At 40.9% G+C, this 72,089-nt stretch overlaps 2 protein-coding genes across 2 annotated transcripts; both read right to left on the reverse strand.

Moving 5' to 3' along the window:
• Nucleotides 1-13,265: 13,265 nt before the first annotated feature.
• On the reverse strand, nt 13,266-30,956 carry ak7b (adenylate kinase 7b). The gene is made up of 18 exons (XM_017711272.2): nt 30,855-30,956; nt 28,070-28,252; nt 27,724-27,832; nt 27,135-27,229; nt 26,138-26,248; nt 24,930-25,013; nt 24,330-24,418; nt 23,644-23,734; nt 23,481-23,555; nt 23,160-23,309; nt 22,459-22,587; nt 22,223-22,331; nt 19,527-19,655; nt 19,365-19,436; nt 18,927-19,124; nt 16,925-17,145; nt 13,711-13,869; nt 13,266-13,571 (listed from the first exon to the last, which is right to left on the reverse strand). Exons 1-18 carry the CDS (start codon nt 30,939-30,941, stop codon nt 13,512-13,514), a joined length of 2,151 nt encoding a protein of 716 aa, XP_017566761.1. The 5' UTR covers nt 30,942-30,956; the 3' UTR covers nt 13,266-13,511.
• Nucleotides 30,957-37,507: 6,551 nt separating this feature from the next.
• Nucleotides 37,508-59,988, reverse strand: galcb (galactosylceramidase b). Its single transcript, XM_017724961.2, has 17 exons — nt 59,800-59,988; nt 57,371-57,439; nt 56,501-56,564; nt 56,237-56,350; nt 53,394-53,533; nt 53,265-53,303; nt 51,395-51,525; nt 49,819-49,974; nt 49,567-49,691; nt 47,775-47,902; nt 47,591-47,680; nt 47,431-47,520; nt 42,403-42,547; nt 42,068-42,248; nt 40,374-40,537; nt 39,440-39,516; nt 37,508-38,991 (listed from the first exon to the last, which is right to left on the reverse strand). The coding sequence occupies exons 1-17, from the start codon at nt 59,938-59,940 to the stop codon at nt 38,848-38,850; spliced, it is 1,998 nt and encodes a 665-aa protein (XP_017580450.2). The 5' UTR covers nt 59,941-59,988; the 3' UTR covers nt 37,508-38,847.
• Between the last annotated feature and the right edge of the window lie 12,101 nt (nt 59,989-72,089).

Here is a 72,089-nt window from a genome sequence, read left to right on the forward strand (position 1 = left end):
GTAATAATTTTCTAATAACATAATGACAACTGGAAATGTAATACTATTTTTCACTAAACCCTCGGTGATGGGTTTGTTACTCAGAAATCCATACAGCCATAACAATTTATGTAAAGATACCAGATGTTTAAAATATCACAAGTGGCCAGCGTAGGGTTCTCCTTTAGCAGCTGTAGCCAGTCAGCAGCCTGTCCATGTTGTCCACCCTCACACACACATATACAGACACATACACATACAGACACACACACACTAACAGCAGGACATGTAGGAGAAGAACCGCCACACGTTTACTCCCCGTGGGTTCAGTCAAGGCACTGAAAATATGTTCCTCACAGAAAATGAGCAAAGACCAAGAAATCTGTGGTTGAAATATAATAATAAATCACATTTTTTCTTTTGGTGACCATTGAAAATGGGTCTCACAGGCAGCACACACGGGTTAACTTGGTCACAAATGTAAAAAAAAAACAATAATATAAAAGCTTGCACAATAATGAGATACAAAGTCTTAACTGATAATATAAGATTTTAGTGATAATGTAATAATATTTTTGCTGATGTAATACTTTTTTTACATTATTGGGAATGTATTACACTTTCGGGTTGACCATTTGTAATACCTTGTTGCATTAGTGAGAAATCAAATGTAACTGATTTTCATATCAGACATAATTTCTTTGATGTGATTTTCATAAGACTTCAGTACTTTGTCTGTTCAAGATAAGTTACAGTTGTAAGCTGAACCAGTTTTACAAGAAGTGGTAAAAGTGGAGGCTCTTTCTGAAAGTAGGATGAACTCTTCTGAGACTTGTTTCTGTTTGTGCTGAAAATATTATTTTGAAAACAAATTTGAACAAAAATGATCCAACTTACTAATATAATTCATTTACAGCAATATAATATGGCATTATTATAATTGGTAAATTATGAAAATATTGGGTTTTGTTACATTTTTACATGCAAAGTTTATGACATTTGTGGGGTTATATTTTTGAGAAATAATTACGTTGCTGGGCTCTACTCACAATCAGGGATTAAGAGCTCTGGACTCTGGGGTGGTCACTCCATCGTTCAGGTTCTTTGTTTGATGAGTCCGTCTCCTTTTCTCAGTGAGGTTCTTCTTGATCAGCTACACGTCCTTTCAGATCCACAGCGCTGAGTGGTCTTCTCACAGTGGAAGGATGGACAGAAACACCTGTGGATGTTTTCAGATCTGAAGCAGCTTGATCTTCTCCTCTCTCTCAGAGATCAAAGCTTTAAGTGCTGTTTATCTGATGGGGGCAGTTTTGGTGTCGACCAGGTCTTCCAGGTGGTTGTTAGGTTGTCTTGTTTTCTCTGTAGCTTTGGATCAGTTTTTGAACTCCAGTTTTGGAAACTCAATTACCTTTGACTTTCTCCTTCTTCACGCACGAGGATTATCGTATATTTGATTTCCTTAGAAACGTCTCCTGAAGAGCTTAATGGGCCATTTTGACTGGAAATTAAATAAATGAAGGGTGGCCTCTGACTCAAACATATTTCACTATATTTGGACATGCATAGACCCAGCGCAGGCTGACTGCTACATAGTGACTGGATTTGTATTACATTTTAGTATTTAATTCAAGTATTATTAGGGTTTTTTATCCAGTCTGCCTGAAACTCTCACTAAATCAAACTATTTTCTGTATCTCCTGTAAAAAAGAGAAACACATTAGATATCGCATTTGATGTGAATCATCAGCCTGTGACTTTATTAGACAATATAATAGTATCAGTGCGTTTTTTATGTAGTTATATTTAATTGTGTATTAAATTGGTCAAACTAAGAGGTCTTCTTATATACATTTAATTATTTATTAAAGACTTGAAATGATTATAAATTTCTTGGTAAGCAATAGATCTCTTCAGTTGTTTGAAAATAGACATAATAAAACCAAACCCAGGGCAGAACTGTGTTACTCCTGACCGTTTTGGGGCACAAGCTATTCTGCATATTTAAAAATGCGGCAGGTTTTCTTTTCTTTTTTTTTTTGGCGAATACTAAATTACTCAGACATGTTTTGACTGACAGGTGAGGGGAGAGAGATGCGTTCAGCTCTTCCCCTCGTCTGGTGTGATTTGGGTTTTATGCAGGATTGCGCCCCTCGTTTACCGGCCCCCCACCCTCGGCACGGGGCAGGGGCAGATTGACAGAGCAGCATGGGGCCGCAATCCGCTGTGCCAACAGCCCCCCTCCCCGTCCCCAATCGCTACCTGATGTTTTTAACAAAGGCTTCATCTTTCCGGCTCCAGCCTGAACCCTCCACAGCTCTGGAAGTGACAGCCTCTGAAACCTGATCGTAGGGATGTGGGAACAGGTGCCCAGACAGTGGGAGGATAAAACCTCAAACCTTATTTCATTTACAGCACCTTTAGTACCAGTAACTGGAATTCAGAGTGCTTTACAGACTGACTCATAGATTTAAAGGTGGAATTCCATCAATTTTTCACCCCCCTCATAACAATAGTTCAGTCATTGAATGTGAAACGGTTCACTGTAGAGAAACTTAATGACTCGGGTGTCTTTACAGTGGTGGTGATAGGAACCAGGGGTCACCATGGCTACAACACAGATATAGACATTTTATTTACTATCCAAAACCACCAGTGAGCCAGAGTTTTTACATGGAATGTTGAAGATAGGAAAATCATGGAAAATCTGGGAAAAAAAATTCTTTGAGAAGTAAATGTGTGAATGTATAGCATGAAATGTGTTTTAGGTGAACAGCTTTATCTCAGGACTATCATAAATCAGCATCTTAGGCATCAGCCAGTGAAGTCATAACCATCCATCCATCCATTTTCTAAGCCGCTTCTCCATCAGGGTGAAGTCATAACCATTTCATGTAATAACTTTCTGTGAGGGAGCTTTTAGAGGTGGACGTCTGGTTCCTATCACCACCACTGAGAACAGTTCTCACTTGGTAAGTTTCTCTAGATGGGAGGATTTCACACCAAACCACTCTGAATGACTCTGTTTACATCTCAACCGTAATTATGCAGAAATTGACCCCTTTAAGACCTTTTACTCAGTAACTCCTATGGGCAGTTGTGGGCTGGAGGTTAAGGAACCAGCCCTGTGACTGGAAGGTTGCCGGTTCGATCCCCTCAGCTGACAGTCTGTGACTGAAGCAAGGCACCTGCTCCCCAGGTGCTGTGGATAGGGCTGCCCACTGCACCGGGCAAGTTTGCTCACTGTTCACTAGTGTGCATGTATGTGGGTGTTTCACTGCATGGATGGGTTAAATGCAGAGGTCTAATTTCACAGTGTGCAAACACAGACAAGTGGTTCTTCTAATTCCAGTTATTCTGTAACTGCTACAATATATGTAAGTTATATAAATAACTTACAAGACCCCTGGTTCCTATCACCACCACTGTAAAGACACCCGAGTCATTAAGTTTCTCTACAGTCCCTTTAAGGGCACACATTTGAATGATTTACATAACTTATTCATTTTTTTAATAGTTCTGGAATAAGTCATAGGAGTTACTGAGTAATACTCATAAAGGCGAGATTGAACATTTCTCCATAGTGTACATTGTACACTGAAATAGTCATTCAGAGTGGTCTGATGTGAAAAGGTACACTGTAGAGAAACTAACTGCATCAGATGTCTTTACAGTGGTGATGATAGGAACCAGACGTCCACCTCTGAAAGCTCTCTCACAGGAAGTTATTACACAGAATGGTTATGAATATGTTATTACACAGTTATGATCAGTTATTACACAGAATGGTTATGTGCTCACTAGTGAGCACACTTGCTCGGAGCGGTGGGCAGCCCTATCCACAGCACCCAGGGAGCCGTTGGGGGTTAGGTGTCTTGCTCAAGGACTGGGGGATCAAACGAGGACAACCTTCTGGTCACCGTCCAGTTCCCTAACCTCCAGTCCACGTTTTACAGAGAGTGTAGAAAGATACATGCAGAGTATGAAGGCAAAATAGTTTCTAAGGATTTTTTCCTTCAAATTTCAGATTTACAGCTATTTTACCATCAACAGCATTCCATATAAATACTAACCTTACAATAGTAAGTTAACAGAACAATAATTTGAGTTATACTTTCTGTTGACTTATTATTTGAAGTTATAATTAAAAAAAAAAACAACGTAAGCCAACCATCACTTTTTCAAGTTCAAGCATTTTTACAGTGTATAGGCTCACTGGTGGTTTTGGATAGTAAATAAAGTGTGGGTGTTGTAGTCATGGTGACTCCTGGTTCCTATCACCACCACTGTAAAGATATCTGAGTCGGCAAGTTTACAGTAACACATTTTTATTTATTTATTTTTTTACATCAGACCACTTTGAATGAGTGTTTTGACATCTTAGCCATTTAGTTATGCAGGACTTTTGGGAAATTGGTGAAATTACACCTTACGATTTTCAGCTCCTTGAGACCACTGCTGGTTCCAAAACGCACTTCGTCATGTTCTTCATAACGTTCATATTCCATAAGCTCCATTCAGAAGCTGGGCGTCGTATGAGGCTGTAGCTCTTCTCTCCAGTCTAATAGATGGTGATGTCATTTTAAACCCTTATAATAAAAGAAGCTGAACTTTGTTTTTCTACTGAAAGTCGACCCATTTTTCCCCAAATCTGGGCTCTAAACTATAAACAGACGGCGTCTCTTCAGTGATCTGCTCTGGAAACATCACTTTTTCAGATTTTTGGCTTTCAGCTGTAAATTGTAAGCACATAGCAGTATATGATTTGTTCATGTAAATTCAGATGGACAAACCAAAATATACCCCGGAGACTAAGAGGTAAACTGGCCCTAAACATCGGACACAGACAGGAAAATGATCCAGAACCGTGCGAACCTTAGCTGTAAAGGCTCAGAGCTGCTGCAGAGGTCAGAGAAAAATGTATGTTTTATCCCAGTTTGACATCAAGGTAAGCAATTAGTGAGGGGCTTCTGATTCATTAATAATGAGCACGAGTGTTCTGACTGACCTCCCTGCAAAGCATCATCAATCACCGCACTACCCTGCCTGACTTTCCCAAGAGAGAGAGAGAGAGAGAGAGAGAGAGACAGTAAGAGGGAGAGAGAGAGAGAGAGAGAGTAAGAGGGAGAGAGTGTAAGAGGGTAAGAGGGAGAGAGAGAGAGAGGAAGAGGGAGAGTGAGTGAGAGAGTGAGAGAGAGAGAGAGAGAGAGAGTGAGAGAGAGGGAGAGAGAGAGAGAGTAAAGGAGAGAGAGAGAGAGTGAGGGTGAGGGAGAGAGAGAGAGAGAGAGAGAGAGAGAGAGAGAGGGAAGAAGAGGGAGAGAAAGAGAGAGAGAGAGAGAGGGAAGAAGAGGGAGAGAAAGAGAGAGAGAGAGAGAGAGAGAGAGAGAGAGTGAGGGAGAGAAGGAGAGAGGGGGGGGCAGAACTCGCGCTGGTGTGACGCACAGCGCACTTCTTGGAGGAGTTCCCCGGCGCTGATGGATTTCCGGCGAGGGGCTCGCAGCAGCCCTGCTGCACGCGCCTGTCTCTCCTCCTTCCTCCTGTCAACACGATCCCGCGCGCGATCACTTCTGATTCGCCGGCTCGCCGCGGGCCGTTCCGCTCCTCGCCGCGTCCTCTGGCCTCGCGCGCTGCCGTCTGCACGGGACACACACAGCCTCGCGCGCCCCAAACCAGCTCACTCCATCCTCTCGTTCTTCTCTCTCACTCTCTGCGCACAGTCGAATTGATGAGGATGAGTGCATCATTAAGCCCCCCCATCCCTCACACCCCCCCACCACACACACACACACACACACACACCAGCACGCGCCACAATCATATTATCTTGTGTCCAATAAGGAAAAATAATTAATAACCGCTAATATAAACACAATAGAACAATAATTAACCATATAAAAAAGGGAACTGGAGCCTTAATTGTCTGTGTAAGAGAAATTTATAATAAATAAAACGTAATAAATAAGTAGAACTCATTGCTTCGCCCAATATCATGATTGACACACAATAATAATAATAATAATAATAATAATAATAATAATAATAATAATAATAATAATAATAATAGCTGCTTGTTTACAGGGTCTCTTGTGGTTGCCCTATGTGTCTGCTTATACCGCTTATAGCTGGGGTGTCAAATCCAACCACTAAAAGGGCTGTATTAAGAAATCTGAACGACGCCTGTGTTTTTATTTCAGTTTTTAATTTTCATGTTGTGCTTTAACCCAAACTGGCCACTGCTTATTCAAAGTACACAAAAACCTCACCAGTGGTGGTTGGGTGGTGTAGTGGGCAACATCTCTGCCTTCTACACTGTGGACTGGGGTTCAATCCCCACTTGGGGAAATACCCTACACTATACCAATAAGGGTCCTTGGACAAGACTCCTAACACTGCCTTCGCCTACTTGTGTAAAAATAATCAAACTGTAAGTCGCTCTGGATAAGTGCGTCTGCCAAATGCTGTAAATACAAACACTTGTAGTCAACCTTGAAATATTACATGGATATTGAAGTATTCTAAATTTAAACGCCCCCAGGAAGTCAGTCTTTTAAACCTACCTATTTGCTTGAGCTGGACACCTGGAATCCTTTCTGCACTGCTAGTTTATTAAGACGGGCTCAATTTCTGAGCTGCTGAGCTGACGTTAAGTGCATTCGGTGCGTTTGGTGATATGACTGGTGTGGAACTGTGTAGAGCTGAGGTGTAACTGCTGTCCCATGGACTACTGTAGGGGTAGTACAGTCAGAGCACACATTACGCTGCAGTGCATGCTGGGGACTGTGGTGCAGCGCATTGTGAAACAGGCTAATATTAATAGAAGATTAAAACATTTCCGCAGGCTGGATTGGACTGTGCCAGATCAGGCATGCAGGCCTTGTGTTTGACACATGGGGCTCATAGCAAACAGCCCTGTTCGTTCTGCATGAATAAGAAACATTACAGTGCTGTGCGAAAGTCACTGATCACCTTTTCAGTCGTTTACTTTCCGGTCTAAACAGGCATCAAGTATGAATTCATTTCTCAGCATCAGGAACAAAGCAGGAGGCACTGATTAAACACAAATGTGAACAGAAGCTTCAGCCAGTAAGTAGAACATAAAATATCAGTATTGCCCACTCGTCACTTTCCTCACAGCTTCTTTTCTGGAGACTCGCGTTCAGTTTCACAAAGAATCGGCAGACACTCCTCCAAAGTTCAGTCTTAGAAGTTGGTTGCATTTTCTGCTTCTCACAAATCCAAATAATCCAGTTGCAAATTTAAACTCCTCAGTCCATTAAACCTTCCTCCACATCTCCGCTGTCCAGTTTTGGTGTTCCAGTGCAAATTTCCGGTCTCGCTTTCTGTGGATAGTCCACTGTAGTGCCCTATAGATTCTCTACCGATGTTCAAATTGAAATGTTCAAACCTGTTGAAACTCAGTTCTAAACAGTGGTGGGGTTGGGGTTAAATGGACCACGGTGAGGTTTGGGTTTAGGCTAAGGTTAGGGTTAGATGTTTAGAGTCAAAGACAATTACCGTCAATTTAGTAGAAATTTAGTTGGCTGTAAGTTGCGAGAAAACTAAGTATCTATAAAGCAGAAAAAAGTGGACCATCCAAATAAAGTGTTACCAAATGTTCTTCAGCTACACATCCTTTCAGACCCCTAGCGCCGACTCATCTTCTCACAGTGGAAGGATGGACAGAAACATCTGTGGATGTTTTCAGATCTGAAGCAAGAGTGGAATTTAATTTTTAAACAAAACTGAGTGAATGAAAGTGTGTTTTCTGAGTTTTGCCCCTGTGCAGTGCCCCTCTCGTCACTGGGGTGGTTCCCTCAAGGCTCCATCTCAGCGCCTTTAGTCAGGGAACATAACTGAACCATAATCCACTGAAATGATCTGTTCTAAGCTGGACTGACTCCACACACCCCGCCTCGCCTCCAGGCTTTTACTCTACTGCTCTGTTTTAAAACATTCGGTTATGAAAAGGAACAAATCCCAACTTTTCACCTGGAGAAACTGATTTAAGCTTCACGATCAGACCTTAAAACCACTGGAGAACCTTTGAGGGAACACTTACACTGTTTATACCTTCACAGAACCTTCATTTCTAACAGTGTAGTACAGAACATCAACACACTTAACTCTTTCTGTGATGGACTGGTTTCGTGTCCAGGATGTTTCCTACCTTCCGCCCAGTGACCGCTGGGATAGACTCTTACATTTGTCCGTAATTGTGTTGAGGATGTTCAGTTCACTTATTCCCCTTATTTAGAGAGAATATTGAAAGCTACTCAAATACTGACAGAAGGAGTTAAGACTCCAGCAAAGTGTTTAAACCTTTAATTAAACACACACACATATCTTCTAAGCCGCTTCTCCTTCTGGGCTGTGGGGGGTGCCGGAGCCCATCTCAGCTGCCATCGGGCAAAAGGCAGGATACACCCCGGACAGTTCGCCAGTCCATCACAGGGCATAAACCTTTAATTAGACTTATTACATTATTATTTTTGTCATTATTATTCCTATTGCTTGTTAAAGAAAGCTCTTTTTACCATGCAATGCTGAATCGTTGTGAGAATTTGTATGAAAAATTGTCTTAAATTTCTTCATGAAGCAAATTGCACTGAACAAAACATAAAGAGCACGAAAGTTTACTTTTCAGAACTTGTAGTTTTGCTTTTTAAAGCATGTCTTTCTTTATAGAAAGAGAAACATTATTTAGATAAGCTATTATTCTGATACAATGATAGTCATCATCCGCGCCCGTCTCTGCCCCCTGATCAATGAAAGCGTTTTCAGGCCACAAGAGAGTGCGCAGCCGATGATAAATATTGGCAGTCAAAGAAAATGTGTGTTTTCTGTCGATTGAAGGGGACATAATGATATTCAGGAGGAGATCCCCCACCGAGACGGAGAGAAAACTGTTCCTAAGCAACAAAAACACATTGTTCCTCTAAACGCATGTGGGGTTTTTGTTGACTGTCTACAGCCAGTGAAGGACTGTGGACAGAGCCGGCGTAAACACCTGATTGAATAGTGAAAACAAGCACACTGACCAGCACTGACCACAGTGGAGCCCATTCACATCTTTAGCCCAATTGACACTGACACTGCAGGAGCAAAACACACCGATATATCACCACTATATAAAAATAACATGTATCTCCAGAAAACATGTCCATTAAGTGAAGGGTATTAATAGGGAGTTTGTCCTCCTTTGCTGCAGCAACAGCTTCTACTCTTCTGGGAAGGAATTACAATAGATGCTGGAACATTGCTGTGAGGATTTGATTGCGTTTAGCCATGAGGTCAGGTACTGATGTTGGGTGATTAGTTCTGGATCAATCCAACTCATCCCAAAGGTATTGGATGGCACTCCATTATTCCAAAGAACGCATCTCCACTGCTCCACAGCCCAATGCTGGGGGGCTCTAGTCTATGCTCAGCACTGGGCATGGTGATCTTAGGCTCTAGACTGTCCCATTCTACTAGCCAATACTTTTCTTTGGAGATTTTACAAGCTGGGTGACCTTAAAGTAACTGATTTCACTCATTATAAAGGCTGTCCAGATACTTTTAGACATGTTTCATGCATATATTGTTGTTACCAATCTATTAATCCATAATGATATATTTCAGGCCAGGTACATCAACGCTGTCTGCAGGTACTGCTTTCTGCTTTGAGTCAATGGAAACTACAACAAGCCCCAGATTTCCCTGCATTGCTTTGGTAAGACTGCCATCTAGTGTTAGACATTCCATTCTGACGAAGGTCACAACTGTGAGCGGCCACTGGCTTTGGCTGAAAACTCAAGTCTTATCCTTATTTATGACTTAAGTAGGAGGGAGCGTGACTTACCTTACTGTACAAAGTGCTTTTCTGAGCATGTTGTGATGTCAGTACTTAAAAAGGGCCAATAACATCCTCACTTTTTTTTAAGATAAAAGAGTTTGACCTTGTATGTAAACACTGTTGTGTGTAAACACTGTTCAAATGTCCACTGCCCCCACAGCCTGTACATATTATATTATATTATATATGCAAATCATGTATAATTATATTATATATGCAACATTATATGCAAATGAAACTGCTAAACAGCCTGTTCTGAATTTGTTTTCATCACAGAAAGCAGTGATTTTCATACATTTGTCTATTCAGCCTACATAAGGTTAGCTCCTCCTCGCTCACACTGAAGTTATAAGGAGTGTTACCACCTAGACTGCTTTTGAATGAGGCGCAATACAGGGCAGCCAATCAGAACAGAGCTCATTTACATATATCAGTAATCAAGGCATAGTAACAAAAAGAGCTTGTTTATTTCTGAGGGATCGGAAGAGGTTGGGCGGTTATTTAAAATAAGTCGGCCCTTTAAAAAACACAAACTGCATCATCCATTAAATAGAGAGTTTAATTAGTCTTGTTTCATTAGATTTAGTGGCAAGTAATATGAGAAGTGTCTAAAATAAAATATTGAACTGAATATGTCCCATTTTTTTTGTCCCAGCATATCAAATCTCAGAAACATATAAATATGCCTCAGCTTCACTGAATGTGTTTGGGATGACTTGGATAGTAAGAAAATGAAGCCAACCTCTAAGACCTCTACGTGCCTGAGGTGCCAGAATGTAGCTAAATGTGCAGCTAACTAATTTAAGGTGGAACGTGAAAATTTGAAGAAGAAGCTGGTGAATGAGAAACCGACTTTAGCTTTGCGACTTCTTAGTGTTTGACAGTTTCTCGTTGCAGATATCGGGAAGTCCATTCCGTTCCATTCCCACCAGCGAGGCAAGATTGCTGTGTGACCAGCCGTCTGCGCTGATCTTCAGGGTTAAAGGGTGAATCAGCAGTTCTACATTAACTCCAGCGTTTAAGACCATTTACTCTTAAACTGTGTTGAAGGATCAGCAGAGCTTTATTTTACTGTAGAGGAGGAGGATTTTATTATTACCTGAAAATCTCATTCAGCTGTGGAGCCACAACAGGCCAGTAAAAAGTAAGTAAGTAAGTAAGTAAGTAAGTAAGTGATACTGTTTTGATCCCACAACCGGGGAAATTTAACCCATCCATGCAAGTGAAACACCACACACACACTAGGGGGCAGTGAGCACACTTGCCCGGAGCGGTGGGCAGCCCTATCCACGGCGCCCGGGGAGCAATTGGGGGTTAGGTGTCTTGCTCAAGGACACCTCAGTCATGGACTGTCGGCGCTGGGGATTGAACCGGCAACCTTCCGGTCACAGGGCCAGATCCCTAACCTCCAGCCCACGACTGCCCCACGGCATGCAGCGCCGTAGCTGTAAGAGCATTCAGTCCCACTTTATATGAAGTGTCTCTAGTAACTGTGTAGTTACACATGAACACAATATACAACAACAATGTAACTACTGACGATTTAGGCAGTGTCACACACGGATTACAGAAGTTCAGCCTATGTAATCACACGTGTATCTTCTACAGAGAAACTTTCCTGCAGTGTTAAAGTTACATTTGAAAATAAATGTGTCATATATGTGTAATAATAATAATTGTGTGCAATAACTCAGAGGTACAATCATTTTGAACTGCTTTATAATAGATGTTTAATGTTTATTATCACAGTCACCGCCACTTTACTGTATTCAGAAGAACTTAAATCTCATACATATTGTAAATTTCTCTTTATCTTTGTTTTAAATTATTAAAGTGTTTATTCTTTTACATAAATGGTTGCAACTGTAACAACTGCAACTTCCCTCTGGGATCAATATAGGATTCTGAAATGGACGGTTCCTGCGCAGCTGTTATGTAGTTACTGTGTAATAATAGAGTAGTAATATAGACATTGCTTTGGGGAAATTCAACACATTTAATTAATGAAATAAAAGTTTCATATATAAGGGAACGTCTGCTGTTCTGTCACATTACAGACTGGTTTAAAGCTCAAACTGGTTACAGAGTCTGGTAGATACAGTGGAATTGATGTCTTAATGTAAGTTATTACATTTTATTATTGTTATTACCTTCCTTTCACACTGCTGAAAAAACTGCTGTTCCAGTCTGACTGCGAATGTTATTGCTATAACGTTATATTTATGTTATTACCCTTATGTAATTACATGAGAGAGAAGAGGCTGTTACAGCTATTAAGGCACACTTGTGTAATCACATGAGTGAATATATGTGTAATTACATAAGGTGCACTGCTACAATCATTAGTAGTTACATTGTTGTTGCACATGTTGTTCGCATGTCACGACACGATTACATTTACATTTACATTTACGGCATTTGGCTGACGCTCTTATCCAGAGCGACTTACAATTTGATCATTTTACACAATCGGCCTGACTGCATGTCTTTGGACTGTGGGAGGAAACCGGAGAACCCGGAGGAAACCCACGCAGACACGGGGAGAACATGCAAACTCCACACAGAGAGGTCCCCGGTCGCCCGGCCGGGGAATCGAACCCAGGCCCTCCTCGCTGTGAGGCGACAGCGCTACCCACCACTTATTATTAGGGACACTTAATACAACGCGGGACCGAGCGTTCTCATGACCTTGGTGTTAGTCTTCACAACCGTTGCAAGTTGTTTCTTCAGAAAGCTTTCATAAATGGAACCTCTGCGTTTTTTCTAATGCTGATCATGAATAACTTGTTCTTAATGACTGTTTTGCCTGAAAATCAAATGCAATGAAAGGTGGTCTGACTTTTTCACTTCACTGCATACAGAAACAGCCACCTGCAGTGAAACTCTGTACTTTTTCCAAACAGCGCTGATCTGCTTTCATTCAAATAACAAGGCAAGTGCGCGAAAGGCTGCGCGAAAGGTTAAAGGCTGGCTGAACGGTCTTTTTCTTTCGCTGTGGGTCTTTGAGGAACCCTACTTCACATTTCTAAGAAGTGTGACTTTGCTCCACTCCACACTATATTCTACCCACAAGGACTTGCTGTGCAATAAACGATGAAGGCCAGCTTTCTATAATGACAACTGCAAACATATAGGCTCATAAACAATGGGTCCATTAAAGCGGCGACTGAAACGGAGTTCTAAAGACACTTCAGCCGTCATTAGTACATTCAGCCCCGTAAAATAATAATTTCTTGAAACAATGAACTGAATGAACTGCAGTGGTTGCGGAAATGGAATAATTTTGTTTACCAGAGTAATTAATTACGTGCACTCCGTGTTGCGTATGAAAGTATGACAGAGCCATTTAATTATCTGCCATTTGTAACATTTATCCTTTGAAAGCACAGGGCAAATCAAAACAATTATGCCATGACATGTCTACTTTTCCAGTTACGAAGCACTCCCAAGTACATTATATTAATGAACTTTTAATTAGCAGCTGGCTTTTATTGTGTTTCCGAAGCTTTTAAATGCACAGGTACACAAACAACAAGGTCAGAAACGAGAAACTTCACAATCAGTTCTCACTGGATGAAACGAACCCCACGACTGGAGTACTAAAATCTATTATCCGTCACTCACGAAACGCCTTTTATGTCCCGCCGTAAGACTTTAATAAACATCTCAAAGGAACGTGAACGGTATTGAGACTCATCGTTTATGCAGAGGTGCCAGCGTCTTTCTCCGCTTGTGGGTTGTTTTTCAACAAATATTCAGCCTGAAACATAAAAGACAGTGAGGTTTCAGTGAAAGGAACAAACACCTTCATGCTGAATCCACACACACGATTCATTCTACCTGAATACTGTACGCGGTACTGCTCTGATAACAAGGTTAAGGATGAGGGAAAAACTCACGAGGAAGTCCACTGGATCTTCTGGGCGGATCCTGCAACATTCGATCAGGCCCTGAGTGAGGGTGGGCATCACGTCCCTCATCAGATAATGTCTCATAGGAACCGACTGAGCCTCCAGCAGCTCATCCTCCTGCCTCTTCGCCTCCTCCAGACGCTGGGACTGGGGAAAAAAAAAAAACATCATGTGCACATTAGAGAAAATCCAACAAGTACTAGAAGACAAACTTTAAGATCATCTCATTAACTCTGAGATGTACTATGGAAAAAAAGCAGTATTTTGGCAAAAAGTTTCATCCCAAAAAAAAAAGTTTTTAAATGTAGTTCAGACAAAACAGATGGAGTTCAGACCTGACGACGGCTGCTGTCGTTTTCATATACTATTACAATATTTCTGTTGTTTTAATCCTCGTTTATAGATAATGGTATGTCTCGCAGGGTCAGAAATCCCTTAGATTACTCATTTAGACTGCTTTGAAACAAATGTGCTCTCTCGTGTTATGTGTGCTTTTCAAAAACGTTTTCAATATGAAAAGAACACACGGTTTAATGTTTACTGCATCATATAGAAACATAAGTGTATTTCAACTGCAATTAAGCTGTGATTGAATACATATTACTTGCATTTAGTTGTCTTTGAGTACTTTCTTCAAACAACTTAAGCACAAGTAAATTTAAGTCCATCATTTGTAGACACTTAGAATGTACTATTAACACTACTGGATGTACTGACACACTACTTATTGAGATAGAAATGCAATAGAAATGCATCTTAATCATATTTCAGTATCACTAAATACACTTAAATGTATTCAACAAATAAAACATATTTTATAAAGGGACACAGCAAAGTGTAGTCAAATACATGCTTTATTTGTTGAATGCATTTAAGTCCTTCTAGTGATACTGCAGCAGATTTTAAAATGCATTATTAAGCACAAACCCCTGTACACACAAACATTACTAGGAGTAACTAGGAGTAGCTCATATGCAATTAAACTATATGTAATTAATGTTGAAATACATCTCCTGTGCCTACAAGTGCCTTCCTTACTGAACTGGAACAAATGATGTTGCGATGAATGAATTGCTAAGACATGAATTCTACCACACATGAAACAAGTTTTAAACGTATATTCTTGAGTGTATTTATATCTAGTTGAGTTATATTGCAACTAAAATGTGTGTAGAAGCATACTTTAAACGTTATTCCTTTAAAATATACTTTCAAATACACAGATCTAAGATGATGACGAGTAATATTTTAGTACGCTTCGGTGTGGTACGGAACACATATGACTGCTCACAGCACACTGGAGTGTAATTAAAATGTGCTATTTAAAAACATACTACGAAGACTAAAACTAAGAAGCTTACGAAAAATGCAATTCTCAAAAAACATACTATAAAAATGGATTGGTGGGGTGAATCTAACACAGTGAGCGTCAGTCAGCAACACGTCTTGGCTAAGCGGCCTCGTTTGGGGTAAGCAGTAGGGTTGGGCCGATAGATGATGTCGTGATCCATCGCCGATGGCTGACTGATGTCAGTGTTGATCCAGCATGGCGATGCCACACGCCCCTCAGAGCATGTGAGCGGAGTGGCGCATCACACGTTGCCACTCCTCACTCAAAGCCGTTCTGTTTCCCGTTCCTTGCTCAGAAGTTATAGGCTTAAAGCAATGGCCCAATCTGGAAAACTGCTGAAGGTAAACAAATACACGTCCTTTTAACACGCTCCTCTTCATCGTGCTCACAGCAAAATGGATCACGCAACACTAATTCTGTGTGATGTCTGTAAAACTGTGCTTGGTCGGTGAGAATTTCCAGTAGGTTGGTCAGAACAGCTCTGCAGCACAGACGGTGTGTGTGCTTGTCCGTCGTCTGCAAGCTGTAGAGTCACTGCTGCATCACTCATGTCAAGCAGAGGGAGTCAGTGTGGGGAAAAAAAGGACTGTCTGGTTTGCAGGACAAAGTGATATCGGAGCGATTTCGGAGCGAGAGAGAACACTGACACTCCGACTCTGTGAAAAGCCACTGTGCGCTCCAAGCAAAAATCATGCTGCTCTGCTCCGACACTCTTCCTGCTATAATCCCAGTGTCTCTGCTATAACGTAGAAAACTCTATAACGCTTTACTTACCCAGAGATCTGAAATGATGAATATGTATTCAGTGTAGAGTATTTATAGCACCTTTGTAAGACTAACCCCCCCCCCCCCCCCATGCCCCCCCACCCCATCAATGAATACTTTTACATGGACTCAATAATCGGATCATAATCGGATTTCTGCAGTTATCTGGTTATTAAAGTGGTCATGTAAACAGCATACTCTGATTTCTGAGATCGGAGTAAGGTCTGGAAATCTGATAAAGAGGCTGGATTTTAGCTCAGTAATCAGATTTCTAAGTGCATCGGATTTCTTTTGGCTTTCTCAGTCTGTGCATGTGCGAAAACAGTCCGCATTATCGTAAATAAGCAAGCAGTGTTACTGCGAGACGCTTTTGAAGCGAAGCTGAAACCGACTACATTCTTGATGAAATGAAGGATTTAAAAATTCTCCATCTTCTAGATGGTATATGTTCATATTTACTTGAATTGCACCACTCCACGTGCACTGTTGTATATAGTACTGTTGTACATGCCTTTTGTATTTTTATTTTTATTCATTCTATCTATATTTTATATTTGCATAGAGTATTTATTTATGTGGACTTAATTTTGCATGCCTATTACTACTTGTTTTTATGTTGCACCTTCATGCCGAAGCAAATTCCTAGTCTGTGAATCCTGTTCATTGACAATGGCAATAAAACTTCTGATTCTGATTCTTCTGATATTTTCAGGAAAATTGGCTCAATATTTTCTGAAAAAGCCACGGAATGAAGTTTGAGTTTTCCGTTATGTTTCCGTCACGTCGTCTTCTGTGAGTTTATTGGCTGGTTGCAGAGCAGAAATCTGATTACTGTCTGACTCCTGTCAACCTGGAGTTTCTCCATTATCTGAATACTCAAGTGAGTGTAAACGTGTTGATCAGGTTACTGACAAAATCTGATTTTCTGCAGTTTTCGATTATTAAGTGCATGCAAACGTACTTACTGTCGCAATGTTTCCCTGCAGACATAAGTCAGTTAGGTGGACACGGCCTCACACTAACTCCTGCCGTTAACCTGACGGTTCTAATCATATCCCGTCGTTACGTAAAAAGCTCAGCGCTCACCCATTCCTCCCAGCGCTGTGTTCTCTGTGCAGTCTCCTCGGCCTCCTTGCATTCCATCTCGGCCTGCCGAGCCGCCAGCTCTCTGAGCCTGATCTCCGCCTGCCTCCGCTCCTCCTGCTCCACCTCCTCTGAGCTCGGCCCATAGTTTCTGGGTTTTCCTACGCTTTTAATGACCTTTTCCATCACCAGGAGATACTCAAGGTCATCATCACTTGTGATCTCTAGAGTGAAAAAAAGGAAAAAACGCTTTTATAATTATTGTACTATTACTCCAATACTAACGGCAGTAGTATGCTAATAATATCTCATTACAGCAGAGGGGAACCCTCGGGGCCTTCAACACTTCAACAGCCTTCTGTAAAATAAAAAAGTGCATACCTTTTTTGTCTAATTTAATAGAATCATCATGCTTATTCATTTTTTTTACATATTTGGTTGAGAAAAAGGAGGTAAATTTTTGAAACACAGGAATCTGTCCAATCAGGCTTTTATTTATTTTTCTCTGTGTTCTCACTGTGTAGATCAAGCCAAGTGAGTTCTCCCAGTGGTTAGGACTTCAGGAGCTGGACAGAAGGCCTAACATGTCAGATTAACTGCTCAGAGTGGACAGTGGAATCGACCAATCACACTGTGATTTCCAAAGCGGAATTCGTTTTGCCATTGTCCCGTCAGTGAACACCAAGCCGTGAACCAAGCAGTGAACCTCTTCTCCTTCTGCCCAGCAGCTCCATCTCCAACATTCTTTGCCCAATATATCCACTATTCCTCCTCAACACATGTTCAAACCATCTCAACCTGGCCTCTCTGGCTTTATCTCCAAACTGCTCCACCTTCACTGTCCCTCTGATCTGCTCATTTCTAATCTTGTCCAGCCTTGTCACTCCCAACGAAAATCTCAGCATCCCACACACCCTTCCAGTATGAGTTAATTTAGACTGTTTCAGCAGAGACTGTGAAGAGCACTGGAATTATGTCTAACATGTGAACAAAATCTGTCTATATAGCAGAAAGATGCAACCTAGGCTCACAAATTTCTCAGCAAATGAAAACAAATCAATACTGTTTATTTACACACAGCTCTGCCCACAGGATTTCATAATAAACTGGCTAAATTTGTAAGATATTTACCATTTAAAACGCATAAGTGAAAATACGAGACACATTTCTTTTGACTAAGTTATTGTGCTCAGATTAAAATTTTTATCATCACAGACGCAAATGTGCATGTATTCCAATTATCTGCATACTTTGTTACCCCCTTTTACCCTGTTCTTCAGTGGTCAGGACCCCCATGGACCCTCACAGAGCAGGTACTATTTGGGTGGTGGATCATTCTCAGCACTGCAGTAACACGTAATGGTGGTGTGTTAGTGTGTGTTGTGCTGGTCTGAATTGATCAGACGCAGCAGTGCTGCTGGAGTTTTTAAACACTGTGTCCACTCACTGTCCACTCTATTAGACACTCCTACCTTGTCAGTCCACCTTGTAGATGTAAAGTCAGAGACGACAGCTCATCTGCTGCTGCACAGTTTGTGTTGGTCATCCTCTAGTCCTTCATCAGTGGTCACAGGACGCTGCCCACAGGACGCTGGAGGCTGGACATTTTTGGTTGGTGGACTATTCTCAGTCCAGCAGTGACACGGAGGTGTTTAAAAACTCCAGCACTGCTGTGCCTGATCCACTCAGACCAACGCAACACACACTAACACAGCACCTGTCACCGCAGTGCTGAGAATGACCCACCACCCAAATAGTACCTGCTCTGTGAGGGTACAAGGGGGTCCTGTCCACTGAAGAACAGGGTAACAAAGTATCAGAGAAACAGATGGACTACAGTCTGTAACTGTAGAACTAAACTGCAGCTATACAGTAAGTGGAGCTGATAAAATGGACAATGAGCATAGAAACAAGGAGATGGTTGTAATGTTATGCCTGATGGGTGTATATTTGTGTATATATGCGTCTGCAGCAGAGGCGTAGGCCATTTGTTATTCAGGCCTACCTATGTGCTCAGTGAGAATCTCTAGCTCATCAAAGTAGTTGAGAACAGTTTCATCCTCTGAGTTTTTCTCTCTGAAGCTGACCAGACGATGCAGGAACTTGTCCTGAGAATATGACGTCCCCTCCACTACGCTCTCGGGCAGGTTCAACACACGCTTCTTCAGGAGTGCATCAGTGGCGTCCAGAGAGAAGACAAACTCTAAAGACACAGAGAAACGAGGGACCAGTCAGGATGAGCCAGCTTCCCAACTTCACCAAGTTTCAGCATCGGCAGCCGTGCAGTGCAGTGAAGAACAATTCTTAGTAAATCTACTGTGTTTGTTTTTGTATCTCTGATGATCTAATCCTCATTTCAAAAAGGCATTTTAATTATTATTCTAATTCCCTGAGTTCTGCCAATCATTTATATCAGCAAACAAAACTGGCCAATAAATCTGACCTGGGATGAGTTTCTTGTGGTGTGGAGGGATTTTTGACCGCACGTCTTCCATTCCATCGTCGTCATCATCAGCTGTATAATATAATATCCATTATGAAAAACAACTGTAATGAATTTAGCATCAGTGAATGAATGAATAAAGGAATGACTTCTTTTCCTCACCAGAAAACAGCTCTTTAGCCTGCTCATACGTCTTTGGAAAGCCGTCCAAAACAAAGCCTTGATTTCTACATGGCTTTGACATCAGTTTGTCCCTCATGATGCGGATAATGTGCTGGTCATCCAAACGGCCTGAATAGAGGAATGACGCATCTAGTAAAGCTGCCTGCAGTCGTATTGATTGTAGTTTTAAAACCATCGTGAACATCTGTAAAAACAACTACCTAAAACCTTCTGAGAGTGACAGTACATGACTTTAATCAGTAGCTTGGATCTTTTAAAGGGCCCATATGGAAAATCAACTCCCCACTGCTTTATAACACAAAAGATGTTGATGTAGTGTAGAGAGATGGATGGATGGATGGATGGATGCATAAGATAGATAGATAGATAGATAGATAGATAGATAGATAGATAGATAGATAGATAGATAGATAGATAGATAATCTTACATACTGTATTAGGAAGAAATAAAAATAATAGAAAAACTGACATAAATTAGGAATATAATAATCAGAAATAAAAAAATAATAGACATAAGTATTTATATGAGAGCAGGTACTGCACTGAGTGGTATGAGGTAATTACAACACAATGAGTATAAAGAGAACTAGGAATAGCAGCAGTATTTACAATTTAAAAGTGCACAGTGAGCGTCATTACAGTAGCGGTTATGATGCATTACACAGGGTGTAAACACTTTTGTCTTTGTGAGGTCACAAAACCTGCATGTACAGTACTGTGCGAAAGTCTTAGGCACCCAAGACACATTTTCAAAATCTATTTATCTGTGTAGTTTGTGTTTATTTGCTGAGAAAAGTGTTAATATTTGTATAAACAAAATGTACAGAATATTAATTAATAATGAGATACATATATATATATATATAATATGGATGTTGGTGTGTTTGTTTACCCATTTCCAGGCCTCTCCTCGAGGAAGTCCAGTATTACATGTAGTTAAAAAGCAGCTCCTGGTTTGACCAATCAGTGCTCAGTAAATTGAGCTCATGATGTAATTGATGATATTAACGAGTCTCTGTGGCGGCTGTGAAGGTGTGAAGGAAAAATATGGACCCAAAAATTTCTTGTTACTGTTTATTGTTTTTCTGTTTATTTGAATTATGAATACGACTTTATTCTACTGTATATTGTGATAAACTCACTGCTGAGGTACAACTGCTTAAAAATTTGCTTAGATGCCTAAAACCTTTGCACAGTACTGCATATATAGCCACCTATTCAGTCAGCTGTTTAGCTCCACCCACCCTGAAGTTACAAGGAGTGTTTCAGCCTGGACAGCTTTTGTGAATGAGTGAGATACAGGGCAGCCAATCAGAATAGAGGTCATTTACATATATCAACTTTAAAGGCACAGTAACAGAAATAGCCAGTTCAATTCGACGAGATTAAGAAAGGTTGGAAAATGATCATGTAAAAATGAATCATGACTGTTTTTAGCACATAAAATCACACAAATGCTATAAATGGACCTCAGGGGAAAAATAAAATACACAAAAAATGTACAATATGGTGTATATATAACACATCCAGTCATGCATGCCGAATTACTTACAGCCAGGATCAACAAACATGTTTTTTATTACCCATTGTTTTCTCTAGCAAGGAGAGAGAGACTGGAGGCTGAAAAGCTGGAACTGTTTTGATTGTTGTTTATATTCTGCTTCGTCCTTGTGGACCAGTAAAGTGCTTTTTCCACTCTAGTCTCCCAAGAAGGGAAATACATGTGTTTGTTTCAGCGTCTCTGGTCCTGCATGTGATGTCCTTGGGGTTCCACATGTGCTACACAGATATAATGATCTGCCATCTTCACTGGATACAGTCAATAAAAATACTGAAAGTGTTTTTGTTTACCCTTCACTCCTACTGTAGTCCTGGATTTTGAGTGGTGGGGAGTGAATACTAACATGACCTCACTCTCAAATTTATGCCTCTTGGTTAAAGGGGAACTTCAAACGTCTAATTCAGTGGCTGAGATGTAAACTTAGTCATTCAGGGTGGTTTGATGTAAAATGGTTTATTGTTGAGAAAATGATTGACTTTTGGTGCTATTAGGAACCAGGGGTTACAATATTTACAATATTAATGAAGCCATTTTATTTATGACCAACCAAATCATCTAAGATTTTTAGAATGTTGATAATGTTAAAATATATATAAATCTGAAATAATCTGAAATATATATATATATGGGGGAAAAAAGTCTGGTTCCATTGACTTGCATTAAAAGTAGAGTGTGTTTTCATCTTGTCCTGTAAAGTTACAATTTTGGAGATATAAGGTTTTGATCCAACAACAGCAATATTTTATATATATATATATATATATATATATATATATATATATATATATATATATATATATATATATATATATAAATTTAGTTATACCACAGAGGCTTTATCCAAAAGTCATAACTTTTTAGATAAAGACAACAGACTTTTATGACTTTTTAGATAAAGCCTCTGTGGTATAACTAAATTTGGCTTGTTGGAAAACCTCAATTTCAAAAACACTTGTAAGAATGTGAATAATCAGCTGACAAAGATAATTTATTGTTTTAAAAAAATGACCATATTCACCTGTAGTGTCTCCCTTTAATTTGCCTAAAGTGTAAAATATATCTGTCTATATGAAGAGAGCAGGAGCATGATTTGCCGGAAGCATCTCTTTATTACCTTCATTCTGCTCCATGTTCTCTTTGAGGGTCTCCAGAAACTCCTGTGCTTCTGCTAATGATTCATCGTTCTCATCATCAATGTCCTCCTCTGCACGGACATACGCCTCCTGCAGCAAGAAAACTCGGTCTCAACAAAGCCATAAAACACTCATACAGATTTTTTTTTTTTTTTTGCTAAATTTGTTTAAATGCTTGAGGTCAAATGAGGTCACAGGTGCTATTATAGTGGCATACTAGGTTAGTGAGGGTCTCAGCGATGGTCTCTTTGAGTTTGACATGGTGCAGTTTGTAATGCTTGCATATCTTGTCAGCTACAGTGCTTTTCCCAACAGCAGGAGGCCCCAGAACACAGATGCGGACAGGCTGGAAAAACAGGGAAAAAAACAGATGTTAGACTTTGTTTACACCTGGTCTCTTCATGTGATTAGCATCTGGATTGTATCCTGATAAGATTTTAGCCTCATGCATTTTCACTTAGTAGTCAGATGTGTCTCTGGTTATTCGGACTGAAATCTGATTGCTGTCTGGGACAGAATATGCAAATCGACTGCACTGCAGAGGGAGGAGTTTGGGTAGTACTGGGAGGGGCCTTGGTTGTGTCTTGGGTGCAGTTACACTGACGTGGCTTAAGCAAATTCAGATATAATCCTGATATTCAAGATGCACAGAGAGAACAGGTGAACACTTCAGCAGTATTTTCTCCAGTTTTGTTTTGCGTTTTGATTTTCATTTAGTTCCAGTTAGTCTTAATGGTGTGTTACTAGTTTTAGTTTAGTTTTAATTTAGCTTCAGTTTTAGCTTCATGATCATAATGTCTCTAACATTACCAAAAACATACAATCAGGTGTTTCTAAGCTTTTGACTGGTATAGTAGATTGTGATTAATGTGAAACACATTTTAAAATACTAGCAGGCCCTGTTTGACCTTCACCTACCAGCAGTCCTCTTGCAAGCTTGTATTCCTCTGTGACTCGTTCAGCGTTTTCAACAATGCCGTTTTCACAAACCCAGCGGAGGTTAAAATTCTCTTTCAGAAAAACTGCCTCCATTCGAAGATCAACAAACAAGGAATCAATGTCTGTTTGCTTGAAAAAGAAATAAAGATTCTTAGAAAGCCAGTCACAAGAAGCTGATACCTGTTAATCAATATCAAAACGTGACTACAGTGACTTCTAACATGCGCAAAAGGCACCAAGTACTACAACTCAACTTTCATTGTGATTAATATTCCAGAATAACATTGATATTAAACTTACCGTCAAGTCCTGTGTGAGATATACATCCTCCTTCGGAACTTTCTGGATTTTTCCTGGGCCAAAAAGTGCTATTGCCTATTGCACAAACAGAGAACAGGGCTTGAGAGCATTGATAGAAAAGCAAGGAAAAAACATCTCTAACATGCTGCTTAGGAAAACTCACCCTGGTGATGTCCTCCATGGTATTTTTGGAATCATCCACAGCAAGAAAGTACTGAGGTTTGGGCTTATGGTCAATTATGTTCTGGACAACACTTTAGAGAAACACACAAAAGACTGCAAATATACATGTGAAATGGATAAAACACCAACACATCACCACAAGATTCAGGGCCATTTCTTCCTATAAGCCAAATAAGTGATCATTTAGTTCCCCCAAGAAGCCATGAGGCCCTGTGAGCATGCACTATTTGTACATGTATTTTATTTCCATACACAATTTAAAATATAGTATTTCTCATTTATATAGTTTCTGCCTGATTAGAATTTCAAAGTTTTGGGGATTTGGTGAAGGATGTGAGTGAATTATCTACTATTGTCATCACATGTTCATCAATACGGGGTTGATTTTGCGTTAGAGACCAAAACATCGATCCAGACCGTCTTTTTGACTCTGTACGTGTGATGTTTATAGGTAAAGACGTATGATGTTGTCCAAAAAATCTCCCAACCTGACACCTCTAACTTTTAAACACTTATTTCAGGCTGTACAGGATGACCTGCAGCAGCGCACACTCACCATATTTTAGCCTGCTTTTTATCTCCTGATATAGCAGTGCTGCTTCTTACATAGTGCAGCTTTATGAAATGGCTTTGAATATATATCAATAACATCCAAACACTACTGACCTAGCCAGATCCTTGATGTGAATAGCAGGAATGATATTGGAACCCTCTCCAAACACGGGCACCCTCGGAACCTCCCCCTGCCAGGACGTCTACAGAGAACAGACAGAAATGTGCAATAGCCAATTACAAGCATACAGTAATAAGAGCTAGTTTATTAAAAATTCCCAAGATGACGTACAAAAAGACTGATAAGGCAGCCTTCAGGAAATCTTTACTCATTAATATCACACACACATCATGTTTTTATATTTTAAAAGCTGCTACAAACATTTCAAGTTTGCCATATTATTAGCTGTATTTTTCTATTCTGTTTTATTCTGAGATATTTTCCTATAATATTTCATTCATGTTTCTTTTTCTAGCTGCTTTCTTTCATGACACAGACATGATGTTCTTTTGATGTTCTATTTTTTTCACACAGCATATATATTTACTATTTCTTTTTCACTTATATTTTACTGTTTTATTTAAATATGCAGTGAAATAACCTGAACTGCACTGTTATGGATAAAATATGCTACATTAACCATTATTTTTTTTTCATGAAATATTAAACAATCAATCATCTACATACTGATAAGGAGCGAAAGAAGAAGCTACCTTAAAAAAGAAATGAAACACTTGCTCTTCCATTCCGTACTGCAGTCCAGAGGCAACAACATAAGTAGAGAAACGGGACGGATTCTGAAATTCATGATAAATAGTGTAAATATCAAACGACACAGAAACTAGAAACAGTTATTACTGACTACTGGATTGGGGAAAAAATTAATTAAATGAATTAGAGCATCAGTGGCTGGTTGTATACAGGCTAGTGGTGGCGTAAATATTAGTAAGTTGGGGTTTATGCATTACTAAAGCAAAACGAGTTGCTCCACACAAACTAGCTGGAACATTGAGCTTAGTAGTCATTAAACCTTTACATGTCCCCCTAAGCGGGTGCATTTTAAGCAAACCACCAGAAACCACATAGAAAGCACAAAAAAGACCAAAATCATGACTTTTTTGGTGAACTAAGCTGAAAATTCCTGTTGTCAGAAGAAAATCTCCATTTTTTGATGTTTTTCATTTTTTCAGTTTTTCAAATGATTTGAAAATACCTCTTATCCTTTACATTATATCTAAATTTCATGATGAACGGACTAAAAGAAGCAGCCCAAAATGACTTTGAACAAATTCTGGTTCCATTGACTTCCATTAAAAGTAGAGTAGGTTTTTTCCTTCTCCTGCAAAGTTACCATTTTGGAGACACAAGGTTTTCTTCCATCAACAGTGATATACCGTGATTTTTACTTACAGCTTTAGTCATCGTTCTGGTTTAAACTCCAAACATGGAGCTAAACACACACAGCTCCAGCTCAGTGAGACTCAGCAGTTGCATTAATGGCTAAACTGCGGCTGCTGCTGTGTTGGTCAGCCAGAAGCCATAATTTAAAAACAAATATGTGTATTTGGTTGTCTCAGAATAAACAGACAGTGACTACAGATAATTCGTTTTATTCAGTTTAACTTGTACACATCAGTCTCTTCTGCTATTCTATTTTTTTTTTCTGCTGAAAAAGTCAGAGCAGGCTGCCATCATGTTTCCATGGCAACCGGTTTACTGATGTTCCTGATGTCATGATGTTAAAGCGTCACATGCATTATTAGTTAGTTAGTACTAGTTAAGACTTGACTTACAGATTTAGATTTGTGGCAAAGGCTTAGTAAAGACTTTACACACAAAGTATAAACCTGTGCAAAACCAGTGCAACTCAGGCCAGGAGAACAACCATTCATCCATCTCACTAAACGTAGGCAGTGCTCACAGTTTTCCCCAGTTTAACCACAAGCTTCTCCAAAGTGATATGATCTTTAAAGTTGGGATGTGCTTTCCGACTCCTGTAGTCCTCCTCCGTGAAAGGAATCTCTGGATCATCCTAAAATAAAAACACGCTTAGTGTACACAGCAGAGACTGGGGTGTGTTTTTTGATTGACAGCTACAGTAGCTACACTTACATGCAGCTTATTAATCCTTTAAAAATCAGACTAAGAGATCAGACCCCCCCCCCAAATGTCACTGGATCTTTTAAGGTTGTTAGACCTGTGTTAAACTGTGTTAAAGCTGCACTATGTAAGCTGCAGAAGAGCATTTTGCAACATGAGTTTTGATTCAGACCCCCAGGAGTGGCTGAATCTGACGATTATGGGTGTGTTGAAAGAGCATTTGAAGAGAATGTAAGTGAATTATCTACTACAGCTTTAATCTAATTTATTGTATATATGCAGTCACTGTTATTACAAGACACAGTAATCTTGTTTCAGATCAAACCAAACGTGGCGTTAAAAGCTTTTCCAAAGGCAGCCAAAAGCATTAACATTGCTGTCTATGCACGGGTGTGAACCACAGTCGCCAGCCTGCAAAGCCACAGCTTTAGCCACTACACTGTTCAATCACCATGTAGTAACCACTTATCAACATAATTAAGAGCTTGATGGACTCTCATATGAATATTTTGTTGACAATAATGAAAACTTGATGTAGTTATTAACATTCTTTATTGCTATCACTATGTTTTTCTGTTTTTAAAATAACTACATTATAGAATCTTAAAGAGATTATCAGTGTTTTTATTGGTGGTTTCTTCAGCGCTGTGGTGGTGCATACAGGTCGGAGTGACTGAGGAGAAGCACAGGCAGCCGGTATTACATCAGAGAGGGCGCCCAAGAACTACAAACCTCATTAAATTCAAATGCGCATGTTTTTCAAATCACAATCAAATTTCTCAGTTTCAATATTTGATATCAGTCAGTTCAGTCCTTACTGGATCAACCGGCTTACTCAGCGCCCACGTCATGACCGTCGAGATCAGGATGAACATCTTGGGTCCAGAAAATGCCTCTATTTCCTTGTGAAGAGCTACAAACGACAATCGACAAAAGAGAAAATAATCAACATCGGAAGACCTTTACTTCTCTAGGATGAAGAAGAGAGCGGGCGAAAATCGTGGCTGACCCCCTCAGACCCAGGTCACTCTCTCTTGCAGCGGTTTCCATCTCAGCAGGGAGAATGAAAGTGAGAGACTCAGACCAACCGCTAGACTACAGCTTCTTTCCCCAGAACATCTCCTCTTAAACGAGGAACCTCCTCACATGCTACTGTATATACCATAATTCTTCTGAATAAGTGCCCCTCCCACTTTCCTCTAAATACAATGGCTATGTTGTTACCCCTGGTTCCTCTCACCACCAACACCATAGAGAAATCTCTACAATTAACTATTTCATTTCAAAATACTTTGAATTGTTTTACACTAAGCAAATGAATTACGCAGACATTCTGGTGAAATTCCCATTTAAGCCACAAAACCACTGAAACAACCAACATAGTGTTAGACACATAGTCAGAGATACCTGAGACTGCCCAAGAAGCTTCATCTATCTCATGAGCATGCTCGGTTATGTTATAAATGATGACATCAGACTCCATCAGGTGATGGAAAAGCTCTTCATGTGTTACGTTCTGCAAAAACAGATTAATAAAATGAAAATTAAGCAAAAATACAAAGAAAATAAGTCAATAAAAATAACAAGACAATAGAACTGCTCACATTTAAATCAGATAACAGATTACATTACACACAATTAACAAAGAACATGCTGACCTGAACTGGACACACGGATGTGTTACGAACTTCTCTTCACTCATTTGTTTGTGAGTGGAGCTATATAAACCTTCAGGCCTGCATTCTTTACTCACTGTATATTCTGCTGCAATAAAACTGGATTTCTGCTCCTCTGATTTGGCTGAAGTAGTTCCAACAACCTGGAAAGTTCCTTGTTTGGATTTGTTTGCTGGCTCATCTTGTACTGTTTCCTCGTCCTCCGAATCTGGACCTGCCTCGTCGATAAGGGACGCTCCAACAACACATGAATCTAAATACTGTTTAAAAAGAAAAAGAAGAAGCAAAAGAAAGACACTGGAAAAAAGAACGCTCATGAGGTGGATAGTGGCCCACATTCAGAAAACTTCTGCTTCTTTCAAATAAATTAGTGAGGAAAGGAAACGACGTCTTACTCAGTTCCACTTTAGTCAATAAGATTTGGTTCCTAATGACTTTTTGTAAGTTTAATTTCATTCTGATCTGCTCTATTTTACTTTTGAGGTTTAACGTGTTATTTTAAACCAAGACTGCACCAAAATGAGACAAATAGAGCTTAACAAATTTCAGTTCCTATGCTGAAAGATGCTGGATGGACTGAGAAGTTCCACTGCAGTTCTATTAGTTACTCAGTAGTTTTTTTTACCTGATACTTTTGTACTTGTACTCAGTTTGTTTTCTGATACATTTTCCTGTGGTTATTTTTTACTATTACACAGTAAGCATACATACAACATACAGTAACATCATATAACAACTACACGTCAACTAATATTACTACTTTTCCCCAAAAATGTTTGCTTAATCAATTCTGATAAACAGTTGTAACATATTTGGTTTCAAGAGTATTTTCTGTGGATGCATTTTTCCCCTAGAACAGTGGAGCCACTGTCTTTTGCCATGGTCTCATCGCAGAGTGGTGACTATTACTGTAGTATTATTGTTGTAATGGAAAGATAAACAAAAAGGTTAAGAGAAGTTAACTAGAGGAGTTAGAGACGTTAACTAGAGGAGTTAGAGACGTTAACTAGAGGAGTTAGAGATGTTAACTAGGAGTTAGAGACGTTAACTAGAGGAGTTAGTGATGTTAACTAGAGGAGTTAGAGATGTTAACTAGAGGAGTTAGTGATGTTAACTAGAGGAGTTAGAGATGTTAACTAGAGGAGTTAGAGGAGTTAACTAGAGGAGTTAGAGAAGTTAACTAGAGGAGTTAGAGACGTTAACTAGAGGAGTTAGAGACGTTAACTAGAGGAGTTAGAGATGTTAACTAGGAGTTAGCGAAGTTAACTAGAGGAGTTAGAGGAGTTAACTAGAGGAGTTAGAGAAGTTAACTAGAGGAGTTAGAGATGTTAACTAGAGGAGTTAGAGACATTAACTAGAGGAGTTAGTGATGTTAACTAGAGGAGTTAGAGAAGTTAACTAGAGGAGTTAGAGACATTAACTAGAGGAGTTAGTGATGTTAACTAGAGGAGTTAGAGATGTTAACTAGAGGAGTTAGTGATGTTAACTAGGAGTTAGAGACGTTAACTAGAGGAGTTAGAGACGTTAACTAGAGGAGTTAGAGACGTTAACTAGAGGAGTTAGAGATGTTAACTAGGAGTTAGAGACGTTAACTAGAGGAGTTAGTGATGTTAACTAGAGGAGTTAGAGATGTTAACTAGAGGAGTTAGTGATGTTAACTAGAGGAGTTAGAGATGTTAACTAGAGGAGTTAGAGGAGTTAACTAGAGGAGTTAGAGAAGTTAACTAGAGGAGTTAGAGACGTTAACTAGAGGAGTTAGAGACGTTAACTAGAGGAGTTAGAGACATTAACTAGAGGAGTTAGAGACGTTAACTAGAGGAGTTAGAGACGTTAACTAGAGGAGTTAGAGATGTTAACTAGGAGTTAGAGATGTTAACTAGAGGAGTTAGAGACGTTAACTAGAGGAGTTAGAGACGTTAACTAGAGGAGTTAGAGATGTTAACTAGGAGTTAGAGACGTTAACTAGAGGAGTTAGTGATGTTAACTAGAGGAGTTAGAGATGTTAACTAGAGGAGTTAGTGATGTTAACTAGAGGAGTTAGAGATGTTAACTAGAGGAGTTAGAGGAGTTAACTAGAGGAGTTAGAGAAGTTAACTAGAGGAGTTAGAGACGTTAACTAGAGGAGTTAGAGACGTTAACTAGAGGAGTTAGAGATGTTAACTAGGAGTTAGCGAAGTTAACTAGAGGAGTTAGAGGAGTTAACTAGAGGAGTTAGAGAAGTTAACTAGAGGAGTTAGAGATGTTAACTAGAGGAGTTAGAGACATTAACTAGAGGAGTTAGTGATGTTAACTAGAGGAGTTAGAGAAGTTAACTAGGAGTTAGAGACGTTAACTAGAGGAGTTAGTGATGTTAACTAGAGGAGTTAGAGATGTTAACTAGAGGAGTTAGTGATGTTAACTAGAGGAGTTAGAGATGTTAACTAGAGGAGTTAGTGATGTTAACTAGAGGAGTTAGAGGAGTTAACTAGAGGAGTTAGTGATGTTAACTAGAGGAGTTAGAGGAGTTAACTAGAGGAGTTAATGATGTTAACTAGAGGAGTTAGAGATGTTAACTAGGAGTTAGTTGAGTTAACTAGAGGAGTTAGAGAAGTTAACTAGAGGAGTTAGTGATGTTAACTAGGAGTTAGAGATGTTAACTAGAGGAGTTAGAGATGTTAACTAAGAGTTAGAGGCGTTAACTAGAGGAGTTAGTGATGTTAACTAGAGGAGTTAGAGACGTCAGTATTCAGAGTTCAGAGGTCAGAGGTCAGTGGTCAGTATTCGCCGCTATGGCTAATCGATTTGAGCGTAATGATCTGTAATCTGATCTGTGAGGATGAAGAGGGTCTGGGGTAAGGGTGTAAACTGTGAGGAGCGGCTCACCTGTGCGATGTGTTTTGATGTGTAGGTGTGAATGCTGTGGATGAAAACCCGCTTAGAGTGCCGGACTCTCTCCTCTCCGCCCGCCATGTCTGTTGTTACTCGGTTGCTAAGTAACGAGCTCCACGGTGACGTAAGGACTACGGGCGCTGTGCGCGTCTCCGACCACAGTGAAGGCGCCCGCTTTATTTAATGAACAGATATGAATGAATAAATAAATAAATAAATAAGGAGAGCTGAGCGAGTCTGATGAGGAACATAAGCAGCTGCGCTCTGCACTTTTAAAAAATGTTTCATGTTTTATTTAAAGAATATATACGACATATACATCCACCGCCAGAGCAGTACACACAGTACACATAGTACACACAGTACACATAGTACACACAGTACACATACACGGTCAGACACCACATAAGAACATGTGGACAATACAGGAGGATGCACACACACACACACACACACACACACACACACACACACACACACACACACACACTCTCTCTCTCTCTCTCTCTCTCTCTCTCTCTCTCTCTCTCACACACACACACTCTCTCTCTCTCTCTCTCTCTCTCTCTCACACTCTCTCTCTCTCTCTCTCTCTCTCTCTCTCTCTCTCTGACACACACACTCTCTTTCTCTCTCTCTCTCACACACACACACACACACACTCTTTCTCTCTCTCTCTCTCTCTCTCTCTCTCTCTCTCTCTCTCTCTCTCACACACACACTCACACACACTCACACACACACACACACACACACACACACACACTCTCTCTCTCTCTCTCTCTCTCTCTCTCTCACACACACACACTCTCTCTCTCTCTCTCTCTCTCTCTCTCTCACACACACACACACACTCTCTCTCTCTCTCTCTCTCTCTCACACACACACTCTCTTTCTCTCTCTCTCTCACACACACACACACACACACACACACACAGAGACAGACAGACAGACAGACAGATGAGGAAATCAGTTAATCAACCGTCTCTCCACATTTACTAAGTTGTGGCCACGCATTATTTTTTATTTACACAGCGGGGCTCCATATATAACCAATGATAAGTGTAGCATTGAACCAGAGATCATTGTTTCCTTCACAGTCTATGTGGATCTCAGTGCTTCCTGTACTAATATGAAAAGACTGGCGTTATCAATACGTACTCCATTATGAAGAATCATCACTTACAACTGATCCCGCTGTTCATTTCTGTGATGTGGAAAAAGAAACTCTTCAGCACATATTTTCTGTTCTGGGAGGAGATGGTTGAGGTCCTGAATGCAAAGTTTAAGATTCATTTGTTTTTGAATATGTTACAACATTTTTATCAAAATATTGTCCTTGAAATAAATAAAAAACATAAGATAAATATATAAAAATTCTTTAATATAGTAGATTTAGTGTTGATACTAGGTCAATATCACATTCATGAAACGTGTTTTAGAGTGTGGTCACATCCCCGCTTCTCGTTATACTGAAAACATGACTGCCAAACACCAGAGGGCGCCTGCGAGTGTCTCATCAATGAATGGAGATAAGTAGGTCTGTGGAATAAAACGGTAAAAATCTTAATATAATACCTTTCTAGACTTTCATGCTGTAACCATCAGCCTTAAGAAAAGTAGAAGACAAAAAAAGAAGAAAAAAAAAAACAGCCTTTAATGTCTAAATAGCTGGCAACACAAGTGAGTCCACCTCACAGTGAACACGTCCACATTGTGCTCAAAGTGTCAATATTTTGTGTGACCACCAATATTATCTAGCACTGCCTGAACCCTCTTGAGCATGGAATTCACCAGAGCTGGAGAGGCTGCTACTGGAATCCTCTTCCACTCCTCCATGATGACATCCTGGAGCTGGTGGATGTTAGACACCTTGCGCTCCTCCTCCTTCTTCTTGAGGATGCTCAATTGGGTTTAGGTCTGGAGACGTAGTTGGCCAGTCCATCACCTTTACCTTCAGCAAGGCAGTGGTCATCTTGGAGGTGTGTTTGGGGTCATTATCGAGTTGGAAAACTGCCATGCGGCACGGTTTCCGAAGGGAGGGGATCATGCTCTGCTTCAGAATGACACAGTGCATGTTGGAATTTATGTTTTCCCTAATTGAACCGCAGCTCCCCAGTGCCGGCAGCACTCATGCAGCACCACCATGCTTGACTGTAGGCAAGAGACAGTTGTCTTGGTGCTCCTCACCAGGGCGCCACCACACAGGCTGGACACCCATCCATCCATTTTCCAAGCCGTCTCCGTCAGGGTCGCGGGGGGGAGCTGGAGCCTATCCCAGCAGTCTTCGGGCGGAAGGCAGGATACACCCTGGACAGGTCGCCAGTCCATCGCAGGGCAGACACACAGACACAGACAGTCACTCACACACTCACACCTAGGGACAATTAAGCACACCCAATTGGCCTGACTGCATGTCTTTGGACTGTGGGAGGAAACCGGAGAACCCGGAGGAAACCCACGCAGACACGGGGAGAACATGCAAACTCCACACAGAGAGGACCCCGGTCACCCGGCCGGGGAATCGAACCCAGGCCCTCCTTGCTGTGAGGCGACAGCGCTACCCACCACGCCACTGTGCCGCCCAGGCTGGACACCATCAGAGCCAAACAAGTTCATCTTGGTCAGGACATGGTTCCAGTAATCCATGTTCTTGGCCTGTTTGTCTTCAGCAAACTGTTTCCAGGCTTTCTTGTGCGTCAGCTTGAGAAGAATCTTTCTTCTGGGACGACGGCCATGCAGGCCGAGTTGATGCGTTGTGCGGCGTATGGTCTGAGCACTGACAGGCTGACCTCCCACTTCTTCAACCTCTGCAGCAATGCTGGCAGCACTTATGCGTCTGTTTTTTGAAGCCAACCTGAACCAACGCCGAACACGTGAACTTCTTCGGTCCACCATGGTAAGGCCTGTTCTGAGTGGAACCTGTCCTGGAGAGCCGCTATGTGACCTTGCCCACGATGCTATAGCTATGGGTGTTGGGGTGCTGAAGCCTATCCCAGCAGTCATCGGGCGGAAGGCAGGATACACCCTGGACAGTCCATCACAGGATATAATAAAATAATAAAATATTTGCAGAAATGTGAGGGTTGTACTCACTTTTGTGAAATATCGTATATATATAATGACATCTTGAACCTTTCAGTTACCTCTACAGCTTTCTCTGTAAATATACTCGAGATACTTAACAAATAAATTTAATTTATAATTATTAATTAATAATTTATACATTTCTTAGCAAAAATGAGGAAATGTTCAAAATTCAAATTCAAAATCTGAATGACCCCAGGAGCAAAACATCCATATATAGAATCTGAAGGCAGGTGAAGATGAAAAGACACCAAATATCTTTTGTTTAAAGAAACCCGATCCTTATTATTTGTCTTTGCATCAAATTACATCAAATTACATCAAATTACATCTTGCTTGAGGATTATTTAAAAACTTTTGTCACAAATTGAACTCCGCAGTATCCATGACGAATCAGGTGATAGTTAAAGAGACTGTATATCCGCATCTCTTCACACTCAGCGCTACATGAAGAGGAGCTGCTACAGTCTGAAGCTTCAGTATTTAGAGTGACGGGTGTCAAAACAAGCTCCAAAAAAAACCCTGAGGTTGCATGACAAACAAAAATTTTTGACAGACTTTATCATGTGGGTTGAAGATAAGAACGCCCATCATAACACATTCGAAGAGAAACAACTAATTTGTTAATGAAATTAAACCACAGACAAATTAACTGAACAGATCTAACACACAAACAAGCTTTCTTTATGCCATGACTAAGTTTTACCAGAAGGTGGCAGCAATGCCTCACTGACCAAAGCTGATCCAGCTTCCACAGTGGGTTATTTAGGAGTGTTATTTTAGGAGTGTTCCTTTTCCCATTAATTGTCTGAGAAAGAAAGAGTTCACATTTATGTTTCCAGTCATACTGGAGACCTGACAATGTATTGATAGGGTGTCTGAGTGAACTGGCTGTATGAAACTGAATCCAGGGGCAGAAAAGACACGGATTAGAGGGATACAGTGAGATTGTTTATATACAAAACAATTTTATTTATTCAAAAGCAGTTTGTTAAAAACATCACAGTATCAGTGAAGCACCACAAGATCAAAATCTTATCAAAAATACGATTATTTATTATTATTATTATTATTATTATTATTATTATCCAAATGGTGATTTAATATGAGTGTTGCAGATAATACACTGATATCTTTGGATTTTCGTTAGGGTGAGAAGTTCGGTCATCCGGGAGGGACTCGGAGTAGAGCCGCTGCTTCTCCACGTCGAGAGGAGCCAGTTGAGGTGGTTCGGGCATCTTGTTAGGATGCCTCCTGGACGCCTCCCTTGGGAGGTATCACAGGCAAGTCCACCCTGGAGGCCCCGGGGAAGACCCAGGACACACTGGCGTAACTATATCGCCCAGCTGGCCTGGGAGCACCTCGGAATCCCTCCCAGGGAGCTAGTGGAAGTGGCTGGGGAAAGGGAGGTCTGGTCCTCATTGCTTAGGATGCTGCCCGAACCCCGGAGAAGCAGATGGATGGATGGATCTTTGGATTTCGTAGATTACACTGCATTGTGTTACAAGCAATGTAAAGGGTTCTGTTACTGTTACAAACTTGACATTGTCACAATAGAAGAACCATATTTGGTGCTATACAGAACCGTTTTCAATACGGTTCTATACGAAACCATATACAAAACTGTCTCCATCAATCTGAAGAACATTTCACCATGCAAAGAACTATTATAACATGTAGATGGTGCTTTGAGTGTCTAGGGTTCTATACAGAATCAGTCTTTACTAAAGAACCCTTGAAGAACCATCTTTATAAAGACTGCACTCGTGCATATATTCTGATTCTGAAAGTCCAGGTTAGGTTTTTCTGCTTTAACACACCTTTTTCAACTCTTTAGTTGATGAACCACTTTAGGCAGCTGTGACTGCATAACGGTAATAATGATAAGAAGAAGAAAATCCAGATACTTCATAATTCAACACACTCAAAATCTCGCCCACATCAACCTTCAAGTGCATTTAACCAATTTATATCTCACTGACCATTCGCAAAATAATGACCGACACCCATCTCAGCCAATCACAATTGTCTCCAAGCGCTACTTCTGCCCTCAGGTGATGTAAAAACTCTGATAGAACTCCTCTAAAAAGCCTGCAGTGAGAACAGAGGTGGCAGTAAATTAGCCGGCACTGATGGACTGAGGCAAGAGTCGGCAACCCAAATGTTTTTATGGTTTTAATAAAAATCAAACCGGAACATTTTGTCCATTTTACCATCTTGGCTGTAAATATATCTGAGTACATACTAATGTACTAGTACAGGCTAAAAAAATAAAACAGACTTACTTTGCTCTGCTTTAAGCTTTAGCTCAGCTATAGCTGCCTTTCTCGCATCTCAGGCAGGAAACTTTTCCGCAAACTAGAGTTTCTTGTAAACTTACTGTTAGAGTTTCTACAAGGCTGAAGCTTCTCATTCCCCAACTTTTAGTTTGAATCGTCTGTTCCACCTTAAATGGAGATGCAGTGACACTGAGGCGCCTTAAACGTGTAACGAAACGCTTAACTCAATAACTGCATTCATTTACCTCGATAAATGCAAAACAAGAAGCGACTTCAGCTTCGCAACTTTTTAAGTGTTGGTTAGTTTCTTATTCCAGATTAAACGTTTCAGGAAACCAGCTGACAGTTTCATTTTTTACCTAAAAACTTTGTTCAGCTGGGGAGCCGCAACAAGATGGTAAACAGCCGCTTCTTGCCGACCGATGGCCTAAGAGTTGTGGAAAGGTGTTACTGAGGAACATACAATGATACAATGATCCCCATCGAGCGTCTGGAGGGTGGAGCTGCTGAAAATGTTGTGTATTAAAGCTCAGTGGCAAAACTGTTACCAGGCTCTAAGGTAAGCCTGTCCACAACTCTGTCTAACAACGCTGGCTAATTTATTGCCACTGCCGTTCTCACTGCAGGGTTTTTTATAAGGAGCTCTAATCTACACTGTATCAAGATCAGTGTGTTTGCTGCTACTCATTTTAATGGCTTCTGTAATGCTGATCAAGTAATTTACGTATATACACTCTCAAGTATTCTATTGCATTTTTACAGTAGTTCCACAAAATAAAGGAAAAGGTGATGCAAATAGTCACCAAACATTGAATCAAATCATCTCGGTTAAAAGAAAAGAAAAATCCCCATAAATATCTTCTTCTGATTTTTAAATCATTTGAACACAGCAGCTGCCTTTTACCTTATGAGCAAATTTCATGATGAATGGACCAATAGAAATACTCTAAAATTATTAGTATTATTTAAGTGGATAGCAACAAAATATTGGCAATGCCTTCCTTTTTTCATGGTCACAATCAGGTCCAGCTCAGCTTTTTCAGTATTTACCAGATGAACCGGAATGTGATTTAGTGCCAGTCTGTCTGTAAGGCATTTCAAAGCCCATCCTGCTTGCTGCACTGCATTCTGCTCTTTTCTGGCTAACTGCAGTTTGTTTAATTACTCCACCACAGCTGCCGACTGAAAAGCTCACTTAGGATCAACGACAGGTTTGATGTCGTCCTGTGGTCACTCTCTTTTTCAGAATCTCACCAAACAGGCTACAGCTCAAACATCATCTTAGAGGTCGTTCAATGATTTATTTTCTGTTGTTGTATATGTTAAAGCAGAAACCCAGTAGCTGCAGCGTTAAGAGAGGCATTACTAAGCAACCAGAATGATACAGTTGAAAATGGGTAGAAAGGTTCTCAAGCAATCAGACGGTACCATTGGAACCAAGTATTCATGGTATTCAATTACGTCATTGAGAAGACCATGTCTCCGTTTTGGAAGGCAAGCTGTGACTCTGCTCTGATAGATCATTATTTTTTACCGCCCCAACAACCCAAGTGGATAAAAATCAAGCAAAATAGACCAAAATGACCACAATAAAGATTTAAAGGCGTGCTTAGCTGCAGTCACCAGACAACACTATGAGGTGTTTAAGGTTAAAGATTAGCTAGATTATTGGACTGAATCCATATAACCTGCACATCTCCAGAGTTCAGAACATTCCAATGCATAATATTTCATAAAAAACTAATACTAGTGGCTACCAAAACCCTTAATAAACTCATACATAAATATTAAGCTCAATTCAGCTTCTTATTCGCTAGTTTCTCATTTTGAGTTTTCCATTCCACCTTAAACGGTGCTGCAGTTAGTCTGAATTATGAAAGTTGGCAGACACAAAGGCAACATCGGCTCACCTCAATACAACCAAATCAACCAATTTACCTCAATAAATAATCCATACATCAACAAGTACCTCAAACCTCTGCTTACAGATATTTACTTGTTACTAAGCAGCTAAAGAGCCGTTGTTCGCATTTAAAGCAGCTTCCCAAACCACACATTTCTGTGTGCACTTCTAATAGTATATGCGCTGTTTCCATACTATTTAGGGAGCTATTATGCGGTCTGGAACGTGAAAATAATTCAGCGGAGCATTGAAGCCGTTTAGATGATTGCTTTCACTCGTCATTACTACAACCACAAATCAAATAAAACCCAGTGAGCGCACTCAAATGTACAGTTAACGTGCTTTAAAATTGTAAAAATCTTTAAAAACGTATTGCTGGATCGGTTATAGCTTTGTTATCTCATTGCAAACAGCTGGAGCCGCTGCTGAATGAACTTGAAGTTGCCGTCCAAAACGGTGGCAGCAAGACTGTGATGTCATCTGAATAATATGAATTAATAACTTTATAGAACAACGTTGAGCTCCAGTTAGCTCCAGTGTTAGGGCAAACATAGCAACAGTAACCAAGCGAGGTGGGTTTTGCCGGAATTCTGCAAACGCTCAGCGGGAATCATAAAAATATTGATGTCTAGATTTTTGAATACTGAAATTCAAGTTTCGTCTAGGACAGTTTATAAGAAACCTGAGAGACTCTTTACAGGATTAGAGAAAGGAGCTGTCACTCCGCCTGCACAGCAAAGTTATCAAACTGAGCCAGCTGGAATGAGCTCGTGCCTATAGCCGCCCATCCGTTTTTAGGCACCAAGCCTACCGCGTTCTTCCATAGGACATGGCCATTGAGTTCTCCAAAGGCATTATCGCCCTGCAAAGAGAGAACAAAACATTATCAATCTACTGTAATGTTCATGCTAAGCTTTATTATTGAGGGTGTAAACATATAATCTTAAATACAAATCTAGAGGAAACAATTCATGCACTACAGAATCTAAAATTCTACCCTGATTCCATCTGATTTCATTATTTTAGCACAATTCATTTTTACCGAATTTTGCATGGGCCAAATTTTATATTATTTTCTTTCCAGCAAATAAACAGTAATTGTGTGTGTGTGTGTGTGTGTGTGTGGTCTCTGTAGAGGTCATCATTGACCAGGTTGCTCAAACCTTGCATCCCACTCTACAGGCCAATGCTTTTCCATAGTGATTATTCAAGCTGCGTGTGCAATCAAACACACAAGCAGCTTCAAGCGGCTTAATTAAATCATTAGAAGGGCTGTCTGGGCACTGATAGTGTACATATATTATACACACCTTTACAGACAGCGTCAAGGTGTTCCAGATGTTCGCTCTGGTTCCTGACTGTCCCTCAGCCAGAACACTTTGCCCACCTTTGAGATTAGATAAGAAGTAATGATTAAACCAGCGGTTCAGGTTAAAGTACTCGGTGTGTTTCACTGTAAAGCAAACGTTAATTCTGAGATGACTGTGTGTGTTTGTTGCACAGGACATGAAGAGACAGACTGTCCACTCTAAGGTCCAATCCCATTTCTTATCTTCACCCCTACCCCTTGTTTTCGGGTATCACTCTAATGTGGTTTAAATCTTTCTCTCTGAAATGGGACCCTCAAATAATAAGTGCATCACTTCATTATCAGCTACTAGCGCCGCTCTGTAGGCGACCCTGTCCGTCTGCAGTGACAGCAGAGGAGGGTAAAGTTCAGCTCCTCACTGCTGGGATGTAGTTACATTTAGGGCATCATGCGCCTTCAGAGAGGAGGGGCGCGACAATTATTTATTATCGGCCAACACAAATTCTTTGGTCTTATGAAGCTGAAGTCAGATATTCACTAGATTCTTGTTCGAATTTTCAAAATAAATAAATAAAATAAATAAATAAATAAATCACTAGTAGTTTGCTGATGTCCAGCTGTCCTGTCCCACCTTAAACCTTAAAATAAGGCATCAGAAATGCTGCACCATTTAAGGTGGAACAGGAAATTTAGCTAGCTATCTACCCAGACATCAGCATACTACTAGTGATTTTTATGCTTGTGAAGAAAAGGACCATAAAACGCTGAAACAACACTAAACTAAGAAAATACAATTATAGTAAAATACAGTAAGTGGAGCTGATAAAATGGACAATGAGGTAGAAACAAGGAGGTGGTCATAATCCTATGCCCGACGGGTGTATCTAAGCGGTATTCGTTAGGGGAAGTACAGAAAGTCTTGTTCTCCTGCTTACTGAGATCACTGGTGACTTTATATGTGCCATCTGCGAACACCCAGAAAAAGATTCCCCTGGCACTCCTGACAGAGCCTCCTCCTTTATCCACTCTCGCGGCCACAAACACCCCCCCGCCATTTTCCTCCTCCATGTACAAGTCACACGAGACGGTCACATTCTGCCTGCAAAAACAAAGAACATCTGAACATCCCAGGCTTCTTTAAAGGAATAGTTTTGGGGGAAAAAATATAAATAATAGAACTAGCGTAATAAGGCTAACTTGGCTACCAAACAATAGAACTCAATAGTCACCCAAATAGCCCAAATCGTTTCTGTAAAAAATCCATCATCAAAACTTCTTTTAAACCTGCTCAAATCGCATCCAGGTCTTCATTACGCTCACACAAGACTGTGGATGTAGTTTAGTGCACAGTATGATTTACTGTAAACTATGAAAATGAACAAAACCGCTACAGGGGGCCATTTCAGACAAAACCCGGCCTGTTCATCAGAAAGCAGGACTGATCTAGGATCAGATTCCTCTGTGCTGATGATAGGACAGTTACCTTCATAAATACTCTGGATCAGCACTTCTACTCCTGAGGTGATTGGTGAACGCAGACTCTGATGTCTGAAGTAGTGTCGGAGTTTTATTGCTCACAGGAAGTCATATGGTGTTGTACATCACCCCGACAAGTCTGTGCAGCCTTAATGAAGAGCTGGTTGTAGTTTGAGTGGCTTGAAAGAAGTTTTGGTGATAGATTTCTACAGAAATGATTTGGGTTACTTGGGTGACTATTCAGGTCTAGTGTTACTTAGCAATGTTAGCTATGCTGCTACTAAAAGAAGTAAAGGTATTCTCTGGAAAGCACACACCCTCCAAAGTATTACCTTAAAAAATTACACACTATGTTTGAGATAAACAAAGTAACGTAGTGTGTTTTAATGTGAAATGGTGCATTGGAGGATCTTACATTTTCTTTTATAGTGGTGGCGATAGGAACCGGGGGGTGTGAAGTCTGCAACTCAAATATAGACCTTTTAACTGCTGTCAAAATAAATAAGTGAACTTATACAAGTGTCTGTGTTTTATATGTAATGATGATGGTGAAATAATGGTAAATCTGAAGTAATAAAAATAAACAAAAACCGCATATTCTTTTAAATAATACCTATTACACCAAAACCGTTTCAAAATATGATTAAAACAGCATATTCTTTTCCATTCTATGGACTAACTGAGTTTTAGAGGCAGTAAGCTCAATCTGGTCCCCATCTCCACCACTGTGAAAAACGTTGACTTTTAGACTTCTCTATGGAAGATTTCATATCAAGCCGCACTGAATGACTATTTTAACATCTTAATGATTTAATTATATAGAATTCTGGAAAGAAAATCTGTGGAATTCCTCTTTAAAGCACCTCTAGCAGCGACTGTAGACCATAAAAAGCAACTGTACTGTGGGGTGTAGTAATATACATTCTACTATACTGCTACTGCCATTATTTTGGAACATTTTCAAGCGATGGAAGAGCCGGATTTACACAGGGCCTAGAAATCTGCGGAGCATCTCAGAGGACACCAAAATTCAGAACTGTCTTATTATCAGAGTAGAAGTAAGGCTTATCCACCCACAGCAGACCAAACAAGGCAGCTCAGTAAAGCAGACTCTTCAGTGCAATCAGAACTCCTCAGAGCTCTCAGTACACACCACTTATAATCCCCGATGACGCTGATGGTTTGATCAGCATCCGCTACCCAAGTGATTGGCCGCTGAGTGACCACCTGCCGCAGTGTGTAAACATGAGGGCCAGGGTCTGTCTCGTTGATGAAGTATTCAAACACACCAGTCTGATCAGCAAAGTCTGGAGCCTCGGAGAAGTCTGGGTGCTCTTTAGGAAAAAAAAAGTCCTTTATTGGAGTTATTACATCACAATCTGTTCATAATTAGTCCAAACCATGTGGCGGATTCAGTCACTGCGTAAAAACAGGTGTTTACATACAAAATATAAAAACAAGCCCAGATGAAAAGATGGCAATACTTACGAACTTTGAAATCATCTTTATATATTTTAGGGAAGGGAGAGGATGGAGGAGGCTCCGGATAATTCCCTTTTAGCCCTGTGGTTATGGTGGTCACCGTATAAACTTCATCAACATCAAGGTCCAAAGTGAACGACCCATTAGATACCTAAATATATATTTCATACAGATATATCACATTATAACATCTTCCATGTTCAATGCTTAAAAACATTAGCTCAAATGAAGGGTGGGGAAAAATGACAAGCACATAAGACACTTGAAGACACTTGATAAACAATATATACTGTGACATTTCATTTATCTGAAGTAAGACAAGAACTAGGGCCATATGATTAATTCTATTGTTCCTGTTTTTGCGAGTGTAATTAGGGGTCGTCTCTACTATTCTAGCATCCTTGGCTTTCCTAAGGGGGTTCTGAACCCCAGCAACATGTAAAGCAATGATTTAACCACATCTGCTATAAAGCCGTTTACAAACCTCATTTATGCGCACCTCAAAAGCTTCTCTACCCCGACGAAACCAAACTGTAAAGTACCCCAGACGTGATGGTTGTTCTCAATCTCAATGCGTAAAACGTGTGAAGCAGTGAAAACTACTGTTACAACAAATCTGCATCATTATAAGAAGCTTTTTAAAATAATTAACTATATATTTATTAGTTTTTTTAGACTTTCACAGAAAATAATATACAAACCCACTTCCAAAAAAGATGAGACGACATTATAATAAATGCTAATAAAAACAGAAAAGTAGTGATTAGAAAATGGAACAAAAACACAAATGTTGATGTTTTACCTTATGAAATCATTTTTTCTACAGGTGCTGGTCAACGAATTAGAATAATTTGAAATAGTGCAATCATGAAATTCTTTGAATGCATTTTTTGTGCAGAAAGCAAATCAGGTGTTCACCGCACCTGTCCTACTCGTTAGACTAATCACAGAACTCGTTACCTGTAGAAAATTTGCTCAGCTGAGCTTTCCAAAAGGCCCATTTAGGCCATTTAACTGTGACACTGTTGTTTTATTGAATTAGAATAATGGAGAAACCGTTTCATTGAATTAGAATAATTTTTATTATAATTACAATCATCACTTTCTCAGTATTTTGTGGCTGCCCCCTTGGCTTGTATGACTGCCTGAAGTCTCCGCGGCATCGATTTGACCAGCTTGTCGCAAGTTTCCGCACTCACAGCTTCCCAGGCAGTGGCGATGTTCTGCTTCAGTTGGTCCAGCGTAGTAGGCTTTCTGTCGCGAATTTTCCGCTTGACGATGGCCCAAAGGTTTTCAATGACATTGAGGTCAGGCGAGTTGGCCGGCCATGCCAAAACTTCAAGCTGTTTTTTGGTGAACCAATCTTTGGTCGACTTTGCCGCATGAGCCGGTGCAAGATCCTGTTGAAATATGAAGTCTTCTTCGCCGAACTGTTCCTCAACAGTCGGAATCAGGAACGTTTCCAGAATATCTTGATATACGGCAGCATTCACAGTCTTCTTGAGGAAGCAGAGTTTCCCTACACCTCAAGCGGACATGCATCCCCAGACCATAACGCTCTGGGGAAACTTGACAGATCTTTTCACGCACTCGTGGTTGTAGGTTTCGCCACCACGACGCCAGACACGAGGACCTTGGTCACCGAAGGAGATGCAGAAGCGTGATTCGTCACTGAAGACCACTTTCTGCCAGTCTTCAGCAGTCCACTCGCTGTGTTCTTTGGCCCACTTCAGCCGTTTCTCCATTTGTTTCTTGTTCAGCATCGGTTTTACTGCTGGAACGCGAGATTTGAAGCCGAGTTCGCGCAGACGACGGTAAGTGGTTGATCTGGAGACGTCAGAGCCGGTCTGCTTGTTCCACAAGTCGGTGAGCTCGGAAGTGGACTTGAACCGGTTGCTGACTGCGATCTTTCTCAGCTGCTTGTTGTCGCGAGCAGAAGTTTTTCGGACGCCGGAACAGTTGGTGCGCTTGCTGCAGTTTTTCTTGAGAGCTTTGCAGACGGAAGACTGGCTGATGCCGAGCTGCTCAGCAATTTTAGTTTGGGTCAAGCCTTGTTGGTGAAGGGCTTGAATTTGAGCCACTATTCCGGTTGAGAGGTCGCGCTGCTTACCCATGATTGATTTTACAACTTAGAAATTCTACTCAACCCTGACTTTATACTGCACAGTGAACACTCTTCACAGAAAACAAAAATTCGAGCATTTATTCTAATTCAATGAAACGGTTTCTCCATTATTCTAATTCAATAAAACAACAGTGTCACAGTTAAATGGCCTAAATGGGCCTTTTGGAAAGCTCAGCTGAGCAAATTTTCTACAGGTAACGAGTTCTGTGATTAGTCTAACGAGTAGGACAGGTGCGGTGAACACCTGATTTGCTTTCTGCACAAAAAATGCATTCAAAGAATTTCATGATTGCACTATTTCAAATTATTCTAATTCGTTGACCAGCACCTGTACATATACACTCCTGAATTTAATGCCTGCAACATGTAACAAAAAAACTGGAACAGGAGCATGTTTACAACTGTGTTACATCACGTTCCTTTAAACACGTCATATTCACTTACAGACTGAAGACACGAACTGATCCAGTTTTAAAAGCAGAATGTTTTTGTCATTCTTCTGTTATACAAATCTTCTGCTATGCAACCGCTGTTATATTTTGAGCTTTGTAATGCGCCAGATGCTTTTAATTGGAGAAAGTTCTGGACTGCAGGCAGGCCAGTCTACCACCTGCACTCTCTGATTACACACAGCCATGCTGCTGTAACAAGTGCAGAATAAGGCTTGGTCTTGTCACGCTGAAATAAGCATGGACCTCTCTGCAAAAGACGGCATCTAAAGGCAGCATATGTTGCTCCAAACTGTGTTCAGCGTTAATGGTGCTTTCACAGATGTGCAAGTTACCCACTAATACCCTCCACACAGATGCTGACTTTTGAACTTCACACTTTTCTTCTGTGGCCCAGAGAACCAAATGTTCATTATTTCCATAAACAATCTAAACGGCATGCCGACTTCAGGTAAGGGCTGTTTGTAAGTATCTTAAAGTTTAAGTATCTTTGGGTCTTGTGAGGCAGAGAAGGAAGCTCTATGTTCACCAGTCGCTCTATATCCCAATCTCACCTATGGTCATGAGCTTTGGGTCATGAGTGGCAGAAATGAGCTTTCTTCGCACGATGGCATCCTACACTCTACTTGATAGGGTGAGGACCTCAAACATGTAGGAGGAGCTCACAGTAGAGCTACATATTGAGAGGAGCCAGTTGAGGTGGTTTTGGAGGTCTGATTAGAATGCCACCCCAGCCACCTCCCATTGGTGGGATGGGATTGTTGTCCTAGGACCTGCAGGTGGGATTATATCTCCAAGTTGGCATCGAAGCGGCTTGGGTTCACCCAGAATGAGCTGGAGGAAGCTGTGAGGGACACGGTCATCTGGGATTCTCTGCTTTCCTTACTGTTACTGTCTCCCCAGCTGAATCAAGTGATTGAAGAAGATGAAGTAGAAGAAGAAAATGCATCTGAATAAAGGACTAGTCACACCACGGCACATCTTTCCAGTGTGTATCAGTTCATTTCAGATGAGCCTTGGCCCAGAGAAGTTGGCAGTGTTTCTTAAGGCTGTTGATATATGGCTTCTGTTGTTCATGGCACAGTCTTAACTTGCATTTGTAGATGCAGTTACCGATGGTGTTTACTGACAATGGTTTCTCAAAGTATTCCCAAGCCCTTGCAGTGATATCCACCACAGAAACAGCCCAGTTTAAATGCACTGAAGTCTGAAGGATTGAAGGTCAGAGACTTTGATTCAGTTGTGGTTTTCAGCTTTGACTTTAACAAACCGAGGTTTCCCCAGATTCCCTGAATGCTTTGATGATATTACGTTCTGTAGAGGGTAAAATACCTAAATCCAATCCCAGCTAATGAACATTATCTCTAAACTATTCTTTTTTTTTGCTGATGCATATTTGGCATAGTGGCAAGCCTCTACCATTTCCTGGATGCTCCTTCTACATGTAAGTGCAATTGCATCACCTGTTTAACATACATACATACAAATATATATATATATATATATATATATATATATATATATATATATATATATATATATATATATATATATATATTTAACCTTTTTACAATGTTCATAGCTTCAAATTTCTCCTGTCTCAACATTTCTGGAACATGTTGCAGGCATCATTTTCAGAATGAGCATATATTTACAAAAACAATGAAGTTAAGATACATTTCACATCTTGTCTCTAAACTGTTTTTGAACAAATACAGTATAAAATAGATTTATAATAATCTGTTATTTGCCTTTTGTGTATTAGCCCAACTTTTTTGGAATTGGGTTTGTAGTTTGTTAAATTTTACAAGCGACTGTGTATATGGAAAGTGAATGCTGACTTTTCATAACAGCCTTAATGTGCCAAAAACTGCTATCAGTTGTGACGTACGTAGCTAGTAGTATTTTGTTTTTAACTTTGCACAATAATGAAAGGGACCATTATAATATTCTTACAAAGTTCTGCACTTATTGCCACTTGCCAATATATCTGGTAGATGTCTATTTAATTATCTAAAATGATCTACATACATACATACATACATACATAAATAAATAAATAAATAAATAAATAAATAATCTGGGGTTGCATATGTTGCACACTGCTTTAATTATAATGTATTACTTCTCATAGTGCCGTATGATATCCAACAGCTTCATCAAGCATAGCATTTTAGGTCTATGCTGCGCTGCCTTAGATGGAACAGACACAATGCACAGCAAAACAATAGTGGCACATTTTAAAAATGGTATTAAAGTTCAGAGCTACAATATTCTCAGAAAAGCTTCGTGTAATGTTGTTATCAAGATAACATCTACTACTACTATAACTACAATACACCAACAGAGTTTTAAGTATTTTCCCCAAAACATCAACTATTTCGTGTTCAAGCTTGTAGCTGGCCTAGGGCTTCACTGTGTATTAATGCATGTATTTTAAGAATTACTGGGCAAACTTACCTTTACAGGACTGAGTTTTTGGAAGTAGACTGGCTTTTTCACTTTGAAATCAAACTTTGAATGCCATACTTGCAGCTCACTGATTGAAGCCTGTAATGAAGACAATGCTCTGTAAAGACTGTGGGTCTGTAATCATTAACTTAACCTCAGCAGTACTTACGAAAGATCCCTTCAAACAGAATGTAGCTCTCTGGGCTGTGACGGTATAGGGCAGTAGAGGAGGCCGTATGCATACAGAGTGATCATGAGTCTGTAAAAGAACAAGTGTGGATAAAGCAAGTCACAAAGGAAAGTGCTACGTGATGCAACATCATCAACGGTGAAACTGCATAATTAAAGCTTACCATGGTTTCAATAACTATGGTCAGATTTCCCCTTTGGTTAGTCAAAGCAACATAACTCCCTCCGTGTGCCAGGTGGCCGACAGTCTGCAGGTACTTCCAGCCAGGCTGGGTGAACTGTGTGGTATGGGCTAGAAGATAAGATTTTACTCATCAGAGCAAGACAGCGGAGAGCAGGGCACAAACTAACACTGGGTGAAGCGCTACATTCCTATTTCATGTACTTAAACACGTTTAAGCAATATGTGTTTAAATTTGAAGTGTTTTTTATTATTGAGTTTAAGTCACAGTGTAAGTCACAGAATTCCTATATGCATCATTTTATTCGCCTTCTTGGTGGCTGTAATAGAGCAACATTTTGAACCATTTAAATAAATCATAGTGAAGCAGGTACAGCCTCCACATAGCTCATAACAACATAGGGTTGTTTGTCACACAGTATATAATTATTGTAGTGTTTACTAAAAAAACTGTTTGTTGCACAGATAAAACTTTGGATTATTGATGCAGGCAAAGTCACAGCAAATCATAAAAGGAATAAAAGGTCTAATTGATCAGTGAGATAATATGCTAGGCCATGTCCAAAAACGTCCAAACACCCTTTTTAACTAGTCAAGTTAGCTTCTGTAAGGCCAACCATCAGTACCTGACCTCACCAATTCTCAGTCAAGTCTTCACAGTAAAATGTTCCAACATTTAGTGTAAAGTCTTCCCAGAATAGTAGAGGCTGTTACTGTAGCAACAGGGGGCAAACTACCCATCAGATAACCCTTTATTTCAGAAGTAATGTAGGACAAACAGCAGCCAGCTGCTACAGCTGAATGAGAGTTCAATCGTGGCCTAGTTTGAATGTAAACTAGAGAGAGCGAAAGCGCCGCCGGCCCGAGAGAGCGAAAGCGCCGCCGGCCCGAGAGGGCGAAAGCGCCGCCGGCCCGAGAGGGCGAAAGCGCCGCCGGCCCGAGAGGGCGAAAGCGCCACCGGCCCGAGAGGGCGAAAGCGCCACCGGCCCGAGAGGGCGAAAGCGCCATCGGCCCGAGAGAGCGAAAGCGCCACCGGCCCGAGAGGGCGAAAGCGCCACCGGCCCGAGAGGGCGAAAGCGCCATCGGCCCGAGAGGGCGAAAGAGCCACCGGCCCGAGAGGGCGAAAGCGCCACCGGCCCGAGAGGGCGAAAGCGCCACCGGCCCGAGAGGGCGAAAGCGCCACCGGCCCGAGAGGGCGAAAGCGCCATCGGCCCGAGAGAGCGAAAGCGCCACCGGCCCGAGAGGGCGAAAGCGCCACCGGCCCGAGAGGGCGAAAGCGCCACCGGCCCGAGAGGGCGAAAGCGCCACCGGCCCGAGAGGGCGAAAGCGCCACCGGCCCGAGAGGGCGAAAGCGCCACCGGCCCGAGAGGGCGAAAGCGCCACCGGCCCGAGAGGGCGAAAGAGCCACCGGCCCGAGAGGGCGAAAGAGCCACCGGCCCAAGAGAATGAAAGCGCCACTGGCCCGAGAGGGCGAAAGTGCCACCGGCCCGAGAGGGCGAAAAACATCATTATGTGCAACAGTGTTTTGATCTTCTATCACTTTATGCACTACTATTTAAGATGTACTGTAAGTCTCTGTGGTGCAACCAAAATTCTGTGTGTTGCTAGTTTTAAACTAAATACCCTCGACGTAACATTTAGGGTGGACTTCACACCCCAATTTACAGTCAAACTCACGTTCGGTTGGTGCAACACAGTGTAGCTGACAGATCTGCTGACTTACAGGAAAATGTCAGTTGCAGCTCTAAATGTGTCAAACACATGGCCTGTATTACCAGTTATCCAAATGGGGGACTCCACAACGTAATTTCCGCTCCACGGCTCCTGAGCAGTCATCAACCCATCTCTTCCAAATGGAAGATCCTGATAGTAACTGGCGACCAGGTTCCAGGAAATAGTGCTAAAAAGATACAAATACATTCAATCAATGTACCAATCAACTCCTCACAGCAAATGAATGTGATGACATGCTCCTGTATTATGGGATGAAACAGACGTTCTAGACTAAAACGAGAAAGCTCTCCTACGCAGTCATCTGGCCATTGACGTAGTTCTGATTGAGAATTCGTGCCCAGCAGCCTCCTCCCACATCATCATTGAAGGTACTGTAGTCTTCAGAGGACCAGAGCTGCTTCCCTGTCTTCAGCGCCTCTGGTACTGTAGTGGTTCCTGGGTAGTGAGCCCTGAAAGATAGTTCAGAGATACTTTAAGCATTGTACCTTCAGGTAACTTTCAAAATACATTGCTTTCAAACACACTGACTAACTGCTGAATACCGTGCACTGCTGTAACTGGTGTATATTAACAACACTGAATATCTGTCACCTGCAGTTAAAAAATGGTTTCGTGTTTATTCCTGTGTACATACCGTCGCTGTCCAAAGAAAACCATGTAATTTTTCTACACCATTTCAACACACCAGCTGTCCTTTGTGGTGGGTGAAAAATGTATAATGATTAGACAAATAGAAATGCTCCAAAATCACTTAGAATAAAACCTCTTTACAATATTTTGCATTAAACTTTAAGAGCGTTTTGCCCTCTCCTGTAAACTTGCTATTTTGGAGATACTTGTTTTTCTTTGGACAGCAACACTATGCAAAAGTATTTTCAATGTAATTTTTAGTCTTTATCCCACTTGTCATTATTACACACACACACACACACACACACACACACACACACACACACACACACACACACACACACACACACACACACACACACACTTTCTAAGCCCCTTATCCTTCTGGGTTGCAGGGGGTGCTGGAGGTGGAAACACTGGACAGGTTTTCAGTTTATTACACCAAACACGAGAACATCAATTCTATAGTCATGCATGATGTTATTATAACCACTGCGCTGTTCAGGGAATAATATTTCACCATTATGTTCAAAACCAACCTTAGCCTAGCATTAACTGCACTGCTTGGTCAAAGAACTGTTCAGTGAGATTGTTAATAAGAACAATTTAAATTTTATCATATTGTATTTTGTTCACCTGTCCTGGACCAGTCCCGATACCGGCTGGTATAGGTTCCAGCACCCCCTGTGACCCTGGAGGATAAGCCAGACAGATAATGTATGTATGTGTGTGTATTGTGTCCATTATGTGTCATGCCTAATAATATCCTTCAAAAGGGAATACAGCTCATTTTAAAAATTTCTGCACATTTAAATCATTAAGATGTTATTCAGAGTGGATTGGTGTGAAATGCTCTGTTCTAGAGAAACTTGCTGAGTCAGAATTGTTCACAGTGGTGGTGATAGGAACCAGAAAGTTACTGTGCTAAATAACCTTTTTAACAAGACTTTCTAATATATATAACTAATGATTGCATCATTATCAACATTACATAAACAAAGTTCACTGGTCATTTTGGGTAGTAAATAAAATGACTATGTTTGCCAACCCTTGGTTCCTATCACCACCATTATAAAGGAACCAGAGTCTGTCAGTGAACCATCTCAAGGACATGAAGAATTTGAAAAAACACTGGAATTCCCCTTTAACTGCAAAATCACTTTAAAACACAGCCTCTCGTGGTTGTTACTCTACTCTGTTCTTGTTTAGTACAGAAACAGACGTAATGAGAAAGAACACCCCAGAACATCCACAGCTTCACTGAGCTCTCGGTCCTGAAGCACAAACAGGGTTATGGGCTCCCAGAGGTTGTCGCTGGCGATGATTTTGACCCTCTCTAGTCCATTCTTATCCAGAGTGTATCGCAGGAGCTATCAGCACACAGCAGAGATGAGAGAAAAAGTCCAGAACACCATAAAGAACACCGTAAAGCCTGTCGACCACAATGTAATAACCTAATATGATCATCTTCTGTAGCATGTCCTGATGATAATATTCTATACATTTTGTTTATTCAAATATATATATTAACACTTTCCTCAGCAAATAAACGCAAACTGCACAAATAAATAGATTTTGAAAATGTGTTTTTGGTGCCTAAAACTTTCTCACAGTACTGTACACACCTGGACGCAGAGTTGCCTGTTATTCTCTATGTAAGGCAATACGTCTGCATGTCCGCCATGTTGGAGAGGTCAAGATCCGCTTATGAACAAATTCACTTGTACCGAGAGACGACGAGCCTCAGGATTAAATCGGCCACAAGTTCCTTATTATGCAACTGATTTTCATCAGTTTCTTCTGTTATAAGCCTCAGACACAGATTAATCTAGCTTGCCTGGACCGCTCTTGGTCCCAGATAGCAAAGTAACGTCGATTCAGCAGTTCTGCGTTGAACTGGACAACGGTGAATCAACATTGATTCAACGTTACTTTTCTATCTGGGGTGGCTTTTATTTCTTTAACAACTGATTGGACCAGCAGGAAAGTATTCAGTCTGCACCTGACGTGAGTTTAGCACGAGCTCCGGTAAAAACACAATCAGCAAATCCTTCAACGTGTGAATCACGTCTATCTTTATACACAGACGGATGAAGATAAAGTTGGCTGCGGCAGTTTAAGAAAGATACTGTCTAAAATTGCACTATTTCAGGAATATACTGCACTCAGAAAGTGGGATAGGATCATATAACGGAGGGAACGCAGCGATCCAGGCTCATGTTTGTGTGATGTTCATGTGTAGATATGGCCGTGTGTTTGGTGATGCACAGAAGTAGTTAATTGTTTACAGTGATGGTTAATTCTTTGTGTTATATTTCATTCCTTAATCCGTGTATTCATAATAGATTAACGTTAGTACCTTCTTACACGAACCTCAAGTTTTTATTTGCCAGCTTCTTGTTAGAATTTTCCCGTTCCACCTTAAAAGGCGAGGCAGTCACTTTCTGGTGCCTGAAGCTGCACCATTTAAGATCCTATGATCCTATCCCACCTTCTGAGTGCAGTATATTCCTGAAATAGTGCAATTTTAGACAGTATCTTTCTTAAACTGCCGCTCTATAATGTACTAATACTTTTACTTGAGTAAATAATCAACAGTACTTGTACTTGAGTAGGGATTTTCAGTACTCTTTACACCCCTGCTCACAATCATCACATTCATCTGCATTTGCATGCAACTGTAGGCAGGACTGGTTTCCACTGTATTTCACTGGCCTCAGCAAAATGCATGTGCATCAGTATTTACAGCATTCAAACACATGCACTGTACAGCTGCTCGTACAATATGACTTCTGAGCAGGGCAAACCAGCTGACATAGGTGTTAGTTTCATAAAACTGACACCTACTTCAATAGTCTTAGATCTAACAAGCTTTAGACCGAGCCTACTGCATTCCTTATGGTCTCCCAACGTTTTGCACAACATCAGCAAAATAAGACGTCCACATCTGTACATAGACGCCTTCTCTCAAGGAGAATCCAACCTAATGCATCGTCATGATAAATGAACTGAATTTCCCTGCCCTTTTATTATAAACCACACCTAAGCATCAGAATGACCCAATATAAATATATAATATAACGATATATATGCAGAATATGCAGTTTACCTTTATGTATTTGCTATTAAAGCTCCTCTCATTCCATATCTGTGAAAAAAATTGCCATTAATGAATCAATAATAGAAGAAGAACCAGAGGAAGAAGAAGATGATAAAGAAGAAGTAACTGTATAATTACCCCAACATAATCAATTTCTAAGTTATGATACTGCTTTGCTCCAATAATCCAGGACACAACATAGGAAGCTGTAATATCAGGGTAATCATAGGGCCAGTTTTTCCCACGTCCGATCCATCCTGGAAACGCCCACGGCAAACCTAAATGACAGCAATACAAAATACGAAACAACTCAATAAATAATCTTAAGGAGGGGTGTCACACTGTATGTATTAATATTTAAAATTTTAATGTAACCTGAGAGAAAGTACACGCCATTATTTGAACGTATTTGATTTTATTTTGATTTGGGTCAACTTAGGAGTTACGGCGTAGTTCAATTTAAACACAGTTGACCAAACCAAAGCTTTTTTGTGTGGTTACCATGGATCTATAACAAAATAAAAACTCTGTTATTCCTAAAAAACAATCAAGAAAGCCAAAAAACAAACAAACAAACACAAAAAAAACAAACCACACACACATTGTGTGTATATTTAAATGTGTCTGTTAATACAATCCTGCTCAGTCTTGTTTTAGCAAAATTAACGAAAGACGTCTTTTCACTTTTGCATTAACAGCACAAAACCCCATATAGTCTCATACTGCGAAGATGAGCATCATTACATCCTTAAAGTCAACCTGAAATCAAAATGTATTTGACCTTGTTACTTCACACCTCTGGTCACATTAAGCACAATTCATCACATCTTATCCTTTTAAAGACATGCACACTCTGTGATTCACTACGCAGCGCGTGCATTACTTGTCCAACAGAAGGGCATTTGTATTTGGCCAAAGCTGCACGATCCCTAGCAAACAAGAAAAAATAACATTAGTCCATATGTAGTATTGAGGTCTAGCACCACCCAGTGTTCCTAGAGGGCACCAACAGGCTTGAGGCAGATTAGGGTAGAGCTACAATATCTCTCCTGCCTCAGGTGCCTGTGCTTCTCCTCATAATGAAAAACATCTGCATCTTATTTCAGAAAGGAGTTCAAACACTGTTAAACAAAGAAGACCAAAGAGCCGGGAGAGGGACAGATTACACAGGTTAGACAGGCAGACGGATGGACATACAGCCCCCAGCCACTAAACCAGACTGATTCACACAGCACGCAGGTTTTGGTTTGAAAGTTGGAGCTTGTTTGCTTTTGTTGTCTGCAGGAAAGATGAACCCAAAGTGTGATTATTGAAGAGAATCAACGAGTGCATTTACACGCACTTAATAATCCAACTACAGAAGACCAGATTCTCAATAATCCGCTCAACCTGTTTACATGCACTTGAGTAATCAGATAAAGGGGAAACTCCAGGTCAACATGAGTCAGACAGTAATCAGATTTCTGCTTTGCAACCAGCCAGTAAGCTCACAGAAGAAGACGTAAAAAGAAGTGAAAGAAATGTAAAACTTCAGAAACATCACTGAAACACTGCACCATTTCATCTGAAAATAAGAACAGAAATCATCTAGAGCATGAAGAGTATTTACATCCTTCCTTTCATCAAGTATAGCTGGTTTTAGCGTTGCTTTGAAAGTGTTTTGCTGTGTCCTGCAGCAAGGCTGCTCGCTTCATTCCGGTGCCGTGGTCTGTTTTCGCACATGGGCAGACTCAGAAATCCGAAAGAAATCTGAGTAAGAGTTTAAACGCACGGAGAAATCTGATTACTGAGCTCAAATCCAGCTGTTTACACGACCATTTGAACAGAAAACCGCAGAAATCTAGAATCCAGAAATTATGATCAGATTATTCAGTCGAGCACATAAACACACTCAATGCATTCAACAGTTCTGCCTCCATGTACTTACAACCGAGTGTGTTACATCAAGTTTCATGCCCCCTCCTACAAGCCACCACGGTCAGTGAACACACTCAGCTAGCTTGGAGAAAGTCCCTGTTACGAACGCGGAAAGAAAATGTGCTTCATGTTGACTTTAAAGGCCAATTCTGCCAACTTTTCTAAGCAATTAAGTCATTAAGTTTCTCTGGTACTCTGTTACCCTGTTCTTCAGTGGTCAGGACCCCCATGGACCCTCACAGAGCAGGTACTATTTGGGTGGTGGGTCATTCTCAGCACTGCAGTAACACTGACGTGGTGGTGGTGGTGTGTTAGTGTATGTTGTGCTGGTCTGAGTGGATCAGGCACAACACTGCTGCTGGAGTTTTTAAACACCTCAGTGTCACTGCTAGACTGAGAACAGTCCACCAACCAAAAATGTCCAGCCGGCAGCGTCCTATGGGCAGCGTCCTGTGGGCACTGATGAAGGACTAGAGGATGACCGACACCAACTGTGCAGCAGCTGTGTCTGATCCACTTGTACCAGCGCAACACACACTAACACACCACCACCAATTAAGTCATTAAGAGTGGTTTAGTGTGAACTGTGCCATTCTAGTCAAGCTTACTCAGATTTGTTCATGGTAGTGGGGATAGGAACCGGACATCTGAAGAGTGTAACGCCTCAAAGTTCTCTCACAGAAAGTCAGTCATGCTGACTGATACTCAAGATATAATTTTACAATAGATGTTCTGAAGTTTAAATTTTTAAAAAATCCTGAACTCACCACTATTTTATCCTAAACATTCCATATTAAAGCTCAGAAGAAACTTGTAGGTCAACTGGTCGTTTTGGAAAGTAAATAAAATGGTTATATTTGTGCTGTAGACAAAACACCCCTGGTTCCTATCACTACCACTGTAAAGAAATCAGAGTCAAACCACTCTGAATGGCTTTGTTTACATTTTAACTACGGAATTTTGCAGAACACTTTTAGAAAATGATGGAATTCCCTTTTAATCTCAGGCCATATGCAGACATAAAAGCATGTTTCCCCTTTATTAAGAGTACAAATGTAAGACACCTATAAGCGTGATGTTTGGGTTCCTCTTCTTGGCCTCTCTCATCAGCCACCACTCATATCCCCTGAAGTAGTTCTCATCGTTCTCATAGTGCATGTGAGAGGGCTCTGTACCATCTGCAGGGAAACCAGCACAACTTATTACAGCTGCAATTTAACATCTTTCATAGACTGATTACTAATCATATGGCATTCGCTTTCAGAGGCATCTTCAAACTAATCTGAACAATCATACGAACGTTTGATCAGCCTTCAGTAGAAACTTACCTGTCGTCTGGGCATCTCCTCCAATTTCAACCTTTAGAATTTGCAAAGAAGCTCCAAAGTTGGGCTAAAATAAACAGACAAAAATAGCACACCAATCAGGCAAAACATCATGACCACCTCCTCGTTTCTACACTCATCGTCCATTTTATCAGCTCCACTTACTGTATAGCTGCACTTTGTAGTTCTACAGTTACAGACTGTAGTCCATCTGTTTCTCTGATACTCTGTTACCCTGTTCTTCAGTGGTCAGGACCCCCATGGACCCTCACAGAGCAGGTACTATTTGGGTGGTGGGTCATTCTCAGCACTACAGTAACACTGACGTGGTGGTGGTGGTGTGTTAGTGTGTGTTGTGCTGGTCTGAGTGGATCAGACACAGCAGTGCTGCTGGAGTTTTTAAACACCTCAGTGTCACTGCTAGACTGAGAACAGTCCACCAACCAAAAATATCCAGCCGGCAGCGTCCTGTGGGCAGCGTCCTGTGGGCACTGATGAAGGACTAGAGGATGACCGACACCAACTGTGCAGCAGCTGTGTCTGATCCACTCAGACCAGCGCAACACACACTAACACACAACCACCACAGTGTTACTGCAGTGCTGAGAATGATCCAACACCCAAATAGTACCTTCTCTGTGAGGGTCCATGGGGGTCCTGACCACTGAAGAACAGGGTAACAGAGTATCAGAGAATCAGATGGACTACAGTCTGTAACTGTAGAACTACAGAGAGCAGCTATACAGTAAGTGGAGCTGATAAGATGGACAATGAGTGTAGAAACAATGTTATGCCTGATCAGTGTATATATTAGATAATTGACACACATCAGCATCTTCATGAACTAATTCACATACTTCTCTGTGGACTTACCTTAAAAAGGTAATCCAGAATCTGACTCCTGTACGGTTCTGCATAATTGACAAGCAGACGGGATGTTGCCTGGAAGGAAGCATATTTGAAACAATAAGTTTTGTCATGTGGCTTAGAGCAATATTTCTCAAGCCTGTGCTTTATACCTTCTAATTCATTACATCAGCTCATTCTCCAGCCCTTTATGAATTGAAAGGGTGCAATGTTTATTACAGCTTACATCATCAACGTCACCTAAACAATGTTTAGTGGGGAAATCTAATCTTTAATCAAATAATATGAAGCTTAGGAAATGCCTGTAGATGACTTCAGCCAATCAGAAGCAACCAAACACCCATGTGCTGTAACATCACTACCACAGCCAGAGGTGGAAAATTCAGGTCCAGAAAGTAAAACTCCATCCCAGGATTTTGTTCCAACAGCCTGGTTTCTCTAGCCAGATCAAACCACCAGGGGAGCTGTCCAGACAGTTGGAACAAAATCCTGAGTAGGATTTTTACTTTCTGGACCTGAAAGATCCACCTCTGACAGCTCCCTGCGTCTCCTTAAGACAAAGCCTACTTAATTCAGTCTAATAATGACTAATGTAGACGTAAACACAGCCACCAATAAAACAGGATCAGGCCTAACAACACTGCACTGAGCTCCTCACAGAACTGCAGTGTTCTGATTACATCAGCATTGTAGCCCAACTAGGATCTTACACATTTGCCCCAGTGCAATCCCCCCATCCCACCCCAATGTAATTAGCTTGTTTACTCTTTCTTAGGCCATATCTCAGACAAGCTGATGCACTTAAGGAATGCTACTCCACTCACTGCCATCTAATATCATCCTAAATTGCTTGCAGAGTGTTGACTTGCTCATGTCACTGAGTGTGTTTACATGCACTCAATACTCCGATCATAATCGGATTTCTGCAGTTATTACGATTAAGTGACCCTTATTAGTCCCACAACGGGGAAATTTCACCTTCGCATTTAACCCATCCGTGAAGTGAAACACCACATACACACTAGTGAGCACACACACACACTAGGGGGCAGTGAGCACACTTGCCCAGAGCGGTGTGCAGCCCAATTCTCAGCACCCAGGGAGCAGTTGGGGGTTTGGTGTCTTGCTCAAGGACACCTCAGTCATGTGCTGTCGGCTCTGAGGATCGAACTGGCAACCTTCCGGTCATGAGGCTGGTTCCCTAACCTCCAAGTTCAGGTGTTTCAGCCACGCCCACTACTAACAGGTGGATCAAATTAGGCACATGGCCTTGCAGTCTTGATAGACAAACACTGGCAGTGGAGGGTGACACTGACGAGCTCAGTAACTTTAAACATGGTGCTGTCACAGGATGCTGACTCTCTGTCACAAGTCAGTTTGTGAAATTTCCATCCTGTTAGAGCTGCTGGTCAACTGTAAGTGTTGTTATTGTGAAACTGAAACAACTAGGGGCAACAACAGCTTAGCCATAAAGCAACAGACCACAAACTTGGGACTACGAGTCCCAAACTGCCTCTAGAAGCAACACCAGTGAATGAATTCCATGTTGGGAGCTTCACGAAATGGGTTTCTATGGCCAAGCAGCTAAACACAAGCCTAAGATCAAAATGCACAGTGCCAAATATTGGGACAGAGTGCTGTAAAAAAAAAAAATAAAAATAAAAATCTGTCAGTCTGCTGGACGAGTCTGGGTTTGGCGAATGCCAGGAGAACGTTACCTGCCTGGCTGCACTGTGCCGACTGTAAAGTTTAGTGTTTTTCAGGGGAACCCTTTGTTCCAGTGAAGGGAAAGCTTAATGCTTCAGCAGAACAAGACAATTTGGACAACTGTACTCTTCCAACTTTGTGGGATCAGTTTGGGGAAGGACATTTTCTGTTCCAGCATGACTAAGCCCCAGCTCCATAAAGGCCTGGCTGGGTGAGTTTGGGGTGAAAGAACTTGAGTGGCCCTCACAGAGTCCTGACCTCAACCCCATCAAACACCTTTGGGATGAACTAGAACAGAGATTGCGAGCCAGACCATCTCATCCAACATCTGTGTCTAGCCTCTTTTGGATGAATGGGCAAATTTAGCACAGATAGCTGCTATTAACGAAACCCTTTAAATATCATCTGCTTAGGTCTGCGATTAATTCTATATTAATTTATTCTGATTTGACTGTAAAGGGATTAAGGACATTAACAGCTAATAAGCAAAATACTAACTGAACCAAGCAAGGAACGTGAAGGACGAAGCAAAAGGAAAATAAAAAAAAGCCGGTATAAGTCAAAGTCCTGCAGTATATACACTCAAAAGTGCAAACCAGTTGAAAAATAAACATAAATTAATACATAAATGAGCGAATATTACTAGTTTCTAACATGCCTCTGCGCATGCGCACTGCAAACCAGCTGACTTTCCTTCCAGCGCTGGGAAGTCTGTGACAGACACTCACCCCTCCACCGCTTAATCCACCAACACCGTCAAATGTCCGTCCTAGTCCAGCCTGATCGTCTACAGCGTAGCTCTGAGCGGAGCAGGTCAGAAGACAGAGCGAGAACACGGACAGGACACACGGAGCGCTTCCTCCTCCCATCCCTGCGTCTCCCAGCGCTTCATCACCTGACCGCCAGTTCCGCACTGGGCGGGGTACTGACTGACAGCCACGCCCACGTCGCACACCATTGGTTGGGAGGAAAAGCTGTAAGTATGCAAAAATAAATAAATAAATAAAAATAAAAAACGAAAAGAAAACAGCGCTGCCGGAAGTTAAAAAAGTATATATATATATATATATATATATATATATATATATATATATATATATATATATATATATATATATGTATATACATACAGTGTTGTGCGAAGGCACTTGAGACATCTTTTTAAAATCTGTTTATTTGTGCAGTTTGCGTTTATCTGCTAAGAAAAGTGTTAATATTTGAATAAGCAAAATTTATAGAATATTAATTAGTAATGATTATATATATATATATATATATATATATATATATATATATATATATATATATATATATATATATATACACACACACACACATTATATATATATATATATATATTGTTTACCCATCTCCAAGCCTCTCCTATTATATGTAGTTAAAAAGCAGCTCCGGTTTGACCAATCAGTGCTTCAGTAAATTGAGCTCATGATGTTATTGATGATATTAACGAGTCTCTGTGGCGGCTGTGAAGGTGTCCAGGAAAAATATGGACCCAAGAAGTTCTTGTTACTTTTTATTTATTTTATGTTTATTTGAATAATGAATACGACTTTATTCTAATATATATTGTGATAAAGTCACTGCTGAGGTCACCTGTTTAAAAATTTGCTTACATGCCTAAAACTTTCACACAGTACTGTATGTGTATATGCGTGTATATATATATATATATATATATATATATATATATATATACATATATATATATGTAGTGGGTTCAATAACTTCCATGGTGTTAATGTTTATTAATTATCTTATATTTAATATATTATTATTGCATGACAACAGGCAAAAATTATACATATAGTTCTGACCACCTCCTCGTTTCTACGCTCATTGTCCACTTTATCAGCTCCACTTACTGTATAGCTGCACTTTGTAGTTCTACAGTTACAGACTGTAGTCCATCTGTTTCTCTGATACTCTGTTACCCTGTTCTTCAGTGGTCAGGACCCAATGGACCCTCACAGAGTGGGTACTATTTGGGTGTTGGATCATTTTCAGCACTGCCGTAACACTGACGCGGTGGAGTGTGCTAGTGTGTGGTGTGCTGGTACGAGTGGATCAGACACAGCAGTGCTGCTGGAGTTTTTAAACACTGTGTCCACTCACTGTCCACTCTATTAGACACTCCTACCTCGTTGTTCCACCTTGTAGATGTGAAGTCAGAGACGACAGCTCATCTGCTGCTGCAGTTTCATCAGTGGTCACAGGACGCTGCCCACAGGACGCTGTTGGCTGGATATTTTTGGTTGGTGGACTATTCTCAGTCCAGCAGTGACACTGAGGTGTTTACAAACTCCAGCAGCACTGCCGTGTCTGATCCACTCAGACCAGCGCGACACACACTAACTCACCACCACCACAGTGTTACTGCAGTGCTGAGAATGATCCACCACCCAAACAGTACCTGCTCTGTGAGGGTCCATGGGGGTCCTGACCACCGAAGAAAAACTGTATGTCTCCAAAAGTCTGCAGACGTTTGCTCCTTCTGTATTACTGAAATGAAGGAAGTTTGTCCTTCTTTGCTGCAGTAACAGCCTCTACTGTTCTGGGAAGGCTTTACATTATATGTTGCAACATTGCTGTGAGGATTTGATTGCGTTTAGTCATGAGCACATTAGTGAGGTCAGACTGTTTGCATGAACTCACTGAAATGTTCATTTGCACTAATGTCGTTTCTCTCGTTCTGCTGTATCAGCTCATTAGTAAGCTCTTCAAGCTGCACAGTGATGTAAAACGCACAGGATCAGAACTGAAAAAAAAACAGTAATTTGAAGTTTGTTTTTCTTTTCTTGTGGCTGAACTGGTGCTATTTAGAAAACATTCAAGCTTTTGCAGACGTGTGCAAGATTTTGCATTCGAATAATCATAAAAGGACGTTTTCAAAGGCCCTACAGGCTCCCAAAAACTCAGAAAATGACCAGAAATTCTAAATTATACAAAAGCTAGCTTAAACTGAACGTTATGATTTGCACAAGGTGTGGAAAACAGGGGCTTCTGGGTGGCCAGGACCTCCTATTAACCTGTTAGACCCCCGGATGCCTTGAACAAAAAAATCTGGGGGTCCCAGAAAATAAACTTCCATGTTATGCTGTCTGTTAGAGGAAAAATGCATTTTCATAATCAAATTAAGGGAAAGCTCATTGTTTAGCTGCTTCCCCCACAATCAGTGGGCTTCTGTCTTTGGCATTCTTATTTACCTGGAGCTGTACCACTTGTCTGCCTCAGGGTGGCACTGTAGCAGACTGGTTCACCCTGTTGAGCTTTCATAGCCTAACAGCTATATCTACACCAGAGATTCACCTGAAAACCTTTCCCACAAGTCTGGTGGAATGAATTCTGCTCATTTCTCTAACTGACGGCAGTTGCCAGTGAAGACTTGTCCAGTCATATATTTTTTTGCCCTTGAAGCTAACATCAGCAGTGCTGTGACTACTGAGGGAGCAGCCAGCCAGTATAGGAGCCCCTGAACACCTGGGCTATTTTGCACACTGGATTTGCACGTGAAAACAAATTGTCACATGTGTAGAACTTTGCTTGAGATTGAGTAGCTGCAGCTGCTTTTTGAGACAATTTTGAGTAATATTTTGTTATTCATGGCAGTAACTCTGAGCTCTTCGTCCTTGCACAGAACTGTTGACTCCAGATCATCAAAGGTAGGACTCTGGGTTTATCGAGCAGTGCTGCTCTGTTGCTGTCAGTAAACGGTAGTCAGTGGTGAGAGTTTGCTCCCATGATGTGCTTCATTTGTTTGCTCCTTTGGTTCTTGGGGTTGAGTTTTGTGTGATGTGGGGCAGTTTTGTTCAGGCTGTATACCAGTAGGCCTAAGCATACCTGTTTTGTGTGAGTTTGGCTGGTAATCTGATTTGAGATCAGATGGATTTCCAGTTTGTTCCTGAAATTCCTATGAGGAATGTCTTCTGGGTCTTTATTTCTGCTTTATCGTTCCCCTGCTGGCCTGGTAAACTGCAGCCTTATTATTCAGCAAATCTTAAGAGTTCAAGTGGCTTTATTGTCATTTGAGTTATATACAGGCAGTACATGGTACTGGGAATAGTATTCCAGCTGTATTCCAGTGGAATACAGTATTCCAGCGGCTGATATTGTTCAGGAAATAAAATGTGCAAAAATACAAGTAGATATGAATTATATTAAGTGAAGTATTTCAGTGTGAAATGCAATAATCATATTTAAATACAGCGTCACCGACATAATCTGGAATTGTAAGAAGGGGGGGAGTGTCACACTACATAGTGGCCGCCGTTTTGAGGAGCGAATCAGTGACTGTGCTGAATTATGCCTTTGATTTGCTGTGCTTTGGGAATGATTCACCTGTAAGATACGACAGAAGCAGAGAATGATGAGAGACACACAGACCTTAATTCAGTGTTTTCACTCCAGAGCCGCTGCACTGTACAGTTTAGTGTTTCTCTCTGCTGTTCACGTCTCATTCGGCACAGGAAGGGATTCATTAGTTAATAATATCAGGGATTTTAACCAGGAAACTACAGTTACGCAGTGCAGGGGTTTCAGGACTGGAGCAGAACCCTGAACTAACTGCACCAGCAAACTTACAGAATCACGTCTGTTGAGACACGACGTTGTTTTCCGACCCACGACATTCAGTTTGATGTTTAACGCTCATGTTTCTCCATTTAAACCTCCAGAAACAGAGTAAAGTTATACTGGCTGTTTGCGGCACCGATAGGGGGACGACTGTTTATCTCTCGGCTGTTAACATTAGCAAAAGTCATCTAAAGGCTGGCATTGTTCACATCTGTTATTTAGCTGATGTGGCCTTGTGCTTCTATGGTGACAGAGGTCTTTCTCCTTTTTGTGCAACACCATGGAATCCTTTACCCACCACAACCTGAAGAGCCGGTGGGCTTCTGTGGTTTTAAATGCTTTGAGAGACCCCAGAAGAGGGGCTGAGTGAGATACAAATGTCAGGAGAACGCAAATTTGGCAGCTTTCTGATTTTAAGTGGGATCAGGAGTTCAGGAGAAACATTATGCCTGTTTTATTGACTTTGTCAAGGTAATCTGTTCCAAACTAAGGAAAGCCATCTCTCTTTAGCCATCTCTCACCTCTAGTTAAATTCATGTGGAGCAGCGAAGCCAGAATTTCGGTCCAAAATATGGCGGCCACAACCGCACAATCACGTGACTGAAACCCTAGGATATATGTGTGGGTGTCCATCAGCTCAGACTGCAGGAGATGAGAAATCTGATGCCAAATTCTGCCTGTGAGGGCCCGAATGCTGCGGTACCTTCGTCCAGATGGCAGAAGAGGGAGCAGTTCGTGAGAGGGGTGTGTGGGGTCAATGTGGGTGTGCAATGCTGGCGGCCTTTCAGATGCAGCGTGTGGCGTAAAAGTCCGTGATGGAGGAAAGAGAAAACCCGATGATCTGTTCAGCTGTCCTCACTATTCACTGAAGGGTCTTGCGGTTGGAGGTGGCGCAATTCAGGCAGTAATACAGCTGCTCAGGACACCCTCTTTGTAGAAAGGAGTAAGGATGGTAGGTGAGACATGAGCTTAACTGCCTTAGGAAATAGACACTGCTGGGCTTTCTGGTGTTCAGGGTCCAGGGGAGGTTCTCCACTAGTTGAACTTAAGAAATTTTATTTGGTAGCTACAGCGAATTGTTCGGTAACTGAAGTGAAACTAAAATAAGTTACTGTCTGGTACTTTACATGCCTTTGCTAGTGTTCTTCCCAGCAGGTAAACAAGACGCTGAGCTCCTCTTCTCTATTAAACAAGCGCAGAAATGGACTCTCTTCTCTGTAAACTTTGATCAGTGCAGATTTTCTTTTGTTTCTATTCTTTGTTCTCCAGTTTCGAACTAGCAGTTCGCTCTGTGATTCTGATCTCATGTGAAAGGGTTCTGCTGGAGTGTGGACTCACACAGCCCTTCGAGCTAGAGAGGTTAAAAACTGAGGCTTGCTGAGCGGTTTCTTGCTTTATTCCTCCAGCAGGCTGTTCATGCTGTAATCTGAAGCTGAGGGGGATCACAGGTCTCCAACTGTATATATGGTTAAATCGATTACAAAAAGAATGTTAATCAACATAAATAAACACAAAAAGGCATCTGTATCGTTTGATGGCTGGCAGCACTTTGCTCAAGTCATGCAGAGAAAATCTGAAAGTGCAGTGAGAAACGAGCGAAAACACTGTCTGACCGCACTCCTCTGTTCTCATGATGAAGGTATAAGATCACCATCCCATTCCCATCCGGGATCTTGTTAGAGAGGCATGTTAAAGGTAGTTAAGCTACAGGTGTGCGGCGCTTTCTGCAGCTCATTGGCTGTTAGCAAGAAGCTCCTCCCACTCTGCTGGGCTGCGTAATGAAGAAATATATTAATGATTTGTTAGAAAACGTGTTTAATCAGATCAGTGTTCATGTAATGTAGATGAGCCTTTTTATTCTTTTAAATGCATTCAAGGATTAGAAGTGTGTGTGTGTGTGTGTGTGTGTGTGTGTGTGTGTGTGTGTGTGTGTGTGTGTGTGTGTGAGTGAGAGACATTATAAAATGAGCACACGGACAAGTAATAACATCATGACCACCTCCTTGTTTCTACGCTCATTGTCCACTTTATCAGCTCCACTTACTGTATAGCTGCACTCTGTAGTTCTACAGTTACAGACTGTAGTCCATCTGTTTCTCTGATACTCTGTTACCCTGTTCTTCAGTGGTCAGGACCCCCACGGACCCTCACAGAGCAGGTACTATTTGGGTGGTGGATCATTCTCAGCACTGCAGTAACACTGACATGGTGGTGGTGGTGTTAGTATGTGTTGTGCTGCTGAGGGGGAGCATCTAATAGAGTGGACAGTGAGTGGACACAGTGTTTAAAAACTCCAGCAGCACTGCTGTGTCTGATCCACTCAGACCAGCACAACACACACTAACACATCACCACCATGTCAGTGTTACTGCAGTGCTGAGAATGACACCACCCAAACAGTACCTCCCCTGTGAGGGTCCATGTGGTTCCTGACCACTGAAGAACAGGGTAACAGAGTATCAGAGAAACAGATGGACTACAGTCTGTAACTGTAGTACTACAGAGTGCAGCTATACAGTAAGTGGAGCTGATGAGATGGACATATGTGTATATGTGATGGCTCCCCTCAGTCTGAGAGGAGATGAGACCCCTGAGCCGAAAGCGTTCTGCGCTCTCCACTTCAATAAGAGTGAATCCATCAGAACTGTGCAGCCTGATTTTCATAGACAGTGAAGCTCCAACGGCTCAAAGCGTTCGGCGTTGGTTCCACAGCACTGGATGATCTCCGAAATCACACTGAAAGAGCCGTGAGTGCAGCGACACCTGACACTCAATCCAGTCTGGGATGAGTTTGACTCTGGTGTTGATGTTGTCCGTACAGCTGGAGGAGGTTCAGACTGAGACCTTGTAGGATTTCATAATAAACTTCATGCTCATTTAAACCGTTTACAGTTCACTGCACTGATCTGTAATGATTTAGAAGTGAACCAGATGAACCTTTTTGAATCACCCTATTTATGCCTGACCCTCTATGAGGGCCATATGCATGTATGGACACATCATATTTCTGCATGAGGGGCTACAAAACTAAAACTGTGCTACACTGTAAAATAACACTCATGTCTTTAACTTAAAAAGTATTTGTAGATTTAATTGAACTTCAAATAAAAAGTTAACAGAATGTAAAAACACATTATTGCTCTGTTAACTTTATTCTCAGTCTCCTTGAAACACTTACCTTAAATAAGCCGCTCAACCGTTCAGGTAGATGGTCATAGTTGACAATCCTAAGGAGTAATAAACAATGAAATGTTGTTCTTTGTGGCTTTAAAAGTCACAATTAACCCCTAACCCCAAACCAGAAAGGGCCTCATGAATGTGATGGGATGCACACAATATTGGAGTCATATCAGCATCGCTGTATGACTGTTTAAACATTTATCTGCCTCAGACTAAAGCTTAGATTTGATTGATAACTCGGTCTGATACCTGATGGTGTGCTTGTTGTAGTTTAGGAAGAGCGGGATGTTTAGGCGACGCTGTGTTACTGTGCTAAAATATCCGTATTGTACTCATATTATTGATTGTATGGCATCTGGAACATTATAGAAATAAGCTTAACACTCATCTGTAATGCTAATCTGGCTGGATCTAATCACAATGCATTATTTTTGTATCGATGTGGGCATATGTGTATGAAAAATCCTTTTGTTTTGATCTGATTTGATGATTTTTGGCTGAAATATATCTTATAATGGCATCGGTGAAGACTGATCAAAGCAGAAATGATGCTTATTTGATTTAGACTTATTTATTATATTTATGTACTTACTTAGTGTCACGGTTGGCTCCTCCCAGTCCTGTCCATGTGCTCGTGTTTTGGTCTTGTAACTCCGCCCCTGATTGTTATCACCTGTCCCTCATTGTTCCGTGTATTTAAGCCCTGTGTTTGCCCCTTCCGTTTGCCAGTCTTTGTATCGTTGTATCTTTGTATCATTGTACCGTTGTACCGTTGTACCTGGTCTTTGTTTGTGTTGGTTCTGGTTGTTTTCGTCATGTCTTACCCTCGATCTGTCCGTGTCGGCTCATTGACCCTGGACTGTTCTGACTACGACCCTGGATTTGCCCGTAATAAATCTCGCTTATCTCCGCGTATGCGTCCGCCTCCTCGCTCCCCCTTACACTTAGACACTGTAGTTTTTTAAAAGAATCGATTTCCTCTGTATGTGGTTCATTATTGTTTCACTGTGTTACTTTAGATGCGACACTTTTTTTCCCCCTAAATAAAATGACTTTAGCATTAATTCTTAAATGCACTTAAAGAAGCATTGAATTAACTATTGTATGAAATATTTTATTGCACTGTGTATTTTAGTGTATTGTGGTGTAGTTTAGTGTATTGTAGTGTGTTGTGGTGTAGTTTAGTGTATTGTAGTGTGTTGTGGTGTAGTGTAGTTTTGTAGTGTATTGTAGTGTAGTTTTGTAGTGTATTGTAGTGTAGTTTTGTAGTGTATTGTATAGTAGTGTATTGTATAGTAGTGTATTGTATAGTAGTGTAGTATTGTATAGTATTGTAGTGTAGTGTAGTGTAGTGTTGTATTGTAGTTTTGTATTGTATTGTAGTGTAGTGTAGTGTAGTGTGTTGTGGTGTAGTTTAGTGTATTGTAGTGTGTTGTGGTGTAGTGTAGTTTTGTAGTGTATTGTAGTTTTGTAGTGTATTGTATAGTAGTGTATTGTATAGTAGTGTATTGTATAGTAGTGTATTGTATAGTAGTGTAGTGTAGTGTAGTGTAGTGTATTGTATAGTAGTATGTTGTATAGTAGTGTAGTGTATTGTAGTGTAGTATACTGTATTGCACAGGGTTCTGTTTTCAGCTCTGTTCCTTTTCTCTGGGTATCAACAGGTGCTAGTTACCAATAGTTTATTGAGAAAGACAGTCCTGAACTGCTAGAAACAAACAGTCAAAGACACTTTCTCTAGACAGACAAAGCACTTCTTGTAAGTCGCTCTGGATAAGAGCGTCTGCTAAATGCTGTAAATGTTAATGGAATTCATTTTTATATTCAAAACAGCACGCCTGTGTTTTGTGTGAGGCCCAGTCTGTAAGCTGCTTGAATGTTTCTCAGTCACCACTAGGTGGCAGAACAGACTCATGATTGAGGAATCCTGTGCGTGCGTGTAAGAGGCTGGGCTTTTTTTAATCATTTATGGATCAGCTTAGATTACACCCAGTGCCGAGGACTCTCTCTCATCAGCAAATCCATTTCTCAGTCCGAGACAAGTGTGCTCCTACGTTAGATTATGGGTCAAATTTATTATATATTCATAAGGGATGAGGAGCTTACTGGTTTATTTCAGGTGACTGTTGTTAAGCTTGGAAAGCTGAATTATACCATAGCTTTGGATTAAGTCAAATTAAAGTGTAACAGTAAACTGAATCTTCCATTTAGGTGGTGAGAAAGGAAGATTCATTCTGGTTCATGTGCTGGAAAACACTTTTTTTCAGAAGGCTACATTCTGCTTTCATGAAGCTGGTCTTGATGTCAGGCGTCTGCACTTCATGGAGCCAGTGATTCACATTAAAAATGGCTTTTCATGTATTCCGTACTGTATATAGTCATTGGCCATTTTATTAGGTCCACCTACCTTGTATCTGCATTGATTGATTGCCCATTTTACAGGTCCACATATCATATATAGAAGTGTGCAAATATCCCTGATTCATTTATTTAATTTTCAAATCAAAATGGCCCTAAAATGGCACAAGTTCTCCATTTTCAAGATATATTTCTGAGGAGATTAGACACAAGATAATCCACTTGCATAAAGAAGGGAAAATATGTGAAAAAATGGGACCCTTAACAACCACCTGGATGACCTGGTAGACTCCAAAACTGTCCCATTATTTGAGTGGTGGGTCATTCTCAGCACTGCGGTAACAGGTGGTGTGTTAGTGTGTGTTGCGCTGGTCTGAGTGGATCAGACACAGCAGTGTTTTTAAACACCTCAGTGTCACTGCTGGACTGCCAAAATATCCAGCCAACAGCGTCCTGTGACCACTGATGAAGGACTAGAGGATGACCAACACAAACCGTGCAGCAGCAGATGAGCTGTCGTCTCTGACTTTACATCTACAAGGTGGACTGAGGTAAGAGTGTCTAATAGAGTGGACAGTGAGTGGACACAGTGTTTAAAACCTCCAGCAGCACTGCTGTGTCTGATCCACTCCCACCAGCACAACACACACTAACACACCACCACCACGTCAGTGTTACTGCAGTGCTGAGAATGATCCACCACCCAAATAGTACCTGCTCTGTAGGGGTCCTGACCACTGAAGAACTGGGTAACAAAGTATGCAGGAACAGACGGACTACAGTCTGTAACTGTAGAACTACAAAGTGCTTCTGTACGATAAATGGAGCCAGTAAAATGGACATTTGTTGTATTGAATGTAGATGTGAGGAGTTGGATTTAATGAAGTGGCTTGTTTTGTGATATCAGTACTGGAAAAACTAAAAATTGTATATCCAAAATAGTAGCTTTAGAGGAGAAGCCAAAAAAATCATAAATGTCAATTTTAATATAAGTTAACACAGAGATTAAAGATAATGTTGGAATATTTCTATTTATTATTTTTTACCTGCTGTGTTTAAATGATGTGTGGGGGAAAAGATGTATAGATATTTTTGTTGAACAGTAATATGTCCTAGATTTTGCTCCATCATTCTCTGTCAAAACTTTTCTGCAAACTTTTCTGATCTTTCTGTAATGTTACAAAACCAAAAACTACAGAGAATTTAATAAAATATCAGTAGCTAGCTAAGAGCCCTCAGGCATAAACATTTCTGTGAAAAAGATATTAGTGTGTCTGTTACAATGAAACATATAGCATATAAAATATTTTACAAGCTTCAAATGTGCTTTTTAAATCTAGAATAGCCAAAAAGTTCTTGTGTACTGCCATTAGCTTAGTTTATCATGGGAGATTCACTCGAAAGAGGCCCCGAATATTCTGTAATGACTCTCGCTAGGACAAAGCGATCCGAACGGAACAACATGAAATGTGCTCCTCGGTATATGGAGCTTCGAACAAGCTGGGGTGGACCTGGTGTCAGAGTGATGAGGTTGCACATCATGGGCCCCATATTCTTTGACACCGCCGTGAACACCGAGGTGTACCTGGACATTTTTGAACAGTTCGTGAATCAACCGGATGATCATGAGTTAACGGAAGGTCACTTCCAGTAAGATGGAGCAACGTGTTCCACATCAGCAAAGAGCATGGCAGAAATCGAGTCCTTCTTCGACAACAGGGTAATTTCAAAGGGGCTTTGGCCACCACAGTCGCCGGATCTGACACTGCCAGACTTCTTCCTTTGGGATATGTTTGAAGGAAATGTCTATGGGAACAAGCCTCCCACCGTTGAAGATTTGAAGTAAGACATCCAACCTGAAATTGCAGCTATTCCCCCAACGTGCTCGCCGATACGTTCAGGAACGTGGAGGGCCGCTTCGAAATATGTCGGGCGCAAATCGGGGATCACTGCCAGCATCACATGTAATGCAGTCAATTACACATGAGTCAAGGTATGCAGTGTGTTTTCTGGCTCAGATTGCTTCATCCTAATGGGAGTTACAGTAGAATATTCAGGGCCTCTTTTGAGTGAATCCCCCTTTATTAAAATCCGTAAGATGTGCTAGCAGCCATTAGCACGACCATAACATTTTTTATTCCTTGTTTTTGACCAAGATTTGACATTTATGGCCTGAACTGAATGCCTAGCTCTAGTAATTTATCTCAGATGTGTTTCTGGGTGCTTATGTGAATTAATGTACTCATTTAATCCAAACACAGTGGCTTTTTGTGCTCAGAGTAATGCAGTCTAGTCTTCAACCACTCTTAACTGATTTTGCTATATTGGTGATTGGTATAGCGTAGTGGATATCACCTCTGCCTTCTACCCTGTAGACTGGGGTTCAATCCCCTGCCTGGACAAGCCCCCTGCACTATACCAATAAGAGTCCTTGGGCAAGACTCCTAACACCACCTTCGCCTACCTGTATAAATTGATCAAATTTTAAGTCGCTCTAGATAAGAGTGTCAGCCAAGTGCCGTAAATGTGAATGTACATTTTAATATATGCCTCAAGGCGTATCACAGATGCATGTAGCATTATAGTATTAATCCTAATGTTTAGCCCATACAGAGCAGCTCTGTGATACAATATTGTCCTTACAGTGACTCTTGAAAGTGCACTGACCAGACTGTTCTACTGTATAAGGCAGTTTAGCTTTATCTATTATAGCAAGGCTAATCAGTTTGCTGTGGTACCGCATGGAGCACATGTTGGTTGTAGTGGTGATGAGAAAGCGAAGAGTTTCTGGACAGAAGTCCAGCTGTGTCCTTTCACAAACCCAGTGTGTCTCCTTTTCCACTTGTGAGCCTTATAAGATTCACAGGTGATTTCCTGGCTTTTTTTTTTT

Source organism: Pygocentrus nattereri, chromosome 10 (genome assembly GCF_015220715.1).
Source record: "Pygocentrus nattereri isolate fPygNat1 chromosome 10, fPygNat1.pri, whole genome shotgun sequence".
NCBI lineage: Eukaryota > Metazoa > Chordata > Actinopteri > Characiformes > Serrasalmidae > Pygocentrus > Pygocentrus nattereri.

Coding starts and splice junctions, on each gene's coding strand:
- galcb (XM_017724961.2), bottom strand. CDS start 59,940: ATGGGAGGAGGAAGCGCTCCGTGTGTCCTGTCCGTGTTCTCGCTCTGT. Junction 49,975..51,394: donor GAAGCTGTGGATGTTCTGGG/GTGTTCTTTCTC, acceptor ACTATCTTTCAG/GGCTCACTACCCAGGAACCA. Junction 40,538..42,067: donor GTCATCGGGGATTATAAGTG/GTGTGTACTGAG, acceptor TTGTTTTTGCAG/GCAGAATGTGACCGTCTCGT.
- ak7b (XM_017711272.2), bottom strand. CDS start 30,941: ATGGCGGGCGGAGAGGAGAGAGTCCGGCACTCTAAGCGGGTTTTCATC. Junction 28,253..30,854: donor CATCAAAACACATCGCACAG/GTGAGCCGCTCC, acceptor CTTTTTAAACAG/TATTTAGATTCATGTGTTGT. Junction 27,833..28,069: donor TTATTGCAGCAGAATATACA/GTGAGTAAAGAA, acceptor CTGTTTTTGCAG/AACGTAACACATGAAGAGCT.